At 43.0% G+C, this 62,796-nt stretch overlaps 2 protein-coding genes and 1 long non-coding RNA gene across 9 annotated transcripts in view; 2 read left to right on the top strand and 1 right to left on the bottom strand.

Annotated features, from left to right (window-relative positions):
• The window catches only part of ankef1a (ankyrin repeat and EF-hand domain containing 1a), a 10,472-nt gene extending 1,990 nt beyond the window's left edge, over positions 1-8,482 (top strand). For both annotated transcript variants that reach the window (XM_035793767.2, XM_035793768.2), the window contains exons 3-10: positions 128-327; positions 656-805; positions 2,024-2,147; positions 2,400-3,234; positions 3,482-3,708; positions 3,908-4,065; positions 6,849-6,989; positions 7,712-8,482. In XM_035793767.2, the coding sequence (XP_035649660.1) occupies positions 128-327; positions 656-805; positions 2,024-2,147; positions 2,400-3,234; positions 3,482-3,708; positions 3,908-4,065; positions 6,849-6,989; positions 7,712-7,867 (1,991 nt within the window). In that variant the 3' untranslated portion in view covers positions 7,868-8,482. The remainder of the gene's footprint in view (positions 1-127; positions 328-655; positions 806-2,023; positions 2,148-2,399; positions 3,235-3,481; positions 3,709-3,907; positions 4,066-6,848; positions 6,990-7,711) is intronic.
• A 10,839-nt stretch (positions 8,483-19,321) lies between these two features.
• Positions 19,322-56,256, top strand: LOC118398442 (synaptosomal-associated protein 25-A). Its single transcript, XM_035793769.2, has 8 exons — positions 19,322-19,574; positions 39,642-39,786; positions 41,699-41,740; positions 43,849-43,897; positions 46,036-46,153; positions 52,580-52,699; positions 53,435-53,579; positions 54,111-56,256. The coding sequence occupies exons 2-8, from the start codon at positions 39,715-39,717 to the stop codon at positions 54,177-54,179; spliced, it is 615 nt and encodes a 204-aa protein (XP_035649662.1). The 5' UTR covers positions 19,322-19,574; positions 39,642-39,714; the 3' UTR covers positions 54,180-56,256.
• Positions 41,747-43,822, bottom strand: LOC127909414 (uncharacterized). 6 transcript variants are annotated; one of them, XR_008071059.1, is made up of 4 exons: positions 42,778-43,822; positions 42,496-42,730; positions 42,282-42,328; positions 41,747-42,071 (listed from the first exon to the last, which is right to left on the bottom strand). It is a non-coding gene; the product is annotated as an uncharacterized LOC127909414 (long non-coding RNA). The 6 variants fall into 6 exon arrangements; XR_008071061.1 differs by lacking the exon at positions 42,282-42,328 and adding an exon at positions 42,376-42,422; XR_008071062.1 differs by lacking the exon at positions 42,282-42,328 and having other exon boundaries at positions 42,496-42,636.
• Positions 56,257-62,796: the final 6,540 nt, after the last annotated feature.

Here is a 62,796-nt window from a genome sequence, read left to right on the forward strand (position 1 = left end):
GGGGATGATTGTGGACACATCTAATTACAGATCAGAAGGGAACCTCTCCCTTACCTGTAAAGCCTGCTGGGTAATCCGATCCCTTCAGCTCAATGGCTCACTTGGTGGCTCTTGGCTCTTTTCCCAGGTGTGCTCTTCTACTGCATCTTCCCCACCAAGCGCCACATGCGCTGCCTGCAGGTGGCCCTACACAGCATGGCTGATGTCAACAACGTCTCGCTCGCCGGGACACCCGTGTTCCTGCTGGCGTGTCAACGTGCCGCCGACTGCTCCGCCATGTGCCTCAGCATCCTGGAGCAGGGCGCCGACCCCAACTCAGCCAATCTGGTCTCATAACACATGACATGGGGGTTTCTGGGAGATCAATGGGCAAATCTGAAATTACACCCTATTCTCTATTTAGTACAATACTTGAGTCTTATTAGGTACAGTTTGCTGAAAAATTATAAGTGTGCCATTTTGGATTCAACTAATTTTATATTTTCTAAAATGTAACTTATTGTGATTTGTGAATTATGGGAGAGGAAATTACCTGAATTGTTGTCTCTGAGTAATGTAGATATAGAATAAGGTAACTAAGACTTTGATGTGTGTGAATTTGGTCTTCATATTCACACATATATCACATAGAGGTGACATCCTCCTGTCTCTTCAGATGACAGGCCGCACTGCGTTGATGGAGGCAGCCAGGGCTGGGGCTGTGGAGCTGGTCAGAGCCATCCTACTGAGGGGGGCAAACCCCAACACCCTCGACAAGAACCACCTCCACGCCACACACTTCGCTGCCATGGGGGGATTCTTTGAGGTGGGTTATTTTTTTTATTTGACCTTTATACAACTAGGCAAGTTAGTTAAGAACAAATTCTTATTTACAATGACAGCCTAGGAACAGTGCCCTGTTCAGGGGCAGAACAACAGATTTTTACCTTGTCAGCTCAGGGATTCAGTCTAACAAACTTTCAGTTACTAGTCCATTGCTCTAACCACTAGGCTACCTGCTACCCCAGGTAGCCTAAGCAGTAATAATTCATTTGAACGTCAGGTGTCTGTCAGTATAGACTACCCATGTCTAATTGTGGCTTTAATTCCCACATGGGCCACATATACAATATATCTGTACTAAGGTTGCAAAGGGAGGGTAAATTACTGGAAACTTTTTGGATTCATGTAATCTATCAAAAGACATCTAGTGGGCCTTTTGGGTACTTCAGATTAATTAGTGTCTAATTATTTTGGGCCCTCTGTGTGGCCTTATCACATATAAAATATATGAAATAACTAAATAAGATGTTATTAAAATAGAAAAACAGAATGACAAATCAAATCCAATCAAATGTATTTATATAGCCCTTCGTACATCAGCTGATATCTCAAAGTGCTGTACAGAAACCCAGCCTAAAACCCCAAACAGCAAGCAATGCAGGTGTAGAAGCAATGACAAAGATGTCAAACATTATCCTAAATGTAAACCATCAATTTAGTGAATACTATTGGTGTATAATATGAGGGTTTCAGCATGAAATATCCTTTTATATATATTTTTACACACTTCTATTTTATTTTACTATGTCAAGATGTATTTGTTGTTAATGTTTTGGCGTCAAAGTAGTGGCAGTTGTGAAAATAGTCAATAGTTGGTTGAGTTGCAGACTTAATGCCGTGGTTGATTAGATGCTTTTTTTATTAACTAGGCTATTTTCTCTTGAACTATAATTTAAAAAAAGTTGTGACCAAAGTCACGATAGATTGCCATATATTTTCTGTTAATTAATAAATGACTGAAGATTCTGGTAACTTTGGTAAATTACCGGTATTTTTGCAACCCTAGTCTGAACTTCATGCGCCAATTTCCTGGACCCAGATTAAGCTTTGTCCTGAACTGAAAAACACTTCCTATAGACATTTTCCATTGAGCAGGACAAGGCTTATTTTGGGTCCGGGAAACAGGCCCTATACGTCATCTGTTTGTGTACAAGCATCATCAGTTAATATAATTTAATATAATTGTATTGACTTCCTGTAGGTGATCCAGGTGCTGTCTGCTTACTCAGCTGACATGGGGGTGATGACATCAGAGGGGGACACTCCTCTGCACTACGCTGCCCGAGGGGGCTTCACTGATTGCTGCAGGTTCCTAGCACAGAGAGGTATGTGCCCTAACTAACATGCTTTTTTTTACTAATACTGTAACTAATATACATGGAATGAATCAGTCCTTCTTAAACTCATACAAACACATTGACGGTAAGCTCAGTGAACATGTGCTTGAAACATTTTTAAGCATTTTATACATTTTATTCCCAGCATTTAGAATGTTTTCAGCTGGCTATTGATTTGTCAGATTTTTATTCCACTTCAGTCACGAAAGGGTTTCCATCTTTATTGTGTGATAACTTCAGGTTGTAACCCCAAACAAAAAAACCAGGAGGGCCTTCTTCCCCGTCATATTGCCAAAGACAACAGCTACAAGGCAGTGGTAAAGGAACTCAAGAAAGCAGAGAGGATACACGGGAAGTACTCCAAAACCGGGGTGTCCAATCCCAACACTCCCTGGGCCCTGACCCTCCACGATTGGTCCCACGAGCACGAGGCCGCCCTCCGGAACGCCTTTTTGGACAAATCAGAAGCCAAGGGCACGGAGACAGTCTCTAGGGAAATGTTCATATCTGTGCTGCAGAAGCTCCAGGCCCCAGTGGAACTGGACCAGCTCCATAAGGTGGTAGTGGCCCACGACAAAAGGAGAGAAGGACTAGTCAACGTCAGTGACTTCTTCAAGGGCCTCAAGTACCTCCAGAAATCATTTACCATCGCCTCTTATGGTCCAAAGAAGAAGAAAGGAGGAAAGAGAGGTAAAAAGGGCAAGAAAAAGGCTAAATTCACTCTCCCCATGCCTATTTGTACCATCCCACCTGAGCTTATATACAGACGGGACGACGGCGGGCCGCCTCACTACATGATCGAGACGTACCAGCATTGTACTGACGTCACTCGTTTCGACCGCGACCACCCGCCAGTCCACCCGATAGAGGATGATTCAGCCTGGTACCTAGACAAGCCGGAGAGGGTCTATATCGACATCAATTATTGTGTGAAGACGGGGGACCTGGAGTCTCTGAACCTGGCCTTCAGTCAGGGGGTCCCGGTGGACGTGAAGGACCGCTTCTATAAGACCCCTCTCATGACTGCCTGCTCCAGTGGAAACTACGAGGTGGCCCAATTCCTCCTCAACTTGGGGTGAGATAGAATTCTCTCCTGGACGAGTTTATTTAGTTTTAGTTTATGGAAAACCTTAGTCAACATATGTAAAGGGGTTGTAACACAACTCATCCTTATCACTTCTCCTTTTTGTAGACTGTATACATTTCTCGATGTTTGCTTTATAATGCAGTGTGATTATGCCGGTAAAGTTATAGTGGTTTAGTCAGTCATAGCATTAGGTCTATTTCAGTACTGTACCGTGTGTGTTTCTTATATACCACAGGGCTGACGTGAATGTGTGTGACCAGTTCCGTTGGACGCCCCTCCACCACGCTTGTCACGCAGGACAACTGGACATAATGGAGCTGCTGGTGGAGAGAGGTGCCAAGGTGGACACGCCCGCTCTCAACGGTGCCACACCCCTCATGAGGGCCATCGAGAGCTGCAGGCCCTGCTGTGTGGACTACCTTATCAAGGCCGGGGCAAAGGTCGCTGCAGAAAACAAGAAAGGTACTGTAATACCATCATGAATAGCATGATGCAGTAGGATATTAAATAGCAAACAATGAATGAATACTCACTCACTCTGGAGGCTACCCAAACTACACATAAGGTCAGCACTCAGAACACCCGAGTTGGTTGACTGTTTTGGTTGATAGATTGCCTCAGAGACTTTTTCTGTCATTTGAATAAGTGCATTTTGTTTCAGAGCAAAATTGCTTGGACATCGCCCGTGCCTATGCAGACTTCAGGATTGTGGACTTGGTCCAGGCTAAGATTGATTCTCTGCCCAAACTCAAGGAGAACAAGAAAGGAAAAGGGGGTAAACCTCAACCTAAACCCAGACCTGCCACTGCCCAAGAAAAGGTACAAGAACCTTTCATGCTACTGGTTTGTCCTAACAACGTTGACCGTTTCTTTCTATTTTTGATCCGATCGATGGTAAAACTGTTAACCAATCATCATATTCCTGTATGTCAAAGATGTGGTCACACACACCCATTCTTTTTTGATCACATTGAGATTTTCCCATCTCTCAATGTGACCGAAAACCAAAAAGTGTAAAAGGATAGTCCCTGTTACCCTACCCCAGAGACTTGTAAGCAAATTAGTCCAGACGTGTAGAATTACTTGCTGACAAGGCCGTGGTGTAGTTCTCAATAACCAGAGGCATCGTAGCCGGCAGAGACACCATGCGAGTCCCTATTCAAACTCAAGTAAAATAAAATTGCTATATACAGGGGGTACCGGTACAGAGCCCATGTGCGGTGGTACAGTGTAGTCGAGGTCATTTGTATATGTAGGTAGGGGTAAAGTGACTATGCATAGATAATAAACAGCGAGTATCTGAGGGGAGGGTGTCAATGTAAATAGTCTGGGTGGCCATTTGATCAATTGTTCAGCAGTCTTGTGGCTTTGGGGTGGAAGCTGCTAATGAACATTTTGGTCCTAGACTTGGCTCTCCGGTACCTCTTGCCGTGCGGTAGCAGAGAGAAGTCTATGACTTGGGTGACTGTAGTCTTTGACAATTTATTGGGCCTTCGGGCCTTCCTCTGACACTGCCTAATATATAGGTCCTGGATGGCAGGAAGCTTGGCCCCGGTGATGTATTGGGCCGCACGCACTACCCTCTGTAGTGTCTTACAGTTGAATGCCGAGCAGTTGGCATACCAGGTGGTGATGCAACCATGCTGTCAATGGTGGAGCTGTATAACCTTTTGAGGATCTGGGGACCCATGCCAAATATTTCCAGTCTCCTGTGGAGGAAAATGTGTTGTCGTGCCCTCTTCACGACTGTCTTGGTGTGTTTGGACCATGATAGTTTGTTGGGTGATGTTGACACGAAGGAATTTGAAGCTCTTGACCTGCTCTACTACAGCCCCGTCAAAGTTAATGGGGGCATGCTCGGTCCTCCTTTTCCTGTAGTCCACAATTATCTTCTTTGTCTTGCTCACATTGAGGGAGAGGTTGCTGTCCTATAGGCTGTCTCATCGTTGTCCGTGATCAGGCCTATCACTGTTGTGTCGTCAGCAAACTTAATGATGGTGTTAGAGTCGTGCTTGGCCACACAGTCATGGGTGAACAGGGAGTACAGGCGGTGACTAAGCACGCACACCAGAGGGGCCCCGGGGTTGATTATCAGGGTGGCAGATGTGTTGTTGCCTACCCTTACCATCTGGGGGCGGCCCATCAGGAAGTCCAAGATCCAGTTGCAGAGGGAGGTGTTTAGTCCCAGGGTCCTTAGCTTAGTGATGAGCTTTGTGGGTACTATGATGTTGAATGCTGAGCTGTAGTCAACGCTGTAGTCTCACATAGGTGTTCCCTTTGTCCAGGTTGGAAAGGGCAGTGTGAAGTGAGATTGAGATTGCGTCATCTGTGGATCTGTTTGGCGCGGTATGCGAATTGAAGTGGGTCTAGAGTTTCTGGGATGATGGTGTTGATGTGAGCCATGACCCACCTTTCAATGCTCTTCATGTCTACTGGCGTGAGTGCTACGGCGCGGTAGTCATTCAGGCAGGTTACCTTCGCATTCTTTTACACATGGTGGTCTGCTTGAAACATGTAGGTATTACAGACTCGGTCAGGGAGAGTTTGAAAATGTCAATGAAGACACTTGCCAGTTGGTCCGCGCATGCTCAATACATGGTCTTGAGTTTGATGGTTCGTCTGAGGGCATGGGGGTGTGGATGTGGCCTGTAACTGAGGTGGTATTACACCTCAATTCCATTGGATGAATCTCGGAACATATTCTAGTCTGTGCTAGCAAAACAGAGTGGATGCTACGCTACAGGACTCTCTGACCACTTCCGTATTGAGCGAGTCACTGATACTTCCTGTTGTGGTTTATGCTTGTAAGAAGGATTAAGGAAGACAGAATTATGGTCAGATTTGCCAAATGGAGGGTGAGGGATAGTTTTGTGTTCATCTCTGTGTGTGGAGTAAAGGTGGTCTAGATTTTTTTTCCTCTGGTTGCACATGTGACATTCTGGTAGAAATTAGGCAAAAAGGAGTTTTCCTGCATTAAAGTCCCCGGCCACTAGGAGCACCGCTTCTGGATGAGCATTTTCTTGTTTGCTTATGGCCAACATTGGTTTGTGGTGGTAAATAGATGGCTACGAGTAATACACATGAGAACTCTCTTGGTAGATAGTGTTTTCTATAGCTTGTCATGAGGTACTCTACCTCAGGCGAACAATACCTTGAGACTTTTTAAAATATTAGACATCATGCACCAGCTGTTATTGTCAAATACACATACCCCCACCCCTCGTCTTACCAGACGTAGCTGCTCTGTAATGCCGATGCATGGAAATCCCAGCCAGCTCTATATTATCCATTTTGTTGTTCAGCCAAGACTCTGTGAAACATAAGATATTCCAGTTTTTGCTGTGTCACTGTGGTTACTTCAATGTTGCTCCAGGGTTGGGCTCAATTCTATTTCAATTCAGGCAAGATATGAATTGAAATTCCTAAGTATTGATAAATCCTCATTGAAAATCAATGAGTCAACATTTCAGTTGATGTAGAATTAAAATGCTGATACAATCTCCAGAAATTGACTGAATTGAAATGGAACTGACCCTAAACCTTGATTGCTGTTTTCTCTGCCTCCTTGATGACTTGATGACTGTGTTGCCATGGTCCCCCAGGGTCATGGTCCGGTGACACCTGCTCCATCTGAGATGGTAGTGAATAAAGCGATGTCCCTGAAGGAGAGCATCATTCGACACAGCACTCAGATCATCAGCGGACAAGTCAACAAAGTGGACATCAGCTATGTGCCAAAAACGGTAGGACTGCTATGCCATTGCAGTGCTGATGTAGCAGGGGTAATCAGATTAAAATGACAACGAATCTCTCTCAAATGAGTTTGGTAACAACGTTTATTTTTTTCTGCAAGACATGTACAGTGGGGCAAAAAGTATTTAGTCAGCCAGTATACCTATGATGAAAATTACAAGCCTCTCCCATCTTTTTAAGTGGGAGAACTTGCACAATTGGTGGCTGACTAAATACTTTTTTGCCCCACTGTACATGGATGTCCAGGAGGGGAATTGAACCTGTATATTAAAATAAAGTTGAACTATGTTGGTTGTGTTCAGTTTAGTTGTTTCTCCCTCATAGAGTTGTATAGAGATCGCAGCATTGTATCTGTCCCATTATTGCGTTTTTGAGGGCACGGGCAGCGCCATTGAGGCCTCCATTTTGAAGTAGTCAATTTTATTCTACTACTATTCTACTACTTCAAAGAACAAACTGAAAGGGTGCACACTGCCACCTGGAGTGTGTTCTTTGAACAGGTATAAATAAACTCAAGGTTGGAGGTTTAATGCCACCTGCAGTTATGGAATGTTTGCTCACCATTATAATTAATTGGCTGATCCCTCCTGATGACCTGGATGGAATTATGTGATCTTTCCTTACCTCATAGGAAGTCCCACCCAGTTGATTACTTCAAAATGGTGAATGTCTTCTATACAACTCTATGTTCTCCCCCTACTTTATGTTCCAGGTATGGGGCAAGCAGACCACCACCAGCCAGTTGGTAGAGAAGATGCAGAAGAAGAGGGAGAGGTTTTCCTACGAGGTGGACTTTGAGGACTTTATGATGCCCTTCAGTAAGAACATCCAGCAGAAATCTCTGAAGCTGACTCAAGCTACTAACTAGTGGGAACATGGTTGTAATGATTCAGCAGTTATGTTTGCAGATGGAATATATTTGCCTCACATAGTTGGGTTCAAATCAGTTTTCAATTCAAGAAGGGAATTGGAATTCATTTAGTCATATTTTCAATTTATGTATTGAATTTCAATTTACTCTCTGAATTGAAATGATAATTTGCCTTAGCACACGGATGGCTGAGAGGATTGTTTCCTCACTGTCATAGAAAGCCAGTAAATGTATTGACTAAAACAAGAGACACCAAGTAGTAGATGTAAAGATGTAAAAATAATGTATAGATGTTGTTCACTGTATCTATTGATATAAATCCACTTGAATTTAGTACAAAATTGTCTTCTTCTGACATGCCTACTGAGTACTCATTGTATGACTAGACACAAAGCACATGGCAAAGAGTCTGTCCTGTATACCAGACAGCTTCCACTCATCCAGACAGCTTTACAGTCCTACGGATTTGATATAGAAGTCCTAGTAATGATTTGAAATATGTTGGAGAGGATCCACACCTCCCCAACTGTTGGTTAGAGCCTGTAAGTAAGCAGGTCTTCACACAACTGTTGTATTCGGCGCACGTGACAAATAAACTTTGATTTGATTTGGCATCTGGGCTGGTGGTTGGTGTGTCAACATCTCCTCTCGGTCTCTCACTTTCTCTCACCGCTGTCTGCCAGGCACGCTGGGTAGCATGCCTCACTCACACACACACACACACACACACACACACACACACACACACACACACACACACACACACACACACACACACACACACACACACACACACACACACACACCTCTCCACAACACCACACAATTCACCACACGCACATTAAGATGCACCTCCCTGAGTCTGTGAATTCCAGTGACATCACACATGGTTGATACTGTGCTATTTAATTTCACTGCCTGACTTTTTTTATGTGCCTGTTTTATCCTTTTGTTAGTCATCTATGTGTCTGTAATGGACTTGGATTTGGACATTTTTTCTTCTGGTGAGTAGAGAGGGTATGGTTTTCGATGTAATACACATTTCCTCCTCTGAACCTCCAAGAGGCACTGTTTGGCTAACTTTATTCTGGAAAGGCTGGTTGTTTATCTTTTTAATTTAACCTTTATTTAACTAGGCAAATCAGTTAAGAACAAAGTCTTATTTACGATGATCGCCTTGACAAGGCGGGTGAATAGACATAGGGAGCTCTTGTCTTACAGCCCAGAGTGAGTAAAAGTGGCAGCCATGTGTACTGTTATTAGCTTGCTATACCATTATATACTTGACCTGAGAATAAATAACAAGAAAAGCCATGGTATTAGCAGTGGTATTTTGGGGGTTATTTTTACTTTACAATTTATATGTTTGATAACTTTTACTTCACTACATTCCTAAATAAAATACCCCTTACATTTTCCCTGACTATCTCAAGACTGCAGACTGCATGGAGAGTTGATGATCACATTTGGGAGACAAAGATTACAATCACACTCCGTGGCTCTATCTATCTCTCTGTGTTAAATGTGTTCGTACTTGTTGATGCTGATCCATGCTCTCTCACCACAATATCAAATTAGACTACAGTGTCCTCAAGGTCCATTGGACATTATTACAAATAAAAGGAAAAAAGACCAAGATCGAGGTCAGTAACACAGGCCCGTGTTGAATTTGTATTAACACAGCTAAAGGGATACCTACTTCCCTAGAGTCAGATGAACTTGTGGATACAATTTCTATGGCTCTGTGTTCAATATGAAGGAAGTTAGAGGTAGTTTCGTGAGCCAATGCTAACTAGCCGTAGCACAATGACTGGAAGTCTATGGGTCTCTGCTAGCATGTGAGAGAAAAGGAGAGGATGAGATAGGGATGTCAGTTACAGGGAGGGGGAGCAAGAAGGATAAGCTGAATAAATGAATGCAATAGAGGGAGAGAACGCCCAGTGGTGATTTTCATGTCTGTTGATCAGTGTAATGGGATGGGGAGGGGAGAGCACGGCAGGTTGACTCTGGGAGGAGGAAGAGGGGGAGAGTGTTCTACCAATAGAAATCTATTGGCTATGGTTATAGGGCTAATACTAGAGGATAGCCCCCTGTCCTCCGCTCTGTGCCGTGATAAAACCTCTTAAGGATCCTCTCCTTTTTTTACATTTTCGCCTACAAGGACATAGCCAAATCTAACTGCCTGTAGCTCCGGCCCCATAGCAAGCATATGCATATTCTTGGTACCATTTGAACACTTTGAAGTTTGTGGAAATGTGAAAGGAATGTAGGAGAATATAACACAATAGATCTGGTAAAATATAATACAAAGAAAAAACCAAACGTTCTTGTGTATTTGTTTTGTACCATCATCTTTGAAATGCAAGAGAAAGGCCATAATGTATTATTCCAGCCAAGGTGAAATTTAGATTTTGGCCACTAGATGGCAGCAGTGTATGTGCAGTTTTAGACTGCTCCAATGAACCATTGTATTTCTGTTCAAAATATCAAGACTGCTCAAATGTGCCTAATTTGTTTATTAATATATTTTCATGTTCAAAATTGTGCACTCTCCTCAAACAATAGCATGGATTTCTTTCACTGTAATAGCTACTGTAAATTTGACAGTGCAGTTCGATTAACAATAATTTAAGATTTCTGCCAATATCAGATATGTCTATGTCATGGGAAATGTTCTTGTTACTTACAACCTCATGCTAATCGCATTCGCCTACGTTAGCTCAACTGTCCCGTGGACGGGACACCGATACCGAAGGAGTTTTATAGAGTGACAGAGACTGAGCGAGTGTGTGAGAGATTTAAAGAGAGGGTTAGGGAGAGACAGAGAGAGGCAGAATTAGAGAGACAAGAAAGAGAGAAGGAAAGAGAGAAATGCAGTGAGAAATATACGAAATTACAGATATAAACACAGCCTCTGTATGAAGGGTTTACAAAACCAAATAAATTAGATGTTTACCGACATTAAATCTCATCTATTCACATTTTCTATTACCTATTTGGGTGATCTTTAGTTGTCAGTACGGTATAATGCATAATAATAATAATAGGCCCGGCCTTAGCAAGCTATTCAACAGGGCCCAGTAGGGTTTCAAGGTTAACTGATGCCAGTCTTGTGCGTGGACAGCTGTGCAGATGGACAGAGTGGAGCTGAATGCTCTTATACCTCGGAGTACTGGACCATAACAGAAGGTCCCTCCTCCTGGCTAACTCACAGAAAGTGGCACATTATTGCCAACTGAACACAAATGTGTATATTCTTAGTCTCCATATGAGCATCTGTGTGTATACTGTGTGTCTGTGCATATTTGTGTGTGTGTGTGTGTGTTTGCTTGAGCATTTACATCACGGGATAAAACATTGCAGCAGCTGAGATCCTCTTGCAGCATGTATGATGAGTATTAGGATGTTTACAGAGAATGCTTGTGAAAGGGTGGTGGGGAGAGGGCAGTCAGTGTGCCAGTGGATCCCCTCGTGTGCGTGCGCTTTTACAGTGCAGTGCTCCTCGAAGCATGCTTCAGCTCTGGATAAGAGCGTCTGCTAAATGACTTAAATGTAAATGTAAATGTATAATCTGTGTCCAGGTTGCTGGGTTATGGAGGTCAGTGTTCTGGTCAACCAATCAACTCTGTCATTACTGATGGTGTAATAGTCTCTGCAGGTCCAGTGTGTATGTGGGAGGCTGTACTGTGTATGTGTTTGTGCATGCACGTGCTTGTTTATGTGTGTGTGCATGTGCACCTACTTGTGTGCGTGCATGTGTGTTATACTATTAACACCACTACATGCATGAACATGTTTTATCTCCATAGAATGAACATGAAATTAGCTGGCACGTAGCTATGGCAACAGGGTATCCTCTCTGCTGTCACCTGCAACCATATTTGGTTTGGTTTCCTTTTCCTTTTCTCCCCCAAAAACAGTTCATATGAGAGAGAAGAAACACACGACTCTGCCTATTGTCTCCTGTTGTAAACGACTATGTACATACACCATGTCATAGAGAAGAAGCACACACCTGTGACCATATCGTCTGTTGTTGTACACAATCATTAGCCTATACCATTATTGTCATAGAGAATATAGGGACTGCGTACATCTGCCCCATCCTTTTGATGCGCTCATATTAGTTGATGATAAATATGGTAAACAAATAATAATGCTTCATGAAATAGTGAACGAAAGAACGTCCAATACCAATACAATAAGCAGCAACAGACATGAAATAGCACCATTCACAGAAGTCAGCTAGCTACAGGTTAGTTTTTTCTTGCCCAAAATTTACTGAAAGAAACAAAAGATTTTTTTCTGGTGTCTGGTTGGGACAGAAGGGCGCCTAGATTAGAGAATTGGAGACAGAGAGAGAGAGAGAGAAAGAAAGAAAGAAAAACAGTTTCCGTGCAGCAGAGAGGTAGGCGGCACTGGCTGGCACAGCCACACTGCAGGCTCTGCAGTACTACCCAGTTTGAGAAAAACACCCCTCTCTCCCTCACTCACCAGAAAGAAACTTACATTCTCCTCACCTCAGCTACCATTTCAGAGATTCTCTCTGTCATCAGGTCAATCTCTGTGTGTTGTCCCTACAGTCACTAAAACATCACTCAGGATACATACTAAATGGCACCCTATTCTACTTATTTTTTTTGTACTTTTACCAATTTCTCTCCCCAGTTGGTAGTTAGTCTGGTCCCATCGCTGCAACTCCTGTACGGACTCAGGAGAGACGAAGGTCGAGAGCCATGCGTCATACCAGGCTGTATCACCGCCTGGTACGGCAACTGCTCCGCCCTCAACCGTAAGGCTCTCCAGAGGGTAGTGAGGTCTGCACAACGCATCACCGGGGGCAAACTACCTGCCCTCCAGGACACCTACACCACCCGATGTCACAGGAAGGCCATAAAGATCATCAAGGACAACAACCACCTGAGCCACTGCCTGTTCACCCCGCTATCATCCAGAAGGCGAGGTCAGTACAGGTGCATCAAAGCTGGGACCGAGAGACTGAAAAACAGCTTCTATCTCAAGGCCATCAGACTGTTAAACAGCCACCACTAACATTGAGTGGCTGCTGCCAACACACTGACTCAACTCCAGCCACTTTAATAATGGGAATTGATGGGAAATGATGTAAAATATATCACTAGCCACTTTAAACAATGCTACCTAATATAATGTTTACATACGATATAAATGTAAATGTAAATGTGATACCCTACATTATTCATCTCATATGAATATGTATATACTGTACTCTATATCATCTATATCATCTATCATCTATCTATCATCTTTATGTAATATACATGTATCACTAGCCACTTTAACTATGCCACTTTGTTTACATACCCATCTCATATGTATATACTGCACTCAATACCATCTACTGTATCTTGCCTATGCCGCTCTGTACCATCACTCACTCATATATTTACATTTACATTTCATTTAAGTTATTTAGCAGACGCTCTTATCCAGAGCGACTTACAAATTGGTGCATTCACCTTATGACATCCAGTGGAACAGCCACTTTACAATAGTGCATCTAAATCTTTTAAGGGGGGTGAGAAGGATTACTTTATCCTATCCTAGGTATTCCTTAAAGAGGTGGGGTTTCAGGTGTCTCCGGAAGGTGGTGATTGACTCCGCTGTCCTGGCGTCGTGAGGGAGTTTGTTCCACCATTGGGGAGCCAGAGCAGCGAACAGTTTTGACTGGGCTGAGCGGGAACTGTACTTCCTCAGTGGTAGGGAGGCGAGCAGGCCAGAGGTGGATGAACGCAGTGCCCTTGTTTGGGTGTAGGGCCTGATCAGAGCCTGGAGGTACTGAGGTGCCGTTCCCCTCACAGCTCCGTAGGCAAGCACCATGGTCTTGTAGCGGATGCGAGCTTCAACTGGAAGCCAGTGTAGAGAGCGGAGGAGCGGGGTGACGTGAGAGAACTTGGGAAGGTTGACCACCAGACGGGCTGCGGCGTTCTGGATGAGTTGTAGGGGTTTAATGGCACAGGCAGGGAGCCCAGCCAACAGCGAGTTGCAGTAATCCAGACGGGAGATGACAAGTGCCTGGATTAGGACCTGCGCCGCTTCCTGTGTGAGGCAGGGTCGTACTCTGCGGATGTTGTGGAGCATGAACCTACAGGAACGGGCCACCGCCTTGATGTTAGTTGAGAACGACAGGGTGTTGTCCAGGATCACGCCAAGGTTCTTAGCGCTCTGGGAGGAGGACACAATGGAGTTGTCAACCGTGATGGCGAGATCATGGAACGGGCAATCCTTCCCCGGGAGGAAGAGCAGCTCCGTCTTGCCGAGGTTCAGCTTGAGGTGGTGATCCGACATCCACACTGATGTCTGCCAGACATGCAGAGATGCGATTCGCCACCTGGTCATCAGAAGGGGGAAAGGAGAAGATTAATTGTGTGTCGTCTGCATAGCAATGATAGGAGAGACCATGTGAGGTTATGACAGAGCCAAGTGACTTGGTGTATAGTGAGAATAGGAGAGGGCCTAGAACAGAGCCCTGGGGGACACCAGTGGTGAGAGCGCGTGGTGAGGAGACAGATTCTCGCCACGCCACCTGGTAGGAGCGACCTGTCAGGTAGGACGCAATCCAAGCGTGGGCCACGCCGGAGATGCCCAACTCGGAGAGGGTGGAGAGGAGGATCTGATGGTTCACAGTATCAAAGGCAGCCGATAGGTCTAGAAGGATGTGAGCAGAGGAGAGAGAGTTAGCTTTAGCAGTGCGGAGCGCCTCCGTGATACAGAGAAGAGCAGTCTCAGTTGAATGACTAGTCTTGAAACCTGACTGATTTGGATCAAGAAGGTCATTCTGAGAGAGATAGCGGGAGAGCTGGCCAAGGACGGCACGTTCAAGAGTTTTGGAGAGAAAAGAAAGAAGGGATACTGGTCTGTAGTTGTTGACATCGGAGGGATCGAGTGTAGGTTTTTTCAGAAGGGTGCAACTCTCGCTCTCTTGAAGACGGAAGGGACGTAGCCAGCGGTCAGGGATGAGTTGATGAGCGAGGTGAGGTAAGGGAGAAGGTCTCCGGAAATGGTCTGGAGAAGAGAGGAGGGGATAGGGTCGAGCGGGCAGGTTGTTGGGCGGCCGGCTGTCACAAGACGCGAGATTTCATCTGGAGAGAGAGGGGAGAAAGAGGTCAGAGCACAGGGTAGGGCAGTGTGAGCAGAACCAGCGGTGTCGTTTGACTTAGCAAACGAGGATCGGATGTCGTCGACCTTCTTTTCAAAATGGTTGACGAAGTCATCTGCAGAGAGGGAGGAGGGGGATTCAGGAGGGAGGAGAAGGTGGCAAAGCGCTTCCTAGGGTTAGAGGCAGATGCTTGGAATTTAGAGTGGTAGAAAGTGGCTTTAGCAGCAGAGACAGAGGAGGAAAATGTAGAGAGGAGGGAGTGAAAGGATGCCAGGTCCGCAGGGAGGCGAGTTTTCCTCCATTTCCACTCGGCTGCCCGGAGCCCTGTTCTGTGAGCTCGCAATGAGTCGTCGAGCCATGGAGCGGGAGGGGAGGACCGAGCCGGCCTGGAAGATAGGGGACATAGAGAGTCAAAGGATGCAGAAAGGGAGGAGAGGAGGGTTGAGGAGGCAGAATCAGGAGATAGGTTGGAGAAGGTTTAAGCAGAGGGAAGAGATGATAGGATGGAAGAGGATATATAAAGATAATATGTATCTTTATGTACATATTCTTATCCCCTTACACTTGTATCTATAAGGTAGTAGTTTTGGAATTGTTAGCTAGATTACTTGTTGGTTATTACTGCATTGTCGGAACTAGAAGCACAAGCATTTCGCTACACTCCATTAACATCTGCTAACCATGTGTATGTGACAAATACAATTTGATTTGATTTGATTAGACACGATCCTGCCAAGCCACACTGCTTCTTGACACGCTGCTCGCTTAACCCAGAAGCCAGCCGCACCAATGTGTCAACTGGCTACCGAGCCGCAGCCACTACAACTGGCTACCGAGTCAGCTTGCAGGTACCCAGCCCACCACAAGGAGACACTAGAGCACGATGGGACAAGGACATCCCGGTCGGCCAAACCCTCCCCTATCCCAGATGACGCTGGGCCAATTGTACAGCGCCTCATGGGTCTCCCGGTCTCGGCCTGCGATCGAACCAGGGTCTATAGTGACACCTCAAGCTCTGCGTTGCAGTGCCTTAGACCGCTGCGCCACTCGGGAGGCCATTGGGAACTTTGGGATGCATTCATAGTTCTCTTCCCTCTCATTTGGGGTGATGTGCTGTCTGTTGGACCATTCCAAACAGCAGGTCTCCCCTTCACTTCACCTTTACATAACAGCCCATTGCATTATTCTTTGAGTTATCAGATGTAAGAGTCGGTAACAGTTAAGGAGCTCAGTTAGCTTGTTAGTTGATAGGGCCCAAGTGTGGCAAACCTGGGCCAACTCCAGTCTCCAAGGAGACCAGCCAAGGGGAATGTGTCTACAATAAATCCATTAGAAAGGACAAAGGGAGGCACAGCAAACCATAGAATGTCATGCAAATTAGAATAAAGCATGCAAAATATGTTAAATAATATGATCACTGCCAACTCAAAATGAAATAATAAATACACACAAAAAGGGCTGGTCTCCAATCTATGAAAAACTAAAGAGGGCAACATGTGACACATAACTACTCTGTACTGTATTACAAATACAGAGCATTGAATGTCTATTTAAATACATGCAGTTACTGTCTGTTGGTTTTATGAATGAAATGTCCAGCAAGAGACTCCTTTCTCAATCTCTCTCTCGTCTCTCTCTTTCTCACATCTACAGTATATATCTATATCTCTCCCATTCTGTCTCTTCCCATATCACTCTCTTTCATTCTCTCTCTCTCTCTCCCCCCATTTATCTCATTCTCTCTCTCGCTTTTGGCCTCTGGCTCTCCTCTCCAAATGGATTTTTCATGCGGAGTTATCATTATCATTAATTTAGGAGACAGGTTTGCTTCAGAGCAATAGAAGATACATTTGTTAGACTGCCAAACAGAGGTAGAGAGAAAAGGAGAACATTCCCACGCTGCCTGAGAAGTCCACACTCCTCATTAGGAAATATGAATGATTCATTTCCTAAAATGAATTTAATAGAATTGATCTGAAATTAAAAGCTGTAATTATCATCCATTATTCTATGATCATATTCATAACACCCTCATACATGACTGTGATTATCTTTGTCTTGGGTACATGTACTGTAAGACAAGAAAAAATGACTAAAAAGTCTGAGAAAAAATGACTAAAATGTAAATAGATTGAAAAGAAATGCTGTTGGAGAAAGTATTGGGGCAGTTGGAAAATTACTGGAGGGGGAGGGGGTCCAAAATAGGGAAGGGGGGGGTGTAACTTTTTTTTTTGCTTTGGGGAGGGTTGTGTGGATTTTTATTGGGCACAGGGGAGTTTAGTGAGTTTTTCCCCTGGTTTAAATGAGCAATTTTCCTATATAATTTATTCCATCCTAGCCAACCTTCCCCATCTGCTTGCATGCACCTTGGTATTGGCACTTTCTTTATACACTAGCCAATCCCACAGTACCCACATGGGTTGCTGCCGTCGGCTCTGGGCTCATATTGGTCACACTCATACCTTTGAAATAAGGCTAATGAGTAATTAATTTCAACAGACTTAATTTTAACTCACATTAACTAACAACAAGAGGGATTTTTGCTGGAGCCTATTTCTTCCTGTCTAAGGAATAAGAGGTAGGCCTTTTATTTCTTAGATGGGAAGAAATAGGCTCCAGCAGATGAAATTATAAGATTTCCATAGATTTTTCTTGGCCAATTCCTCTTAAAGCATCACCACTCCTTAAATACCTCTGTATCCATGAAAGTATTGGTGTGTTAAGTTAAAACCAGTGCTTGAATTTGGGGGTAGGCCTATGTGAGGGTTTGCCATAGCTTACTTTTATTTTTTTTCTTCTTTTTTATGGCAAAAACCATACACCTTGTTAGCTTAAGATTTTGAAGAACCTTAAACAGATTCTGATTATTTAAAGCCATCAATAACGACGCTTTCCTCTGCGATGCTTTATGCTAGAGATACGAGTTGCAAAATGCACAATACGACGTGACTCTAATGCATATGGGGATATATTTGGTTCGTCTCTATGACATTCACAGGCTGAATTACGAAGTTCTTTAACCGAAAAGTAAAATGTTTTACTTTGCTTGGGAAGTAATCTAATAGGCCTACAATGTGTAACTCTGTCGCTATCAATTGAGCTATTCATTTCTGTAAAAGAGATGTTTAAACTCAGGCAGCTTTTAGGGAAGAACTTTTGACCTTCTCTTGATGGGTTAAGCCGTGGAAGAGTAGCCAGCAGTTAAAACGTACATGTTTCTGCGTTGGGCCTCTGTCTGGGGTGGGGGAATGTCACTTGTAAAAGTAGCTTGCGTTGCTTAGAATCATAAGACGTCTCAGATTACTTTTTTTTTTACAAACAGCAACGGGTTCGTTGCAAACAAGACCCACTGGCATTGGCATCAGAGACATTTTGAGAAATGTGGTAAGATTAATGATAATCTATCTGTCCATTTTTCCCCGAAACTCCTATTTTCTAAATCTTCCTTTCTTTAGGGACTTATCGAAAGCTACATTTTCTTTATGGTAGGCTAACTGTTTTTAACCAGTCAATGCACAGAGAAATAGACAAAGACTACTAAAAAATGTGTCATTGAATTGATTATTTATTAAACGGATGAGTTCAAAAATATTGTTTGAAATAGTGAAGGTGAATGAATTGAGCTGCATTTATATTATGTTCTGGCCTGCTGACTATTAGCTCAGAAAAACTGGTATCAAAAAAGACATTCTGCTAATGTCTTTAGTCATATAAATTACTGGAATTGCATTAAATGCATTTATACTTTGTCACTGTTACTGTGGTCACAATCAATTATTTTGAGTTAATTCAATGAAGGGGAGGGAGGGTATTGTCATTTTTTTAAGTACAAGGGGAGGGTCATGTGAATATATTTTTATAACATTGGGGTGGGGGGTGCCTTTAAAAAAATGAACTCTCGAGTTGGACTCCCCCACTTTCCAGTAATTTTCGAATGGTCCCTAACGACTATCAATTAACGTAAAGCTGGTTGTAAGTCACTAGTCTATTCTATTTCAGAGCACTCGAAAGATGGTGCTGTTATTGTGTCACTGCAGTTTGCTTCAATAGGACTAAATCTCATGTTTTAGTGGATGCTCAAGAACATCCTCCTGCCAAGCATGTGTACATCTATTATGTTATCTATTTCTCATGATACAGCCACAAACGTAATACTAAACAATACTGGTTTTGATGGAGAAAATGTCTAGACTCCACGGCTGAGATGTGACACCACGATTTGACACTGTGAACACATTCACATGCTTTTGTTTTGCCTAAAAATACATGGCGATTTCCATTGAGCCGTTTCCGGTGCACGTGCAGCTTCCCATTTCCAACCCTGCAGAAGTGTGGATCTTTTTGACAGATATCGATTCAAAGCTGCTGACGTCAAAAGCATCCTACATCTTTTACCATTGCAGAGATGCTGTTTTTCATTGAAGAAGAAATGAGGAGGTGTCAACCACGCGCACTGCCTTTGTGACAATCCAGTCCATACAGAACGGGGGTTGATATCTGTTAGTTGTTGAAATTTGCGGACATCTGCTCCTCCTGCTGACTGCAAGCCACCGACCACGGGCACAGGTAGGAGAAAAGTATACAATTCTCTATTCTGTTTTATCGCAAAGGCTTTATTTTAGTTTTCATCCCCACAAAACACTTTTACTACAGAATGAAGCATTAGGTTTTGAATTGTGAAGCCGTGTTCGACTGAGTACAACGAAGGATGGGTTTTTATTGTTAAATCCGGTATGATAACAGCACTTGATTAACACACTTTTTTTCGTTGCCTTTGTGTTTAATATTGCCTATTTATCCGTTCTAGGCTGTGTGTATAGTTATTAGAAAGAGGCAAACGCGGCACGCCTTTCGAAATACATGACCACTGTGCCGTGCGTGTAAAATCTACACGCGTAGTCAATTGTTGAAAATGAAGGATGTTGTGTGTGCTAATGTGTAAGGTGTGGGCGTTTTCTGTGTTTCAGAACCTTGGACAACGACATCTTCGCTGTTCTCTCTCTCTCTCTCTCTCTCTCTCTCTCTCTCTCTCTCTCTCTCTCTCTCTCTCAATTTAAGGGCTTTATTAGCATGGGAAATATATTTCACTTTGCCAAAGCAAGTGAACTAGAAAATAAACAACAGTGAAATAAACAATCAAATTAACAGTAAACTCTCTCTGTCTCTCCGAACACGTACTAGAAAGTTAACAGAGTTGGGGAGAAACACATCCTAGGGGGTGAAAGACGGGGTCCTTGATTGATTTAGGGATTGTCATTAGGCAATAGTGAATTGCGCCATACATTGTGTCTTGATGGAAGGTGGAGACTGTCATACTTCATGAATGTGCCACTATTGTGCACGTCTGTCCATAGTTTATTGTGTCAAAATGGCCATATCCTTACCATGCCATGCTGCAGACTGGTCTCGGAGCATTTCATATTATTCTGTATGTAAATCCGAGACACTCCATTTCGTATGATATGTTATGAATTACAATTCGTATATTGGTTACTAATTGTCAGTGGTGTAAAGTACTTAAGTAAAAATACTTGAAAGTACTACATATATTGTTTTTTGGGGTATCTGTACTTTACTTTACTATTTATATATGTTTGACTACTTTAACTTTAACTTCACTACATTCCTAATGAAAATAATGTAATTTTTTTCTCCATACATTTCCCTGAAACCCAAAAGTACTCATTACATTTTGAATGCTTAGCAGGACAGGAAAATGGTCCAATTCAGGCACTTATTATCAAGAGAACATCCCTGGTCATCCCTACTGCCTCTGATCTGGTGGACTTACTAAACACAAATGCTTTTTTTTTGTAAATTATGTCTGCGTGTTGGAGTGTGCCCCTGGCTATCTGTAAATAACAAAAACAAAAAGTTCTGTTTTGCTTAATGTAAGCAATTTGAAATTATTTGTACTTTTACTTTTGATACTTAAGTATATTTTAAACCAAATACTTTTAGACTTTTACTCAAGTAGTATTTTAAATCATCTTTACTTTTACTCAAGTATGACAATTAGGTACTTTTTCCACCACTGTTAATTAGTAAAATGTACAATATGTTATTAATTTCGCAAATGTGCTATAACATACAAATTTGCTAAACGTATGATATGTTACGAATCCTATCTAGGTGGCTAACATTAGCTAGCTGGCTAATGTTAGCTAGGCTAGGGGTTAGTTTAGGGTTAAAGGGTTAAGGATAGGGTTGGAGAAGGGTTAGCTAAAGGGGTTAAGGCTAGGGCTAGGGGCAGAGTTAGATCAAATGGTTAAGGTTAGGGCTTGGGGAATGGTTAGCTAACATGCTAAGTAGTTGCAAAGTAGCTAAAAAGTTGTAAGTAGTTGAAACGTTGCTATACGAAATTTGCATTATATGCCAACCCATCCACCCCGACCAACAACCTTACTTTCGTTTTTTGCCTTAAGTAACCATCTGTCTTACGTAACCATACCAAATGTAACATATCATACTAATTTGAGTGTCCTGGATTTACATTTACTATGTTACGTCTAGCCTATGAGACCAGGCTGCATATTGTGGTGGTGAGGCATAATGTGTCTAGATGGGCGGAGGCTAGAGGCGAGAAGAGCATGGGAGGACGGTGGTGAAACCTGCACTATGACATCCTATAGCACCCATTCAATAGCACCCATTCATCCACGCCATATCATACATCTATGCTGGTCTATCAATGCACTTCCCCTACAACAAACCACAGATGAGCATGAGATCCTTAGATTGTCGACAGCACGAAGCATGTGGTGGAATTGGCAAAAATGCAGTTATTGCTCACTGGCTTTTCTTCATCATGGTTCAATGGAAAGTTGTTGCTTGTTGACCAGACATTTTTGGGGGCAAATTAATTATGTAGGTCAGGTGATCGTCTTCACACGTCGGACCTGGTAATACTGTCTCATAAATGTCTGATAATGCTTTTAGATTTCCGTGCTGGACCACTGTCGCATCTCCCCTGTCGCTCTGCTCGACCCTGTTCAGTCTCTTGTTATAACATCAGAGAGAAAGCGATAGAGAGACAGAGAGCATCAACATTGAGAAGCTAGTAGCAGACCTATAGTTATGCTAGAAAACCGTCATCGAAAGGGTTGTTGAGAGGGCCTTAAACTGACAAACAAAAGGACATGCTCTTGGTTGGCACGGCTGCTACGCTATACCATATTGCATCGTGCTGCTTCCATCGCTCTGTGTGGGCGGCGCTATAGGGGTTGTCCCCCGAGTAAAAACAGACTCATATATCATCACCAGTGGTTGATTGTTTCCAGGCACAGCCTATTGCTAATCTATAAAGCTGCACTCTGTCTGTGTCTGGTCTACTGAGCTGACATTTCTCGAATCAAACCAATGCCTCGGAGATCAATGTTTTTTAAAGATCCGTTGAACTGTGCGTCGTGTGCGTGTTTGACTTGTCGCTATCCCTGTTTTTCTTTCTGAGTATATACCCTCCAGATATAAGTAGTTGACTGCAGACAGGATTTCATTTCCCCCTGAACAACTATAGGCCTACTGAAATTGATATTTAGCCAAGAAGTGACTTGGAAGTCAATCGATTTCAGAACATTCTACTTATATCACAATCTATATGATTACAACCTTGGATGAATTCATTAAAGCTACAGTCAGCAGTTGAAACAATAATACAACCCGACCTCCGACCCTGTTTCGGTAAAAAAAACTGAGGGATGGGCTGGAGAAATGTAACCACTCTCAAATTCATAGACAGAGCTATAGATGCAATGACTGACATCCATCAAATCAAAATGATAGTTTTAACCATTTGTCTATATTTACTTTGTTTACATATTGGGGAATTAAAACAAGCTGGTGTTTTGGGTTCTGGTGGGGCATGACAGTTGAACCAAGCTCATGAGGCATTTATAAGTTATATTTTTCAAGAATCAATGAGAACAGATCATTAATATCCAGTACAAAAATGGATGTAGCAACCGCAGATTGTCCGTTTAAGCTTTTTGCCAAACATACCCACAAAACGTGCCCCACTGACACTGATTGCCAATGGTGCTTGTCAATTGAAAGAGCCATGGCACCATAACGTGCAGAATATGACATGCATTTGAGAGCCTGGAGGAAGCTCGAAAGCATGAAGGAAAAAAAGCCTTGAATAATCGTGAATTTGACTCTGCTTTTTAATTGGATATAAGAATAAAGTTATCACGCTTCAGTTTAATCTCTCTGACAAAGAAAATAGTCATCATGGCCTCCAGGTGTACAGCAGCACTTTTTCTGTCTCCGTCGTGTTCGAACGATGTCAGAGGGACTGTGTGTGATGGTATCTCCATAATGAGATCTCTATTGGTGCTGTTCTGACCAGCAGAGACCAGTGGACCAGAGGTTATTCTAAGTTCATGGCCCTGGCAAAGGGCCACAGATTTGTGTTTGTATTTATTAGGGATCCCCATTAGCTGCAGCCAAGGCAGCAGCTACTCTACCTGGGGTCCAAACACACCAAAGTACCCACATTACATATAAAACAAAAGATAAAAGAGTCAACTATGTTTGTACTGAATGAGCTAAAGATAAAATAGTACATCATATCACATCCTGGCGTGGAAATTCTTACACAGGGACACTCTATGTTATGCAGATGAATGAGGACCCAAAAGCGACTTGGCGAAAACAGAGTCTTTATTCCAGTAAAGGATAAGAGCACTACTCCTGGACAATCAGAGCAGAAAACAAAACATTAAAAAAACTTAATTCCACTCGTAGTGACGAGGACAGACTGGAGACTCGACCATTAACTGTAGGTTGCCTCGGGAAGGCACCGACCGTAGCGGACTCAGACACCTGCTCACACGCAGCATCTGAAGGAGACAAGACACGACAGGGCGAGACCAAGACACAGCACAGCGAACATCATACAAGGATCCGACAGGACAGAAACGGAAAACAAGGGGAGAAATAGGGACTCTAATCAGAGGACAAGATAGGGAACAGGTGTGCAAAGACTAAATGAGTGAGTAGGAGAATGGGGAACAGCTGGGAGCAGGAACGGAACGATAGAGAGAGGAGAGAGAGGGAAGGAGAGAGAAAAAAGGAACGAACCTAATAAGACCAGCAGGGGGAAACGAACAGAAGGGAAAGCATAATGACAAGACAATATAAGACAAAACATGACAGTACCCCCCCACTCACCGAGCGCCTCCTGGCGCACTCGAGGAGGAATCCTGGCGGCAACGGAGGAAATCATCAATCAGCGAACGGTCCAGCACGTCCCGAGATGGAACCCAACTCCTCTCCTCAGGACCGTAACCCTCCCAATCCACTAAGTACTGGTGACCACGTCCCCGAGAACGCATGTCCATGATCCTACGTACCTTGTAAATAGGTGCGCCCTCGACAAGGACGGGGGGAGGGAAGACGAACGGGGGTGCGAAGAAAGGGCTTGACACAGGAGACATGGAAGACAGGATGGACGCGACGAAGATGTCGCGGAAGAAGCAGTCGCACAGCGACAGGATTGACGACCTGGGAGACACGGAACGGACCAATGAACCGCGGAGTCAACTTACGAGAAGCTGTCGTAAGGGGAAGGTTACGAGTGGAAAGCCACACTCTCTGGCCGCGACAATACCTAGGACTCTTAATCCTACGTTTATTGGCGGCTCACAGTCTGCGCCCTGTAACGGCAAAGTGCAGACCTCACCCTCCTCCAGGTGCGCTCACAACGTTGGACAAATGCCTGAGCGGAGGGAACACTGACTCGGCGAGCTGGGACGAGAACAGAGGAGGTTGGTAACCCAGGCTACTCTGAAACGGAGATAGCCCGGTAGCAGACGAAGGAAGCGAGTTGTGAGCGTATTCTGCCCAGGGGAGCTGTTCTGCCCAAGACGCAGGGTTTCTAAAAGAAAGGCTGCGTAGTATGCGACCAATCGTCTGATTGGCCCTTTCTGCTTGACCGTTAGACTGGGGATGAAAACCGGAAGAGAGACTGACGGAAGCACCAATCAAACGACAGAACTCCCTCCAAAACTGTGACGTGAATTGCGGACCTCTGTCTGAAACGGCGTCTAACGGGAGGCCATGAATTCTGAACACATTCTCGATGATGATTTGTGCCGTCTCCTTAGCGGAAGGAAGCTTAGCGAGGGGAATGAAATGTGCCGCCTTAGAGAACCTATCGACAACCGTAAGAATCACAGTCTTCCCCGCAGACGAAGGCAGACCGGTAATGAAGTCTAAGGCGATGTGAGACCATGGTCGAGAAGGAATGGGAAGCGGTCTGAGACGACCGGCAGGAGGAGAGTTACCTGACTTAGTCTGCGCGCAGTCCGAACAAGCAGCCACGAAACGGCGCGTGTCACGCTCCTGAGTAGGCCACCAAAAGCGCTGGCGAATAGAAGCAAGAGTACCTCGAACGCCGGGATGGCCAGCTAACTTGGCAGAGTGAGCCCACTGAAGAACAGCCAGACGAGTAGAAACAGGAACGAAAAGAAGGTTACTAGGACAGCGCGGCGACGCAGTGTGAGTGAGTGCTTGCTTAACCTGTCTCTCAATTCCCCAGACTGTCAACCCGACAACACGCCCATAAGGAAGAATCCCCTCGGGATCAGTAGAAGCCACAGAAGAACTAAAGAGACGGGATAAGGCATCAGGCTTGGTGTTCTTACTACCCGGGCGATAAGAAATCACAAACTCGAAACGAGCGAAAAACAACGCCCAACGAGCTTGACGTGCATTAAGTCGTTTGGCAGAACGGATGTACTCAAGGTTCTTATGGTCAGTCCAAACGAAAAAGGAACGGTCGCCCCTCCAACCACTGTCGCCATTCGCCTAGGGCTAAGCGGATGGCGAGCAGTTCGCGGTTACCCACATCATAGTTACGTTCCGATGGCGACAGGCGATGAGAAAAATAAGCGCAAGGATGAACCTTATCGTCAGACTGGAAGCGCTGGGATAGAATGGCTCCCACGCCCACCTCTGAAGCGTCAACCTCGACAATGAATTGTTTAGTGACGTCAGGAGTAACGAGGATAGGAGCGGACGTAAAACGCTTCTTGAGGAGATCAAAAGCTCCCTGGGCGGAACCGGACCACTTAAAGCACGTCTTGACAGAAGTAAGAGCTGTGAGAGGGGCAGCAACTTGACCGAAATTACGAATGAAACGCCGATAGAAATTAGCGAAACCTAGAAAGCGCTGCAACTCGACACGTGACCTTGAACGGGCCAATCACTGACAGCCTGGACCTTAGCGGGATCCATCTGAATGCCTTCAGCGGAAATAACAGAACCGAGAAAAGTGACGGAGGAGACATGAAAGGCGCACTTCTCAGCCTTCACGTAGAGACAATTCTCTAAAAGGCGCTGGAGTACACGTCGAACGTGCTGAACATGAATCTCGAGTGACGGTGAAAAAATCAGGATGTCGTCAAGGTAGACAAAAACAAAGATGTTCAGCATGTCTCTCAGTACATCATTAACTAATGCCTGAAAAACAGCTGGAGCATTAGCGAGACCAAACGGCAGAACCCGGTACTCAAAATGCCCTAACGGAGTGTTAAACGCCGTTTTCCACTCGTCTCCCTCTCTGATGCGCACGAGATGGTAAGCATTACGAAGGTCCAACTTAGTAAAGAACCTGGCTCCCTGCAGAATCTCGAAGGCTGATGACATAAGGGGAAGCGGATAACGATTCTTAACCGTTATGTCATTCAGCCCTCGATAACCCACGCAGGGGCGCAGAGTACCGTCCTTCTTCTTAAAAAAAAAACCCCGCCCCGGCAGGAGAGGAAGAAGGCACTACGGTGCCGGCGTCAAGAGACACAGACAAATAATCCTCGAGAGCCTTACGTTCGGGAGCCGACAGAGAGTATAGTCTACCCCGAGGAGGAGTGGTCCCCGGAAGGAGATCAATACTACAATCATACGACCGGTGAGGAGGAAGGGAGTTGGCTCTGGACCGACTGAAGACCGTGCGCAGATCATGATATTCCTCCGGCACTCCTGTCAAATCACCAGGTTCCTCCTGAGAAGAGGGGACAGAAGAAACAGGAGGGATAGCAGACATTAAACACTTCACATGACAAGAAACGTTCCAGGATAGGATAGAATTACTAGACCAATTTATAGAAGGATTATGACATACTAGCCAGGGATGACCCAAAACAACAGGTGTAAAAGGTGAACGAAAAATCAAAAAGGAAATAGTCTCACTGTGGTTACCAGATACTGTGAGGGTTAAAGGTAGTGTCTCATATCTGATACTGGGGAGATGACTACCATCTAAGGCGAACATGGGCGTAGGCTTCCCTAACTGTCTGAGAGGAATGTCATGTTTCCGAGCCCATGCTTCGTCCATAAAACAACCCTCAGCCCCAGAGTCTATCAAGGCACTGCATGTAGCACCCGAACCGGTCCAGCGTAGATGGACCGACATAGTAGTACAGGATCTTGATGGAGAGACCTGAGTAGTAGCGCTCACCAGTAGCCCTCCGCTTACTGATGAGCTCTGGCTTTTACTGGACATGAATTGACAAAATGTCCAGCAAGTCCGCAATAGAGGCACAGGCGGTTGGTAATCCTCCGTTCCCTCTCTTTAGTCGAGATGCGAATACCTCCCAGCTGCATGGGCTCAGTCTCTGAGCCGGAGGGAGGAGATGGTTGCGATGCGGAGAGGGGAAACACCGTTAACGCGCGCTCTCTTCCACGAGCTCGGTGACGAAGATCTACCCGTCGTTCTATGCGGATGGCGAGTGCAATCAAAGAGTCCACACTGGAAGGAACCTCCCGGGAGAGAATCTCATCCTTAACCTCTGCGTGGAGTCCCTCCAGAAAACGAGCGAGCAGCGCCGGCTCGTTCCAGTCACTTGAGGCAGCAAGAGTGCGAAACTCTATAGAGTAATCCGTTATGGATCGATCACCTTGACATAGGGAAGCCAGGGCCCTAGAAGCCTCCCTACCAAAAACTGAACGATCAAAAACCCGTATCATCTCCTCTTTAAAGCTCAGGTAATTGTTAGAACAATCAGCCCTTGCCTCCCAGATAGCTGTGCCCCACTCTCGAGCCCGGCCAGTAAGGAGTGATATGACGTAAGCAACCCGAGCTCTCTCTCTTGAGTATGTGTTGGGTTGGAGAGAGAACACAATATCACACTGGGTGAGAAAAGAGCGGCACTCAGTGGGCTGCCCGGAGTAACAAGGTGGGTTATTAACCCTAGGTTCCGGAGACTCGGCTGACCAGGAAGTAGCAGGTGGCACGAGACGAAGACTCTGGAACTGTCCAGAGAGGTCGGAAACCTGAGCGGCCAGGGTCTCAATGGCATGACGAGCAGCAGACAATTCCTGCTCGTGTCTGCCGAGCATGGCTCCCTGGATCTCGACGGCAGTGTTACGAGAATCCGTAGTCGCTGGGTCCATTCGTGGTCGGATCCTTCTGTTATGCAGATGAATGAGGACCCAAAAGCGACTTGGCGAAAACAGAGTCTTTATTCCAGTAAAGGATAAGAGCACTACTCCTGGACAATCAGAGCAGAAAACAAAACATAAAAAAACTTAATTCCACTCGTAGTGACGAGGACAGACTGGAGACTCGACCATTAACTGTAGGTTGCCTCGGGAAGGCACCGACCGTAGCGGACTCAGACACCTGCTCACCACGCAGCATCTGAGGGAAACACGACACGACAGGGCGATACACAGACACAGCACGGTGAACAATAGACAAGGATCCGACAGGACAGGAACGGAAAACAAGGGGAGAAATAGGGACTCTAATCAGGGGAAAAGATAAGGAACAGGTGTGGGAAGACTAAATGATTGATTAGGGGAATAGGAACAGCTGGGAGCAGGAACGGAACGATAGAGAGAGGAGAGAGAGGGAGGGAGAGAGAAAAAGGGAACGAACCTAATAAGACCAGCAGGGGGAAACGAACAGAAGGGAAAGCATAATGACAAGACAATATAAGACAAAACATGACACTCTAAGTCAATCTTAAATAAATCATTGTTTATTTCATACAGGAAGTGAGCCAGATTTGAGGCGCTGTGTTCCAATGTCTCCTTATATGGCTGTGAATGCGCAAGGAATGAGCCTACACGTTCTGTCTTTTCCCCAAGGTGTTTGTTTACCATTGGAAAATTGACCATAAGAGACTACATTTACCAGGTGTCCGCTCGGTGTCCTCCGTCAAAACTATTGCGTAATCTCCAGGTGCGTGCATTTTTCCATTTTGAACAGAGGAGAAACCAAACTGCCACGAGTGACTTATCATCGAATAGATATGTGAAAAACACCTTGAGGATTGATTCTAAACAACGTTTGCCATGTTTCTGTCGATATTATGGAGTTAATTTGGAAAAAAGTTTGCGTTGTAATGACTGAATTTTCGGGTTTTTTTCTTAGCCAAACGTGATGAACAAAACAGAGCGATTTCTCCAACACAAATAATATTTTTGGAAAAACTGAACATTTGCTATCTAACTGAGAGTCTCCTCATTGAAAACATCCGAAGTTCTTCAAAGGTAAATTATTTTATTTGAATGCTTTTCTTGTTTTTGTGAAAATGTTGCCTGCTGAATGCTAGGCTTAATGCTATGCTAGCTATCAATACTCTTACACAAATGCTTGTGTAGCTATGGTTGAAAAGCATTTTTTGAAAATCTGAGAGGCTAAGCTTGTGAGCCAATATATTTATTTAATTTCATTTGCGATTTTCATGAATAGTTAACGTTGCGTTATGGTAATGAGCTTGAGGCTATAATTACGCTCCCGGATACGGGATTGCTCGTCAAAACAGGTTAATAAATGTGTCCTGGGGCTTTTCATCACAAAAGGGGCGGCCCCTTGTAACATGCTCTGACATACTCTGATATACTTTTTGACTACGTGAAAATGTAGACATCCAATATCATTCCTTCCGCAGCCATAGAGGCAGTGTTGTCACTTGGTTCCTTGATCTGATCTATAGGCTATTCATCAAAGTAGAATATTTTTCATTGATTCCCAAATATAATCTCAGCCACTGTTCAAACAGTAAACCAAACAACAAGAATCCACCCAAAAAGGTATTTTGTTTAGAAATAATAACTAGTGATTAGAGGCTATTGTGAAATGGTAGAACCTGCTGTAGCCAACTAGCTAACCATGTACTTTTTTCTCAGTGACCAAAACATGATGACATTCTATTTTTGTTATGGTGGATACTGTGTGTGGTAAAAGATTGAGCAAAGACAGACTAACTGGAGGAATAAGACAAAATGGCAGCCGTTGCAGACAAACGGTTATTGTGAGCATGCAAACATCCACACGCGTACGCACGGACGCACGCACGCACGCACGCACGCTCGCACGCACACACACACACACACACACACACACACACACACACACACACACACACACACACACACACGCACACGCACACGCACACGCACACGCACACGCACACGCACACACACGCACAGAGACAAAGAGCTATTCTCTCTTTAACTGTTGAAGAAGAACAATGATTTGGTCTATTATCAGAACAGACCATGAGCCAGTTTGTCTGCAGGTTAGGGAATGCCAGTTTAAACTGAACATTTGTCTGGTCTGAGTGCTTGAGTCTGCCACATAGCTGCTGCCAACTGAATGAATGACATGGATCAGGGAATGGCACGGAATGCATCCCTGAGGAATGTTAAGCACCTCCATGGTATTCTCATCCCTTCGTCCATTTTGATGTGTTTGTGACTGGGTAGCAGCATGCAGGGGTTTTATTTGATGAATACAGGTACAGCCGTTTTAGGTTTTCCAGGCCAGATCATTTGCAGGCACATGAGCAAAAGACAGCCGACGGGGGTAGAGGTGATGGTGTGGAGAGCGTTCTATAAGCACTCTGTGATTGGACAAGGCATGAAAAATTACAACCTCAAAGGGGAACGTGTGGGTAATGTGAATGAAGGCATCTCCATATTTTTCATTACAGGACCTGCAGTGATTATAGCCCGCTGACTGTAGCTCAGCTGTATATTCTTTGAAGGGTGCCTTTTATATCAAATCTAAATCAAATCTTATTTGTCACATGCGTCGAATACAAACCTGGTATAGAGGTCCTGGATAGCAGGAAGCTTGGCCCCAGTGATGGTACTGGGCCGTACTCACTAACCTTTGTAGTGCCTTGTGGTCAGAAGGCCGAGCAGTTGCTATACTAGATTGTGCAGCTGTAGAACCTTTTGAGGATCTGAGGACCCATGCCAAATCTTTTCAGTCTCCTGATGGGGAATAGGTTTTGTCGTGTCCTCTTCACGACTGTCTTGGTGTGCCATGTTAGTTTGTTGGGGATGTGGACACCAAGGAACTTGAAACTCTCAACCTGCTCCACTACAGTCCCGTCGATGAGAATGGGGGCGTGCTCGGTCCTCCTTTTCCTGTAGTCCACAATCATCTAATTTGTCTTGATCATGTTGAGGGAGAGGTTGTTGTCTTGGCACCACATGGCCAGTCCTCTGACCTCCTCCCTATAGGCTGTCTCGTCGTTATCAGTGATCAGGCCTACCACTGTTGTGTCATCGGAAAACTTCATGCCTGGCCATGTAGTCATGAGTGAACAGGGAGTACAGGACGAGACTGAGCACGGACCCCCGAGGGTCCCCCAGTGTTGAGGATCAGCGTGGCGCATGTTTGGTTACCTACCCTTACCACCTGGGGGCGGTCCATCAGGAAGTCTAGGATCCAGTTGCAGAGGGAGGTGTTTAGTCCCAGGGTCATTAGCCTAGTGATGAGCTTTGAGGGCACTATAGTGTGGAACACTGAGCAGTAGTCAAGGAATAGCATTCTCACATAGGTGTTCCTTTTGACCAGTTGTGAAAGGGCATGGTGGAGTGCAATAAATATTGCATCATCTGTGCATCTGTTGGGGCGGCATGCAAATTGGAGTGGGTCTAAGGTTTCTGGGATAATGGTGTTGATGTGAGCCATGAACAGCCTTTCAAAGCACTTCATTGCTACAGACGTGAGTGCTACGGGTCAGTAGTTATTTAGGCAGGTTACCACCTTAGTGTTCCTGGGCACAGGGACTGTAGTGGTCTGCTTGAAACATGATGGTATTACTGACTCAGACAGGGAGAGGTTGAAAATGTCAGTGAAGACACTTGATCAGCGCATGCACGGAGTACACATCCTGGTAATCTGTGTAATCCTGGTAATGTTGACCTATTGAAAGGTCTTACTCACATCGGCTACGGAGAGCGTGATCACACAGTCATCCGGAACAGCTGATGCTCTCATGCATGTTTAAAAAAATATATATATAAAAATAAACATGGGGCCGACAGAGATGGTCACTTCGCTTTGAGTCCTTAGGAAACAATGCAGTATTTTTTTCTAAATGTATTATTTCTTACATTGTTACCCCAGGGAATGTCAAGTGTTATTACATACAGCCGGGAAGAACTATTGGATATAAGAGCGATGTCAACTTACCAACATTACGACAAAGATTACGACTTTCCCAAAGTGGATCATCTGTTTGGACCACCACCCATGACAATGGATTTCATCCCAGAAGCCGACCCAAAACAACGGCGTTGCAGAAGGGGCAGACGGAGCGGATTCCTGGTCAGGCTCCGTAAACGTGCACATCGCCCACCGCTCCCAAGTATACTAGTCGCCAATGTCCAGTCTCTTGACAACAAGGTAGATGAAATTTGAGCAAGGATTGCCTTCCAGAGAGACATCAGAGATAGTAACATTCTCTGTTTCACGGAAACATGGTTCTCTCGGGAAATGGTGTCAGAATCAGTTCAGCCACTGGGCTTCTCCATGAATCTCGCCGACAGAGATAAACACCTCTCTGGGAAGAAGAAGGGTGGGGTTGTATGCTTCATGATTAATGACTCATGGTTTATTCATAACAACATACAGGAACTCAAGTCCTTCTGCTTACCCAACCTAGAATTCTTTACAATCAAATGTTGGCCATTTTACCTACCAAGAGAATTCTCGTCAGTTATTGTCACAGCTGTGTACATTCCCCATCAAGCAGACACCAAGACGGCCCTCAAGGAACTTCACTGGACTCTATGTAAACGGGAAACAATATATCCTAAGGATGCATTTATTGTAGCTGGGGATTTTAACAAAGCACATTTGAGAACAAGGCTACCTAAAATCAGCATATTGATTGCACTGTGCGCGGAGGTAATACACTCGATCACTGCTACTCTAACTTCTGCAATGCATACAAAGCTCTCCCCCGCCCTCCCTTCGGCAAATCCGACTACGAAGCCATCTGGCTCCTTCTGTCTTATAGGCAGAAACTCAAACTGGATGTACCAGTGACTAGAACCATTCAAAGCTGGTCTGACCAATCAGAATCCACGCTTCAAGATTGTTTTGATCACACGGACTGGGATACGTTCCAGTCAGCCTCAGAGAACAACATCGATCTATACGCTGACTCAGTGAGTGAGTATATAAGGAAGTGCATTGGAGATGTTGTACCCAATGTGACTATCAAAACCTACCCTAACCAGAAACTGTGGATGGATGGCGTCATTCGCGCAAAACTGAAAGCGCGAACCACCGCATTTAACCATGGAAAGAGGTCTGGGAATATGGCTGAATATAAACAGTGTAGTTATTCCCTCCGCAAGGCAATCAAACAAGTGAAATGCCAGTACAGGGACAAAGTGGAGTCGCAATTCAACGGCTCAGACACGTGGCAGGATCTTCAGGAAATCACGGGCTACAAAAGAAACCAGCCACGTCATGGATACCGACGTCACGCTTCCAGCCCGCTTTGAGGATAATACAATGCCACCGTCAAGACCTGCTGACAAGGACTGCCCCCCTTCTCTGTGGCCGACATGAGTAAAACATTTAAACATGTTAACCCTCAGGGCTGCTGGCCCAGACTGCAACCCAAGCCGCGTCCTCAGAGCATGCTCAGACCATTGAATATGTTTACGGACATATTCAATCGCTCCTTATCCCAGTCTGCTGTCCCCACATGCTTCAAGATGGCCACCATTGTTCCTGTGACCAAGAAGGTAAAGATAACTGAACAAAATGACTACCGCCCCGTAGCACTCACTTCTGTCATCATGAAGTGCTTTGAGAGACTAGTCAAGGATAATATCACCTCCACCTTACTGGCCACCCTAGACCCACTTCCGTTTGCATACCGCCCGAACAGGTCCACAGACGATGCAATCGCCATCACACTGCACACTGCCCTATCCAATCTGGACAAGTAGAATAATTACAGCTCAGCATTCAACACCATAGTACCCTCCCTCCAAGCTCATCATCAAGCTGGAGGCCCTGAGTCTCAACCCCTCCCTGTGCAATTGGGTCCTGGACTTTCTGACGGGCCGCCCCCAGGTGGTGAAGGAAGGAAACAGCGCCTCTTCAACCTCAGGAGGCTGAAGAAATGTGGCTTGTCGCCCAAAACCACGACTGACTTTTACAGATGCACAGTCGAGAGCATCCTGTCGGGCTGTATCACAGCCTGGTACGGCAACTGCACCGCCCTCAACCACAAGGCTCTCCAGAGTGTTGTGCGGTCTGCCCTCCATGACACCTATAGCACCCAATGTCACAGGAAGGCCATAAAGATCATCAAGGACATCAACCACCCGAACCACTGCCTGTTCACCCCGCTATCATCCAGAAGGCGAGGTCAGTACAGGTGCATCAAAGCTGGGACCGAGAGACTGAAAAACAGCTTCTATCTCAAGGCCATCAGACTGTTAAACAGCCACCACTAACATTGAGTGGCTGCTGCCAACACACTGTCATTGACACTGACCCAACTCCAGCCACTTTAATAATGGGAATTGATGGGAAATTATGTAAATATATCACTAGCCACTTTAAACAATGCTACCGTATATAATGTTACTTACCCTACATTATTCATCTCATATGCATACGTATATACTATACTGTTTCTCTACATCATCGACTGCATCCTTATGTAATACATGTATCACTAGCCACTTTAACTATGCCACTTTGTTTACTTTGTCTACATACTCATCTCATATGTATATACTGTACTCGATACCATCTACTGTATGCTGCTCTGTACCATCACTCATTCATATATCCTTATGTACATATTCTTTATCCCCTTACACTGTGTATAAGACAGTAGTTTTGGAATTGTTAGTTAGATTACTTGTTGGTTATCACTGCATTGTCGGGACTAGAAGCACAAGCATTTCGCTACACTCGCATTAACATCTGCTAATCATGTGTATGTGACAAATAAAATTTGATTTGATTTGCTTGTGTTTCTTGGTCCAAGCAAGTCTCTTATTATTATTGGTGTCCTTTAGTAGTGGTTTCTTTGCAGCAATTTGACCATGAAGGCCTGATTCACACACTCCTCTGAACGGGCTGCAATCTGAGGTGCAGTTAACTCTAATGAACGTATCCACTGCAGAGGCAACTCTGGGTCTTCCTTTCCTGTGGCAGTCCTCATGAGAGCCAGCTTCATCATTGTGCTTGATGTTTTTTTCATCTGCACTTGAAAAAACTTTACAATTTCTTGAAATTTTGACTGACCTTCATGTCTTAAAGTAATGATGGACTGTTGTTTCTCTTTGCTTATTTGAACTGTTCTTGACATAATATGGACTTGGTCTTTTACCAAATAGGGATATCTTGTATATCAACCCTACCTTGTCACAACAGAACTGATTGGCTCAAACGCACTAAGGAAAGAAATTCCACAAATTTACTTTCAACAAGGCACAACTGTTAATTGAAATGCATTCCAGGTGACTACCTCATGAAGCTGGTTGAGAGAATTCCAAGAGTGTGCAAAGCTGTCATCAAGGCAAAGGGTGGCTACTTTGAAGAATCTGTTTAACAATTTGTTTCACACTTTTCTGGTTATTACATATGTGTTTTTTCAGAGTTTTGATTTCTTCACTATTATTTTACAAAGTAGAAAATAGTAAAAGTAAAGAAAATCCTTTGAATGAGTCGGTATGTCCAAACTTTTGACTGGCACTGTATGTTATGTAGGAAAATGTAAAGTTGTCATCCAGTTGGCTTTGACAAAATTTCTAATATCCTCACCTAAGTGGAAATTCCGTAAGAGTGTATGGCAACTATATGATAGTTTGACGCATTCTGTCCCTTATCAACACTTTTTTAAACTGTAGGTGCCAGTGAGATTGACATAAGAAAGTAGTCCTGTACAGCAGTGTATTTGAATTTTAAAAAGGCTTCTAAAGATTGTCATTTCCACTTCAAAATGAAAGACTTGATTTTCCTTAATGGAAAATGTATCAACTCCTACAAAATGTCAATTAATTATAATCCACATAATAATTCACATTTCCTGTTGCTGTAGAATTATTTTCCTGCTGTAGCAAACTGTCTCAAATTACGATCCTACATCTGTGGATGTCCTTCTCACTCCTTAGTCACAAACAATGATACACTCTCTGGCACACAATATTGCACAGTAATACACATAACTTTAACATTGAATATTTTAATGTTGTTAGGTTACCCTTGAGGAGATTATATATTATAGAAATCAACGGAACCTGTGAAGGGTACAGACGTAGAATCTTAATTTGATCACCCTGTTGCAGGATAACTTTTCTACAATTCATGAAATGTAAAACGTGTGTGTGACAGTGATGTCAAAAACCTGAGTTTTATATAGATATTTCCACCCTATGAGTTTGGAATAATACTTTTAAATAGTACAAATTATAGTAATGCCCATTTAGTGTAAGAGCTGTTTTAAAAAAGACTGCTGGACATTTTAGCCCGTTTTGGTCAGATGAAATTTTGGACTGCCTGGTGACATCACCAGGGTGTGAATTAGCTAATAGACCAAGAGAGTTCCAAGCCTCTCTGCCAATACCAGCTAGTTTTCCGTTTTCCCCTCCACACTCAGACCACTCCCAGACAGTCTTAGTAACATCTTTCCTTGAGAAATTGCTTTTTGCTAAGAATGTGTTTTTTTTTAATGATTTTTGACCAACAATCACAGTAAAGGTATTTAATTGCTACCCATAAATTATTTGATATTGAGATCAAAATTGCTTCATTCGACCTTTAAAAAGGTTTCTGAATTTTGTGAATTTCCCTTTGAAGTTTCAGACTTGATTGTCCCTTGTGAAAAATGTCCTGTTGGTGCAGGATTATTTTCCTGCTGGAGCAAACTGTTTCAAATTAAGTACCTACCTTGTATATGTTGTGGCATACTTGATTGGATTTACAGTATATAGTGCTTTACAAAGTAGGGGGAAACTCACATCATCCACCGCCAATGTCTGGCACCCACCTGTGTGATGCACGCCGACCATTTTGTGCCAGAAAGCTCACCACACATCAGCTACAGATGTATGATCTTAATGTGATCACCGTGTAGCGGGAGAGCTTTCCTGCAATGCAGGACATTTTAAAATTGTAGTGTATTTGAGGTTTACAAAGATTTTGGCATGCGTCGCAGGGCAATGTCCCCTTCAATGCCCTGGGATCTCACGAGACCAGAGGGAAGAGTGCCCCCAGCTGGCCCTCCAACACCATCTGGTCCCTCATCCAGGGACCACCCTGCATCCCACCCTGCATCCCACAGAGGCAAGCCAGCATTATACCATTATGATTGCACTTCTTTTGTATTATTATGATAGTATATGCAATTTTACAGACTTTTATCCAAAGTGACTAACAGTCATGTATGCAAACATTTGTAACCTATGGGTGGTGCCGGGAATCAAACTCACTATTCTGGCGTTTCAGGAGCCATGCTCTACCAACTGAGCTCGAGCAAGTTAATCAATTAATGTCGTCATTCCCTTAGTGAGTGTGGGTCGTTGCTGCCGAGGAAGGATCAAACCCCTGTCTGGTGTGTGATTGAAACTCTCATGACGCTTGTCTACAGGAGAACATGGCACGGGCTTGCAGCAGAACATTTACGTCTGGTGTGCTAGACTGCCATGCTTCTACAAACATCAATGGCTCTGCTTCCCTTTCATTGAGTGGATCAAACACTGTTGTAGTCACTCATCCTCTATTATACTGGGTTCTAACTGCAGCTGGAAAGAGACTGCCGTTTATTCACTTGAGATCCAAGAAAATAATGCTTATGAGATCAAACAAAAATATTTGTTTTGGGGGGGAAGAAACTGGGTAGATTCTGTCAAAATAATTTAACAATTCCGATGTGTGTTCAATTCCATTAAAATCACTCTGTCTGTTTCTAAGAATTTGTAAGATCCTTATTTGCATAAAATAGACAGAGACCAGTCTACCAAAAATAGCCAATAGCATTTATTCTCGAGAGCGCTGCTCATAGAACCATGTACAACAGCTTATATATCACATATGACGTCATAGGTTTTAAAATGTCTCTCCTCCTTCTCGACCAGGACAAAGCAGGTTCAAAAGTTCATTCCAACTCACTAGCGCACATACCTGACACACTATACCTGGATTAACTCCTGAAGTCTCACCACAGTCTATTACCACTTAGCAGACAGTTCCAGATAAGGAAAACCTGGAGGGGCTCGCGCTGTCTTATTTTATCGCCACAGAGTTATAGCTTAGTTGGTTCAAACATAGGTTAATGATTCTCTTTGCTTACTTTAGACACACACATACATTGCTTCTTCCACAATGGTTTTCATTTCCAATTACCCCTTATCCATGCTACATAACCTTTAATCCCAAATGGTTACGTTTCTGAGTAGAATTATTTAATCATTCATGTTAAACCTTGATAAAATCTCTTAACAAAATTAAATTAAATTACTGTGACATTGGGCAAAAACACATCTCATAAAAATCCATGATGTAGCACCCTTCCCAAAAAGACTGATATATCCACACTAACAGTGCACTGAAGCACAAAACTGAATGAACAAAACATTAGGTTTTTTCATGACATAGACTGACCAGATGAATCCAGGTGAAAGCTATGATCCCTTATTAAATCCACTTCAATCAGTGTAGATGAAGGGGAAGAGACAGGTTGAAAAAGGATTTTTAAGCCTAGAGACAATTGAGACATGGACTGTGTATGTGTGCCATTCAGTGGGTGAATGGGCAAGACAAAATATTTAAGTGCCTTTGAACGGGGTATGGTAGTAGGTGCCAGGTGCACTGGGTTGAGTGTGTCAAGAACTGCAACGCAGCTGTTTGTTTTTTAACGCTCAACAGTTTCCCATGTTGTATTATCAACAATGGTCCACCACCCAAAGGACATCCAGTCAACTTGATACAACTGTGGGAAGCATTGGAGTCAACACAGGCCAGCATACCTGTGGAACGCTTTCGACACCTTGTAGAGTCCATGCCCAAATGAATTGAGGCTGTTCTAAGGGCAAAAGGGGGTGCAACTCATATTAGGAAGGTGTTCCTTATGTTTTGTACACTCAGGTGTTTTAAACATGTATTCTGTGATGTTCTAGTATGGACGTTGAAATGTAGCCTTAGCTTTGGGAACATACTTATTTGGCTTAGCTTAGCATGCTAAAAGTAGTTGCTTAGCTTAGCATGCTACGTTATGTCGGTTAGCTTAGCGGGCTAAAGACTATTGTTTAGCTTACAGTGCTAAATACTGTTGCTAAGCGTATTGTGCTAAAGGATATTATTTAGCTTAGCATGCTAATGGTTGTTGTTTTGTATCTCCCTTCCACCTCTAGCCTATCCCCGGCCACCCATTAGAACCTACTCTTCCCCGTTGGAGACCAGCTCCACCACGCACAGCCAGCAGCCATGGCTGAAGACTTGGACATGCGCAACGAGCTGTCGGATATGCAGCAACGCGCCGACCAGCTTGGAGATGAGGTGAGCAGCACAGCCCCAACCCATGCTACTGTATACCACATTTCCAACAGATTTTTAGACACCTGAGAGATACTCAAGCCTACACAGAAAATCATCCAAATGTAGGCATATGCAACTACACTTCAAAACCATCTGTATGCTTTAGCTATAGAATTAAAACATCTGTATGTTTTAGCTGTAGAATTGAGGAAATGTGAATTTCTCACTCTCCTCTTGACATACAATCAACTTAAAACAGATCCAGTCAAATCCTTCTTGTTTTTTTTCCCGAATACATTTGACAGTATCACACATTGTATCACAATCTAGCCCCACTACATGACTTCCTCCTGTCAGCAGCAACCAGCTCATGTAGAGGACAAGCAGGGCAGATGCACAGGGAGGGTACTGTAACATGCTGATGGCCCCAGCCTTGGGCTTACAGCTCCTGGCTCCGACTGTGCAATGCCAGGGTCTGTGTGTCAGGTGGAGGGAGAGTCCACCTGGTTCTGTTCTTACATAATAGTGGTGTGTGTGATGTGTATGTGTGTGTGTGCGTGCGGATTAGTGTTAGTTCATGTGTGTGCCAGACCTAGGATAATTATAGTTGTAACTATGATTAGTTAATTATTTTGAAGCTGTAAAAGTGGTCTACTCCAATGTTGAATTGATTCCATGTCCCTCATGTAATTAATTCTAGGCTATAGGCTATATTATTATTCATATCTAAGAGCCCTCCAAACCATGTGCTTATGATCATATATTTAGACTAATTCAACTTAACTGTTGTAGTTTTAGGCTCTTCATCAAGTATTTGGCATCCATCAAGTAAATATATATATTATTTTATAACTTGCATATATTCAATTACCTTCAAAAATTTGGTTTTCTGAGAAGTATTGAAAATAGTTTGTTCGCTAGCTGGCCATCAATTGTAGAGGTTGAGAAGGGGTCTGGGATCCTAAGCTATCAAAGCAGACTTTATGCAGTTATTTAAAAACAGGGTTTATATCGCTTCGAATGATACAAAAAATTAGAAGCACTGTTTAAAAAAAAATCTTATTTGAATTAAAATACATTTACAGTACAAGTTATTTAATACTTCCACATCTTGTATTGATTCCACAGTATAGTTATGATGGTTTCTGTGCCTCTAAAGAAAACATATATTATAACTGACTGACTCCCTTTTGCGGGTAGTTACATCAGAGTTCTATTTTCACCATTCAACCTACTAATGCACATTATATTGACATTTTCTTATCAATGGAATATGTGTAATGATCTTCGTCTGTTGTTTGTAGAAAGTCAGACCGAAATGCAGCGTGTAGGTTACTCATGACTTTTAATGAAGCTAATACGGTACATGAAATAACGAAGAAGAAAACAACAAACGAATGAACTAATACAGCCTATCTGGTGACTAACACTAAGACAGGTACAATCACCCACGAAATACAACGCGCACTCAGGCTGCCTAAATACGGTTCCCAATCCGAGACAACGAGAATCAGCTGACTCCAATTAGGAATCGCCTCAGGCAGCCAAGCCTAACTAGACACACCCTAATAATACACACTCCCAATTAATACAAACCCCAATACGAAATACAACATATAAACCCATGTCACACCCTGGCCTACCCAAACATATAACAAAAACACAAGATACAATGACCAAGGCGTGACAATATGTATGAAATGACAGATAATTCATTAGCTTTCCAAATGATCATCATGTTGATTGTAGTGCCATGTTGATTGTATTGGTTATTGATTCCAGTGTCTACGTCCCAATTCCAGGCAATTCCATTTCACAAACATAGGGAGTGATGTCTATGGAGCTTCGTCAACCTACATCTCTGTCTCCACTCATATCTGTCATGTCTTCTCATGCTTTCCAATTCTAACTTTCTTCTCCTTTCTGTCCACAGTCGCTGGAGAGCACTCGTCGTATGCTACAGCTGGTGGAAGAGGTTAGAGAAAGACACCATTCATACTTACAGTGTTCACAACGCCAAGCCAGAATACAATGCAAGCTGTGTCACAGCTCTTAGTGTACTGTACAGTATCTGCCTCAGAACAGTGCATGGTATTGACATGGGTAAGATACCAGCACCTCCCTGTCAATACTGGAGGAAGAGAGGGAGAGAAAGATACCAGCACCTCCCTGTCAATACTGGAGGAAGAGAGGGAGAGAAAGATACCAGCACCTCCCTGTCAATACTGGAGGGAGAGAGGGAGAGAAAGATACCAGCACCTCCCTGTCAATACTGGAGGAAGAGAGGGAGAGAAAGATACCAGCACCTCCCTGTCAATACTGGAGGAGCACCTCCTGTCAATACTGGAGGAAGAGAGGAGAGAAAGATACCAGCACCTCCCTGTCAATACTGGAGGGAGAGAGGGAGAGAAAGCTACCAGCACCTCCCTGTCAATACTGGAGGAAGAGAGGGAGAGATAGATACCAGCACCTCCTGTCAATACTGGAGGAAGAGAGGGAGAGAAAGATACCAGCACCTCCCTGTCAATACTGGAGGGAGAGAGGGAGAGAAAGATACCAGCACCTCCCTGTCAATACTGGAAGGAGAGAGGGAGAGAAAGATACCAGCACCTCCCTGTCAATACTGGAGGGAGAGAGGGAGAGAAAGATACCAGCACCTCCCTGTCAATACTGGAGGATACCAGCACCTCCTGTCAATACTGGAGGGGAGAGGGAGAAAGATACCAGCACCTCCCTGTCAATACTGGAGGGAGAGAGGGAGAGAAAGATACCAGCACCTCCCTGTCAATACTGGAGGAAGAGAGGGAGAGAAAGATACCAGCACCTCCCTGTCAATACTGGAGGAAGAGAGGGAGAGAAAGATACCAGCACCTCCCTGTCAATACTGGAGGAAGAGAGGGAGAGAAAGATACCAGCACCTCCCTGTCAATACTGGAGGAAGAGAGGGAGAGAAAGATACCAGCACCTCCCTGTCAATACTGGAGGAAGGGAGGGAGAGAAAGATACCAGCACCTCCCTGTCAATACTGGGGGGAGAGAGGGAGAGAAAGATACCAGCACCTCCCTGTCAATACTGGAGGAAGAGAGGGAGAGAAAGATACCAGCACCTCGGACGTGACAAACAGACGAGCATCTGTGAAGATAGAGGGAGGGGCTGTCTGGCGAAAGGGAAGACTTAAGAGGAGAAAAAGAAGGAGAGAGGGAGCTATAAAGGATGAGAGAATGAGCTATAAAGGATGAGAGAGGGAGCTATAAAGGATGAGAGAAGGAGCTATAAAGGATGAGAGAGGGAGCTATAAAGGATGAGAGAGGGAGCTATAAAGGATGAGAGAGGGAGCTATAAAGGATGAGAGAGGGAGCTATAAAGGATGAGAGAGGGAGCTATAAAGGATGAGAGAGGGAGCTATAAAGGATGAGAGAGGGAGCTATAAAGGATGAGAGAGGGAGCTATAAAGGATGAGAGGGAGCTATAAAGGATGAGAGAGGGAGCTATAAAGGATGAGAGAAGGAGCATTATTTACTACTTTGGGATTTCTCTGGAAACCTGAATGCTAATTTACAGCATAAACTATAGGGTGGCAGGTAGCCTAGTGGTTAAGCTTGCTGGCCCAATAACCAAAAGGTTGCTGGTTCAAATCCCCTGATTGCTCTGGATAAGAGCATCTACTAAATGACCAAAAAAAATGTAACAAATATTTATACACTGCAGTGGCTGCTTATTGCTCGCCTCAAACGTTGATACTCTCTTCCTATACGAATATGCTAATGTTATCAGGCTGTTGGGATTCGGACAATGTTACCCCTATTGTGATATTTTTTTTTGTTGAGCAAATCGCAAGACCTTGATCTAACTTTGTCTAAAGCGTGAGGTGACTCTGGCGGTGTCATCCTGTTTTTCTATCACGTTGCCTTGCCCTCTAATCTCCATTCTACATGGCTTCTGTATACTCCCTTACTGATCCTACCTCTCTCTTTCTCCTTGTTTCCTTCCTCCCCTTCCTTCCTTCCTTCCTTCCTTCCTTCCTTCCTTCCTTCCTCCCCCCCTTCACCCCTTCCTTCTTCTCCGCGGTTATTCGGGGAGTAGAGTAAAGATGCTGGTATCAGGACTTTGGTTATGTTGGACGAGCAAGGAGGTAAGTGTTGGATGTCTTCTGGGAGGGAAAACCAATAGGACTTTGTGCCCCGCCTTGCATCTGACTTTTTGCTATGAATAACTTAACAGTGCCTGCTTTGAAGTGGCTAGCTAGAATGACAGATTCTGCTTTATATTTCAACTTGAGTTATTTTCAAGGGCTTTGTGCATTGAAAAAGACAGATATATGGGTGAAGGTACAAAAACACTCAAATATAAATATTTTAGATACCCATGTAAACGAACAGAGATTTTTTTGCACACATTCAAAAAAAAAAAAGAATATAGACATAATTTACACCTGATATAATGACCAATAACAAATGTTATTTAGAGAAAATAATTGCAGGGCCTAAACCCTGGCATTACTACTGGTTTGTTGTGCTTGGAGGGATTGATTAGAGGGCATAATTGTCTTGCCAGAAGGCATTAGCCTCAACCCAGTCTTCTGATTGGCTGGTGAGACTGCAGTCATCAGTTCCTTTTTGGGGAAACCCCACTGACCGAGGACCTTAATGACACTCTCAAAGTCATCTGCTCATTCCTCTATCATCATCCCTCTATCCACTCATCCCTTCCTTCTGCAGTCCATCCGTCCAGCGCTGCCTCCACGAAGCCAATTTAGACTGCTGTCTGGTCGCTGAGGTGGCTGTAAGCCTGTTTAGCTGCTCTCTGACTTCCGCTTATTGACGGTGCCGTAGTGGAGAAGCCTGGACTGCTGCCGTACAAGGCTTGAATCAGTCACAGGATTAAATCAATTAAAAAGGGAATGAAAAATATAGGGTTTGTGAACAAATGTTCTACTAGCAAAGAAATTGATTATGTTGATACTGAGCGGAAGAAAAATACCCGTTCAACATCACCTTATTTCCATTTGACGTTCCTCTTCGTCGCCGCTGTTCAAGTAAAGGTCACATGACTTAGTTGTTTCTACAGTACGTGTGTATAAAAGCATGCCAGGGATTTTTACAAAGGTGGACATTATCAATTGGCTTAAGCCTCGACTGCATTCCTGACCTACTCTACTCTACTTTCCAACTTCATCTTACTATAACACGTGCTGCACGTAATTCATACGCAACATCCTAAACCCCGAACGTCAGAGTTGTCCATCCACCCACCTGCCTACCCGGTATCATTAATCCCCTCCCACACATTTGGTTTTCAATTCATTCCCTGCAAAGGGAATGAATTGAAATGCAATTTATAAGTTGAAGAATCCTCATATAAAAGATGGTTTATTTTAATTCATGATACACTTTCTGATGAATTGCCCGTATTGATAACTGAATTGACCCCAACCCTGCACGACATCACACCAATAACATCCATCCAGCTCCCATATTCATGCCTTGACCCAATGTCCACACTGCCCACAAACAGCTCATCTTCCTAGGGGAATGATACTGTAGTATAGGATCGGTAGGATTTCAGATTTGCCGTGATGCTACAGCCAATGGCAAACCGTTGATGATGGTATCTTTAGATTAAAAAAAAAATAAATCCCCTCGCCAATGAGTAACACATATTTTGTTTTGCGTACTTTTCAACACTAAAAGGCTTCTTTCTGTAAAATGAAAATCTAAAGAATATATTGCAACTGACAGTCTCAGTCTTAACTTTATTCAGTACCCAGTTACTCTCTGGCGTGAAGATCCATCATCACATATTATACCAGTTTACTGATGCATGCACGCAATAGAAACTCATATAGATTATATCATATTGTATACAGCTCAATGCTGCTCATGACTCATATCTTTCTGTCAAATAGTCAATCGAATTCATTCCATTGCTGTCATCCCTTTGTCCTGACCAGAACAACTCGATCGTGTCGAAGATGGCATGAACCATATCAACCAAGACATGAAGGAGGCCGAGAAAAGTTTAAAAGATTTAGGGAAATGCTGTGGTCTTATCATATGTCCCTGTAACAAGGAGGTACTGACCCAACGAGCCCAAAGGTTCTTCACTTTTGGTGGCGTCCATTTTTTCCCCCTTTCGTCACAGTGAGTTTCTGAATCTGTTGTCTTCTCTTCTTTGTCTTCTCTCCTCCTTCCTTCCTTCCTTCCTTCCTTTCCTTTCCTTTCTTCTCACGTGCTTCGTTCTGTGGGGGATGAATTACTTGTGTTTCATCAGAGCAACTGGAGCGCATCGAAGAGGGAATGGACCAAATCAATAAGGACATGAAGGATGCAGAAAAGAATTTGAACGATCTCGGAAAATTCTGTGGTATTTGCTCCTGCCCATGTAACAAGTAGGTGATGCTTGCCTGCCTGCCTGCCTGCCATTAACCAAGGTGGAAGTGACGTCATAGTGGCCAGCAGTGCGTTAGTCTGCTCAAGCTCTAACCAGACTGACTCCTCCCCTCAATCCTCTGATCCTCTCGTAAGACCTCTTGACACACACTCACACATACACATACATACAGTCAAAAGTTTGGACACCTACTCATTCCTGGGTTTTTCTGTATTGTTACTATTTTCGACATTGTAGAATAATAGTGAAGACATCAAAACTATGAAATAACACATGGAATTATGTAGTAACCAAAAAAGTGTTACATTTATTTTATTTTTGAGATTTGTCAAAGTAGCCACCATTTGCCTTAATGACAGCTTTGCACACTCTTGGCATTCTCTCAACCAGCTTCATGAGGTACCTGGAATGCATTTCAATTAACAGGTGTGCCTTGTTAAAAGTTCATTTGTGGAATTTCTTTCCTTTTTAATGCGTTTGAGCCAATCAGTTGAAGATATCCCTATTTGGTAAAAGACCAATTCTAGATTTTGGCAAGAGCAGCTCAAATAAGCAAAGAGAAACGACAGTCCATCATTACCTTAACAAATGAAGGTAATTCAATCCGGAATATTTCAAGAACTTTGAAAGTTTCTTCAAAAACTTGCAAAAACCATCAAGCGATATGATGAAACTGGCTCTCATGAAGACCGCCACAGGAAAGGAAGAACCAGAGTTACCTTTGCTGCATTAGAGTTAGAGTCATTAGAGTTACCAACCTCAGAAATGGGCAATTAACTGCACCTCAGATTGCAGCCCAAATTAATGCTTTGCAGAGTTCAAGTAACAGACACATCTCAATATCATCTGTTCAGAGGAGACTGTGTGAATTAAGCCTTCGTGGTCAAATTGCTGCAAAGAAACCACTACTAAAGGACACCAATAAGAACAAGAGACTTGTTTGGACCAATAAACATGAGCAATGGACATTAGAATGGTGGAAATCTGTCCTTTGGTCTGATGAGTCCAAATATCAGACTTTTGTGAGACGCAGAGTGAGACGCAGACTACATCTTTGTGAGATGTAGAGTAGGTGAATGGATTATATCCGCACATGTGGTTCCCACCGTGAAGCATGGAGGAGGAGGTGTGATGGTGTGGGGGTGCTTAGCTGGTGACACCGTCTGGGATTTATTTAGAATTTAAAGCACAATTAACCAGCATGGCTAACACAGCATTCTGTAGCGAAACGCCATCCCATCTGGTTTGCGCTTAGTGTGACTATCATTTGATTTTCAACAGGACAATGACCTAACACACCTGCAAACTGTGTAAGGCCTATTTGACCAAGAAGGGGAGTGTAGGAGTGCTGCACCAAATGACCTGGCCTCCACAATCACCTGACCTCAACACAATTGAGATGGTTTGGGATGAGTTGGACCGCAGAGTGGAGGAAAAGCAGCCAACAAGTGCTCAGCATATGTGGGAACTCTTTCAAGACTGTTGGGAAAGCATTCCAGGTGACTACCTCATGAAGCTGGTTGAGAGAATGCCAACAGTGTGCAAAGCTGTCATCAAGGCAAAGTATGGCTACTTTGAAGATCTAAAATCAAAATACATTTTGATTTGTTTAACACTTTTTTTGTTACTACATGATTCCATATGTGTTATTTCATAGTTATGATGTCTTCACTATTATTCTACAATGTAGAAAATAGTACAAATAAAGACAAACCCTTGAATGAGTAGGTGTGTCACACACACACACACACACACACACACACACACACACACACACACACACACACACACACACACACACACACACACACACACACACACACACACACACACACACACACACACACACACACACACACAGTGGTGACTGACAGGAGCCTCAGGTCCTCATGGGTCTCACTCTGGTAATAATCCGGACAGGCCTCCTAGACATATCCCAGAATATCTTGTGGAATCCCCAGACTCGGCTCGGGAGCTCCCCACAGGCCCATCTGTCCCAGCCAACAATCAACAAAGGTGTGAGAACAGTGTATGGAGGTTTTCAACCCCTTAACAATGCAGTGTTAGCTTATACAGCATGTAGACTATATTGGAGTTCTCCTCAACAGCATAATAGCCAAGCTGAATACTGCCCACAAATGTCCAAACACTTGCTGTCCCTAATTATTAATGCTAGACAGACAGGAGAGACTTTCTATGGCCCCTGAACACACCAACCTACCAAAAGTCTTGACTCCTATCCTTCTATAGATCAGGCCAAAACTCATCAGCAGGGCTTCTCTAGGCACCTTCCTCCAAGCACCCTTCTCCAAACACCATATTCTAAGTGCCATTCTCCAAGATCCCTTCTCGTCCAAGCAAACGTATCGTCACGTAACAGTACCATTCTCCTTCCTCCTCTTGTCGGACTATCAAAGCCACTGTAGCCACTATTACTTTCATAGCCACTTTTGTTACTATTACTTTCATAGCCACAATAGTTACTATTACTTTCATAGCCACTATAGTTTCGATCTAAGCCACTATAAGATTCCAGGACTGCTTGTCAGTTTTCTTAATCTGCATGTAAATACGACATGGTCAGACACCCAAATAACCTGAGATCTGCAGAACACATCAGTAATTGCACGTCATGCAGACAGATCTCTGTCTCTCTCCCTGCAATTGTGAACTCTGCACACCCAACCCACGAATGACTACTGACTGGAATGACTGGAGAGCATGACCATTGAATGCCATGCATGCTGATGATGCAGCTCATATTAATGGTACACATGTTGAAAAACATTATGCTGATGACGATGATGATCATGATGAACTCCTGTTACTTGTCATATAATTGGGTGCTAAATTGGGTCCCATTAATTTGCCACTATTATGGTAGTGATTGGAAAAAATGAGAATAAGGGATAATCAGTAATTGTGATAATAATAAACATAAAATAACATACATTTTTAATCAAATCAAATGTTATTGGTCACATACATGCGTTCAGCACATGTTATTGTGGGTGTAGCAAAATGATTGTGTTTCTAGCTCCGACAGTGCAGTAATATCTAACAAGTAATATCCAACAACAGTGCAGTAATATCTAACAAGTAATATCCAACAACAGTGCAGTAATATCTAACAAGTAATATCTAACAACAGTGCAGTAATATCTAACAAGTAATATCCAACAACAGTGCAGTAATATCTAACAAGTAATATCTAACAACAGTGCAGTAATATCTAACAAGTAATATCTAACAACAGTGCAGTAATATCTAACAAGTAATATCCAACAACAGTGCAGTAATATCTAACAAGTAATATCTAACAACAGTGCAGTAATATCTAACAAGTAATATCCAACAACAGTGCAGTAATATCTAACAACTAATATCTAACAACAGTGCAGTAATATCTAACCAGTAATATCTAACAACAGTGCAGTAATATCTAACGAGTAATGTCTAACAACAGTGCAGTAATATCTAACCAGTAATATCTAACAACAGTGCAGTAATATCTAACAACTAATATCTAACAACAGTGCAATAATATCTAACGAGTAATGTCTAACAGTTTCACAACATATACCCAATGCACACAAATCTAAGTAAAGGAATGAAATTAAGAATATATAAATATATTGACGAGCAATGCCAGAGCGGCATAGACTAAGGTAAAGTAGAATAGAATGGAATTATATATACATATGAGATTAATAGTGCAAAATATATCAACATTATTAAAGTGACTAGTGTTCCATTTATTAAAGTGGCCAGTTTTTTCAAGTTTATGTATATAGGCAGGAGCCTCTAATGTGCTACTGATGGCTATTTAACAGTCTGATGGCCTTGAGATAGAAGCTGTTATTCAGTCTCCTGGTCCCAGACGCAAACAGGTTATAATAGGCTACTAAAACCAAATTACTATTCTAAAAACGAGTGGATACCACGCTGCATTGCCTATGCAGTAGCCTACCGCCACTCCCACAGAGCACTGTGGTAACTGTGTGCTTCCTTCTTCCCATGCAGCCCCAGGGAAGCAGCGCAGATCTAGGTCAGCCAGATCATACATACTATAGGCAAGATACCCTGTTGACTGAAACCCAGGGCTTCGTTCTAGATATCTAGATCTATACTGGAGACAAGAACTCGATCCACTGGATTTAACCTGTATTGTAGGTCTCTTTTCTTATTCCTCATCCAACCATATCCAACCTAATATATTTCACTAGTAGGATTATTGGGACTATGAGCCTGTGGGTCAAAGGGTTAGTTAACCCTGATGAGGTGTCTCTCTTGTTGTCTGATTGACATCATATCCACACAGTAGGTAGAGCTCTAAGTCCATGGAGGGTATACGGTATGTTACTAAAACAGATTCACTCTGATCAGGGGACTTGGGAGTTTCTCACTTAAAAAAAAACAACAACACATTTTTACCTCATAAAACGAGAGAGTGATAGAGAAATGCGAATGGCACATCGAAGGAACTGGATAACCTGACTGTTGCATGTAAAACAAATTGTATTACATAACTGAGTCAAGTGAATGTAGGAAGAGAGGAGCGTCCCAGTGTGCCTGACGGTGTGTGTTTTACCACAGTGGTCTGTGTAATCATCGCCTCAGTCCATTTCTATAAATACTAGCTCAGTGGGAGGGGTCAGAATCAGCCATCTTCTCCATCGTCTGATAAAACAAGAAATATCTTACCCTCCTCGAGCTTCGAGGTTACAGAAAGGCTTAATCCAACCAAGCCATTTGGTTACTTAGAGGAAATACAGGCATGGTTTTAGGGAGAGGAAAGAAAGTGAAGTGAAGATAGACATTATAACTCAGGGTCCTCTTATGCTCCGTGTTGAATGTTATTCAAATTAATAATTGCATACAAAACACAGTATGACATACATTTCACACAGACAGACAGTTGGTGTGATGGTGGTTCATATTTTGACAACTGCAGTGTACTTGTAGACTCATTAAAAGGAGCCTGAAGCATAGACTCGCCCAGGGCCTCCTAAGCCACCATAGAAGCTGCCTGTCATATTAAGATCTTTGTCAGACAGAGTACATAGCAAATCTAAATACAGCTACATAATTTGTTTTAAATTCATCTTGGTTAACCTGCTAATAATTAACCTACTACTAATAATATTACATTTAATTTATCAAGGGCATTTCTTGCACTCAAGGCACTACAGGTACTGCATAAATATTACTTACCCCCTGAAATAGAGGAAGCCAACATTTTGTCAAAGACCTCATCATCTGACCAAGAATGCCTTAATAATGCACTGTTCACTGATCGACCTTAAAGGGATACTTCCTGGTTTGATCATCTATTTCCCAGAGTCATATCCAACTCGTGGATACCATTTGTATGCCTCTGTGTGCAGTTTGAATGAAGTCGCTAATGAACATTAGTGCAAATGCTAACTAGCATTAGCACAATGACTGGATGTCTATGGTAACTGCTAGCATGCTAGTAGATACCATAGACATCCCGTCATTGCCAACATCTCAAAGTACCCCTTTAACACTACCTGATATTTTAATTTTTTATTTAACTAGGCAGTCACTTAAGAACAAATTCTTATTTACAATGATGGCCTACCGGGGAAAATTGGGTTAACTGCCTTGTTCAGGAGCAGAACGACAGATTTATACCTTGTCAGCTCGGGGATTTGACCCAGCAACCTTTCAGTTACTGGCGCAAGGTTCTAACCACTAGGCCACCTTCCACCCCAAAATAACATATCCTAGATAGATTCACGACGTGAACAAAATACTTGACATTAAAAAAAGAAGTGTACTCTTGTTATGTCCCTCTGCTTCGTTTTCTTTTCCAGTTCTTCCCCAAACTATGTGGCAGTCCAGTCCTGTTATTCTATGTTGTCTTGTCTGTCAAACCCTTGTCTCTCTGTTCTGTGTCACATGTAGCCACCCTATTCCCAAAAGTAGTGGATGTGTGTTGGGAATAGGGTGGCATTTCAGATGCAACCTGGGAGATACCATTGTGAGGGGGGAGAAGGGGTGGGGCATTTCAATGTGAAGGAATGCTTTGGGGAGGGTGGGAAAAAAATGAGTTATCCCAACTGTTGTTTACAAAATGCATGTAAATACTTAAGAGGTCAAATTTTTCAGCTGGGAAAAGGTATGTGTCTCAGCATACTAAACTTGCCTGAGTACAGTGTGTTATATACCATTGAGATATGACATCGCATCACACTAACAATGTTAAGACTGGAGAATGAAGGAATGACCAAACCCATGCCTGCTTTCTCTGCTTTGCTTGGTTAGTCTGTTGTCTTTGACTTGTTTCTCATATTTCTATGTGGTGGATTAATGCATGATGATACAACTAGACCTGATAGATAATATATCTAGTATAGTAGTGATTAAGCTTCACCCTCCTCTTCCTCGATCCCCCCAGGATGAAGAGTGGCGGCAGCAAGGCTTGGGGGAACAATCAGGATGGGGTGGTGGCCAGCCAGCCTGCCCGTGTCGTGGACGACCGCGAACAGATGGCCATCAGTGGAGGATTTGTTCGCAGGTGAGGGAGGGGGCCATGGAGGGACCGGGTGGGTTGGTGGTTAATGTAGGGGGCAGGTTAGGGAGGGGTTCGTTGAGGGACCAGGTGGGTTGGTGGTTAATGTAGGGGGGAGGTGAGGGAGGGGTTCGTTGAGGGACCGGGTGGGTTGGTGGTTAATGTAGGGGGGAGGTGAGGGAGGGGGCCGTGGAAGGAACGGGTGGGCTGGTGGTTAATGTAGGGGGCAGGGATATTCAGTTGTTTGGGTTTGGGGGAGCTGTATGGAATGAAGAGTTTGATGGGAGGCGAAGGTCCCCAAAGGAGGAAAAATTAAAGGTGAAATATGTATGACTACCTTTATGAATTATATTATTTCATATGTAGTGTGTGGTCTTGTTCTTCTGTCCTTGTGGGTACCTGAAATCCCCAAAAGTCCCCACAAGGATAGTAAAAGATGGAAAATTCTCCCTCGTGAGGACATTTCCCAAGTCCCAGCGAGGACAAAGGCTATTTTAAGCTTAGGGGTTAGGTTTGTGGTGAGAGTTACAATTGGGGTTAGGCATTAGCGAAAATTGGATTTTGAATGGAAATGAATTTTACGTCTCAAAAAGGATAGAAAAACGTGTGTGTGTGTGTGTGTGTGTGTGTGTGTGTGTGTGTGTGTGTGTGTGTGTGTGTGTGTGTGTGTGTGTGAGCGAGCGAGTATGACTGCGTGTTTGTTGGGATGAATGCAAGCCTAATTCAGTTTCTAAACCACAGGGTAACAGATGATGCCCGGGAAAATGAGATGGATGAGAACCTGGAACAGGTGGGAGGCATCATCGGTAACCTGCGCCACATGGCCCTGGATATGGGCAATGAGATCGACACCCAAAATCGACAGATCGACAGGATCATGGAGAAGGTACTGCCCTTAGTCCTCTATTGGTCCTTTATTTGTCCTGTATCGGTCCTGTGTTGGTCCTCCATTGGTCCTCCATTGGTCCTCTATTGGTCCTCTATTTGACCTCTGTTGGGAAAAGGAAGGGAAAGGGGATACCTAGTCAGTTGCACAACTGAATGAATTCAACTGAAATGTGTCTTCCGAATTTAACCCAACTCCTCTGAATCAGAGAAGTACGGGGCCTGCCTTAATCGATGTCCACGTCTGTTTTAGTCCTCTATTGGTATTTTATTGTCTATATGCTATTATTAGGAGTTGTTGTTCAAATATTTGTTGACATAACATGACAACCGAGACTCAATAGCCTCACATCTCAAAGTGCCATTATCTACGTATATTATCTGCAAAATGTTCCAAGAGAAAACAAACAGAACCACAAATAAATCGTGTTTTTTCTCTTTCCTTTCCTTTCCTTTCCTTTCCTTTCCTTTCCTTTCCTTTCCTTTCCTTTCATTTTCCTTTCCTTTCCTGTCCTTTCCTTTCCTTCTCCAGGCTGATTCTAACAAGACCAGGATTGACGAAGCCAACCAACGGGCCACTAAGATGCTGGGCAGTGGCTAAGATCCCAGAGCATGTTGCTTTTCCCGCAATCGCAATTTATCGCAATTTATTGTCATGGTATTTACCTTCTAGGTTTGCACATGTGCACATATCACCTCCCCACATTGTAAATGTTGTTCTGTGTATCCTTTGTCTGGCTTTTTCAATGATTGTCCTCGTAAAATGAAATATTTCTTACCCTCTGTATCATTCTTTCCAAAGATTGTATACAGTGCTGACTCGGTGGCTCAGGTTCACTTGTGAAGTTTTTATTCTCTTTATCAAATATAGTAAATACAGGTAACTGCCAAAATAAAGGAAACACTCGAGTAGATTAGGGTTCTGGCGGCTCTGTTTTATTGTGAGTGCATTTTCCTGGCATGATTTAGGTCCATTCAACCTCTTCGAGGGCAAGGTAAACAACAATAAATACACAGCCATTCTGAGAGATCACCTTCAACCTATGCTGAAGCATTTCCATTGTGATAGGAGTGGTCTCTTTCAGGATGACAATGCCCCCATCCACAGGGCACGGGTGGTCACTGAACGTTTTGATGAGCATGAAAATGAAATAAACCATATTCCATGGCCATCTCAGTCACCAGTTCTCAACCCAATTGAACACTGATGGGAGATTCTGGAGTGGCGCCTTGGACAGTGTTTTCCAACCACCGTCAACAAAACAACAAATTACGGAATTTCTTGAGGAAGAATGGTGTCGCATCCCTCCAATAGAGTTCCGGACACTTGTAGAATCTATGCCAAGGCGCACTGAAAATGTTCTGGTGGCTTGTGGTGGCCCAATGCCCTACTATGATACTTTATGATGGTGTTTCCTTTATTCTGACAGATACCTGTATATACTGTATAATGGTACACTGCTGTTTTCCTTGTCAGTATCTCAGTATTGTCAGTAAACTGTATCATTCCATCAGCTACTGTCATGCACCTTATTTTGATGGTGTCATGACAAATGAAGAAGAGGGGAAAAAACACGATGATTACAAATTATAGTAAATTTAATGTCTTATACATAAAAGCGGTCTTAAAAATGTATACACTGAGTGTACAAAACATTATGGACACCTTCTTAATATTGAGTTTGCACCCCATTTTGCCCACAGAACAGCCTCCATTCACCAGGGCATGGACTCTGCAAGGTGTTGAAAGCGTTCCTCAAGGATGCTGATCAATGTTGACAATGCTTTCCACAGCTGTGTCAAGTTGGATGGATGTCCTTTGGGTGGTGGACCATTCTTGATACACACGGGAAACTGTTGAGCATGAAAAACCCAGCGGCGCTGCCGTTCTCAACACACTCAAACCGGTGCCTCTGGCAACTACTACCATACCCAGTTCAATTTTATTGTCTTACCCATTCATCCTCTGAATGGCACACAGACAATCCATGTCTCAATTGTCTCAAGGTTTAAACATCCTTCTTTAACCTGTCTCCTCCCCTTCACCTACACTGATTGAAGTGGATTTAACAAGTGACATCAATAAGGGATCATAACTTTCACCTGGATTCACCTGGTCAGTCTATGTCATGGAAAGAGCAGGTGTTCCTAATGTTTTGTTCACTCACAATCATTATTATGACACAGTTAAACGATCCATACTCTCCTGCAAGTTTGCAATAGTTCCACTATTTATATCAACATATATTTACAGACTATGACCATTGTACAATAATGCAAAATTATCTTCACGTGAAGAGATTATCGTGAAAAAAAAAGGAACTGTTTTTTTCTAAATGAATATGCAGTTCAGTGAAGATATTGAATATGTGCTGAAAGGTGGGGGACTAGTTGGGCACTGTATCATAGGTATTGGATGCTCTGGGGAAAATAAGAAAAAAAATGCAAAGCAAAGACTCGTATTTCTGAGAGACCTTACTTTTATAAGAGCAATGCATTGTGTTTGTTTCATCTCCCCGTGTGGTTTATTAATGGTAAAATAATAATGATACAAATAAATGAATAGGATAGTAATAACACTCTGAAACAAATGTTTTTTTTTGTTTGCTTCTGTGTTTGTATAGTGACGCAACACCAAATCGCTGAGATGAATGAATAAACACCTTCTCTGAACGACACCATAGATTCAATTGTGAGATTTGACGTCCTCAAAACGCATGTAGTATCACGACTCCCTTAGTATTCTGTCAGGGTTCTGAAGTGGTGGAACATTTTGTAGCTAGCTGAATTGAGAAATAAAACCTATTCTCTGTGATTGGTCATGACGGATCTTTATTGCTCTTGTCGGCCAATGGCGTTGTCTATATAGACACACACCTGCTCATACAGTTTATGTGTGTCTTCATCTGTCAGTCAGATTCACCACACTGACATTTGACAACAACACAATATACAACCAAATGATGTAAAAACAGTGTTTGGTGTTGTCACATACACATGATAGTTGCAGAGAAAGTTGTTGCTTTACAGGGTCAGCCAGAGTAGTACGGTGCCCCTGGAGCAAATTTGAGTTAAGTGCCTTGCTCAAGGGCACATCAGAATATTTTTCACACCTATTGGCTATATAGATAATAGTGTTTCATTTGGAAATGGATCAGGATTCAGTATCTGGTGGGCCATTTGGAAGGTCTCACTAGTAAGATGAATGCGATGGGGGCGTTTCATAATTATGATACATAACTGTATAATGAGAGATGCAGAGTAGGGGAATGGATCATCTCTGCATATCTGGTCCCCACCATGATGCATGGAGGAGGAGGTGTCATGGTGCTTTGCTGGTGACACTATCTGTGATTTATTTAGAGTTCAAGGCACAATTAACCAGCATGGCTACCACAGCATTCTGCAGTGATATGCCATCCTATCTGGTTTGCACTTAGTGGGACTATCATTTGATTTTCAACAGGACAATGACCCAAAACACACCTCCGGGCTGTGTGAGGGCTATTTAACCAAGAAGGAGAGTGATGGAGTGCTGCAATCAAATGACCTGGCCTCCACAATCACCCGACCTCAACCAAATTGAGATGGTTTGGGATGAGTTGGACCGCAGAGTGAAGGAAAAGCTGCCAATAAGTGCTCAGCATATGTGGGAACTCTTTCAAGATGGTAATGCCTGGTGACTACTTCATGAAGCTGGTTGAGAGAATGCCAGAGTGTGCAAAGCTGTCATCACGTCAAAGTATGGCTACTTTGAAGAATCTAAAATCTAAAATATATTTTGATTTGTTCAACACTTTTTTGGTTACTACATGATTCCATATGTTATTTTATAGTGTTGATGTCTTCAATATTATTATACAATGTAGAAAATAGTACAAATTAAGAAAAACCCTTGAATGAGTAGATGTGTCCAAACTGTGTGTAAACTTCTGACTTCAACTGTACATATATCTGTATATATATAAACTCAGCAAAAAAAGAAACGTCCCTTTTTCAGGACGCTGTCTTTCAAAGATAATTTGTTAAAATCCAAATAACTTCACAGATCTTCATTGTAAAGGGTTTAAACACTGATTCTCATGCTTGTTCAATGAACCATAAACAATTAATGAACATGCACCTGTGGAACGGTCGTTAAGACACTAAAAGCTTAAAAGTAGGCAATTAAGGTCACAGTTATGAAAACTTAGGACACAATAAAGAGGCCTTTCTACACATCCCAATTTACTCCTGATGTGCTGACCTTATTATTATTTGACCATGCTGGTCATTTATGAACATTTGAACATCTTGGCCATGTTCTGTTATAATCTCCACCCGGCACAGCCAGAAGAGGACTGGCCATTTGATTTCTAAAATCTATGAATAAATACTGTAAAATAAAGTGCTACCCACCAGGCCCCTTATCCCCTCACTGTGGATGCATCCCAAATGGGACCTTATTCACTATATAGTGCACTTCTTTTGACCATATGGGCCCTAGACAAAAGTAGTGCAGCAAATGGGGAATAGGGTGCTGTTTGGGATGCAGACAGTGTAATTTACATCTTGGATGCTCCCTGCATCGTGACTGTGGGTGGTGATCACTTAAACACAGCAAATTATAGGGTAATGTAGTTGTGATGCCTGGCTCTCATCCCACAATACAGTAAGTCTGTCTGTTCAGAGGACATACAGCGAATAAGAGGGTTGAATGGCTGAAATATACCATATGTGTGACTGTGTGTAATGGGGCTGTGTGGTTGTAAAATGGCTGTAATAAAATGGTATGTAAGGGGTGGGGTGCGTCTCGTCCCAGACAAGGACTGAGAACTGGCCTCTTCCCTGGAATCATATCTCCTTCACTGTTTAGCATCCCCCATATACTGTCTTTCACATAATCCCTCATCTCATGCATTCCTAGCTGGCTCTCTTTTTCTATCTCCCCCCCCCTCTCTCTCTCCTCTCCCCACAGTCTCTCTTGCTTCTAGTATTCACCCATCCCCACTGACACAGCAGACCAGACCAAAACATCACAAAAGCATGCCTGCCTGCCTGCCTAGCCTTCTAGCACTCATTGTCATTTACAGTGGCTTTTACACTCATTGTCATTTACTGAGGTTCCCCTAAATGTACTCAGACTGTCCATAGCTAACAGGCCACAGCAAAGGTCGTATCTGAGCAGCCCTTGTAGAAATATACTGAACAAAAATATAAACGCAACATTTAAAGTTTGTCCCATGTTTCATGAGGTTAAATAAAAGATCCCAGAAATGTTCCGTAAGCACAAAAAGCTTATTTCTTTTAAACCTCTGATTCCCAAGGTTACAAGTTTAAATCCAGCGATAGAAAGTGTTTTTGGAGTTTCTTTTTAAGCCTATCCCAAACCTTAACCCTTACCTTAACCATTCAGAGTTAAAAACTAACCTTAAGATATTGGAGTAAGTGCTTAAACTTAAACCCTAACATTAAACATGTGCAATTAATGCTTAAACTTAACCTTAAACACTTGTCGTTTGCGCCAACTTCGAAATTTGATGTTTGAGAAACATGAGTGAACGTCTAATCCTGACGTGAGACTGTGAGAGCTCGTTGAACATATGTGTGACTGTGTGTAATGGGGCTGCGTGATTGTAAAATGAATGTAATAAAATGGTGTGCATTTTTAAAATTATTTTTTATTTAACCTTTATTTATCTAGGCATTCTTATTCTTACTTACAATGACGGCATGTTGGGTGTGTGTGTGTGTGTGTGCGCGCACCAATGCACGTGTATGTGTGTGCGCCTGTACACGGGCATGTACTGTATGTGTGTGATGAATGACAAGTGCACTCCCTGAAGTGCAACATTGCTGACTTTTTCCTTTCAGCAGCTCCTATCTGGTACTTGTCGTGGAAATTCAGTACTGAGAGAGACTTGGTCATTTCTTCAAACAATCATCTTTATTTAATATCAATTTATTATTGCAATAATGAGGCTGGTCGACCCCCTACGCTTGAGTGTTGGATCGAGTAACCTAACCTGTACACAAATGCAGATATATAGCTGACACTAACAGTGCTCAGTCATGGTTAGTTCAACCCCCCTCGCGCAGACCAAGGAGCATCATAACTCACTCTGGGTTCATCCTGTCGTTATCTGCACGTGGGTTGTTGTCTTAACCCCACACCAGGCTTAGTTTCCCAGATGCAAGGATGATTTAGAGACAATGAGGAATTGTTCTAAACTCCTCCTGGCTATCTTTCTATCTCATTTGTCAGCTCAAGCCATCTCTGGAGACCATACGCCCAGATTAGCTGCAGGGAACTAGAGTGGAAACCATAAAAACACAAACACTAACAGGACAGAAATACCCTCCCATTTGTTAAGTATTCATTGCTAACTATTAATATCAAGCAAATCAGGATGTGTCATTTTTCTATCTCTTGCCTACATCCAGAGTGTGAGCGGAAAACATACATTCTGCTCCCCCTCTCTGTCTATCTATGTGTCTGATAGATAGTTGACCCAGTGCCTTCCCAGTTTGTGCTGATGGCTACGAGCTAGTAATTAAAACTTGTGGTGATTTATAACAGAGATAACTGGCCTGCTAGCACTCATTGTCATTTACCGTGGTTATATCGACCCCCCTATACATGTAATCAGGCTGTCCATAGCTAGCAGGCCACAGCGAAGACACAGAGACAGCTAGAGCCTAATGGCGCCAGGGGGATTGCTGCTGTTTTACGGGCTCCTAACCAACTATGCTATTTTGTTTGTTTTTTCACATTGTTTGTAACTTTAAAAAAAAAATGATTTTGTACATAATGTTGCTGCTTCCCTCTCTTATGACCGAAAATATCTCCTGGACATCAGAACAGCGATTACTCACCTCGAACAAAAAATAAAATATTTTCTTTAACGAGTCCAAAGCGAAGGATATGCTGCTTTCTCAGGAACGGGCCCAAATCCCGTCATTTGCTTGAAGACAGAGAAAAAGGGGTCGGCGGTTGGGCTGCCTTCTGAGTATTCGTAGGCGAGTGAGTTAACCTCCACTACCATCCGTTCTATTGGCCAACGTGCAATCATTGAAAAACAAAATGGATGATAAACGATCAAGACTATCCTACCAACAGGACATTAAAAACATGAATATCTTATGTTTCGACGAGTCGTGGCTGAACGACGACACGGATAATATAGAGCTGGTGGGATTTTCTATGCATGGACAGGACAGAGAAGCTACGTCTACTAAGACAAGTGGTGGGGGTGTGTGTCTATTTGTTAATAACAGCTGGCATGCGATGTCTAATATAAAGAAGTCTCGAGGTATTGTGCAAACTGTGCAAACAGATCCACAATGAAGATGGATTATTTTAAATACACTATTGGGCCAAAAACAGATCTGTTTAATTAATCCATATGTGTAAAAAAAAATGATGATCCACACTTCTTTGAAAATATATTTAATAATGTATTGAGCTCACAAGCAACGAAATCATCTATTTTTAGGGTGGGAGATTCTAATACGGTTTGAAGTACTCAATGGATCGTAAAGGAAATCACTCTACAAACTATCACCCTCAAGCACTTAAGGAGATCACGATGACCATGCATATATCAGAACTAGTGGATAATTTGAGGTTGAAAAACCCTGACCTAGTGAGATATACATGGAGGATGCTTAATCGAGTTAGCCGTCTTGATTACTTATTAATAGGAGACCAAATGAGATCGGACCACCATCTAAATTGGCCTCCACATCACGTGGACGGGATATTGGAAATTTAATCAAAGCCTATTGGATATATTACAAAAATAAAGCAAATTGGATGGATTTTTTTTTAAATGCACCAATTAAAAAAAAAACATATTTAACATAGAAATTCCACCAAGAATAATTTACAGAAACTTGTTACAAATGATTATCCATGATTCACCAAATAATATTTTGAAAGAAGAAGCAAAATATTTTAAGCATATGTTTTCCTTTCAGTCTCCTCCATTTTCACTGAATGATGTTAACTGTAAGGATGTCTTTCCTAATAATAATAATAAGAAGAATAACAATGTAAAATTAACACATTTTACCTTTATTTAACTAGGCAAGTCAGTGAAGAACAAATGCTTATTTTCAATGACGGCCTAGTAACAGTGGGTTAACTTCAGGGGCAGAACGACAGATTTGTACCTTGTCAGCTGGGGATTTGAACTTGCAACCTTCCGGTTACTAGTCCAACGCTTTAATCACTAGGCTACCCTGCCGCCGCATTTACAGAAAGACCTGTGTGAAGGTCAATTTACAGAAGAGGAACTTTGAGACAAAAAAATATTTTCAGTCTGGAAAAACACCAGGGCTTGACAGTATACCAGTAGAGGTATGTCAGACCTTTTTTGATGTACTCAACAATCCATTATTAGCGTGTCTTAATTACTCTTATACAAATGGTAGACTTTCAGGTACTCAACAAGGTCTGATTTCATTACTAGTAAAACAGGACCCATGTGGTATAAATATCCAGTCCATTAAAAAAAACTGGAGGCCTCTTACACTTCAATGTTGTGATGCGAAAATCCTGGCAAAATGCATAGCACATAGAATAAAAAAGGTTTTACCAGATATATTGTCCTGATCAGTTTTTTTTACATGGACGATATACTGGAGATAATATACGACAATTACTTGAAACAATATAACATTATGAAACATCGAAGATACCAGGCCTGGCAGATTTTGTCATTGCAGATTTTGAAAAGGCGTTTGATAAAGTATGACTATAATTTAAATATTAATGCCTGGATGACTTTAATTTTGGTGAATCTCTTATAGAATAGGTTAAAGATATGTACAGCAACCCCAGATGTAAATAGTAAATAATGGTTACTTTCCAGAAAGTATCGAGTTTTTAAGAGTGTCGTGTCTTTGGCTATGCCGGATTAAGTGATGTGACATGCTATTCTATAAAATAATTTTCTGTAATTAATATTACCTGATTGAACTAACCATGTAAATGTAATTAACTAGAAAGTCGGGGCACCACGAAATAATGTTTATAGAGCTGTTATCTTCCGAATAAACTCTTAAAGCCCTGGTAACCTTTAACCTCAATAGCAGTCAATATTTAATCATCACCTTACTCAGTCTTATCTGAAAGTTGTAAATTCTTGGTTATCTTCACGAACGCTGGCTAACAAGTTGAATCAGCAATACAACATTTGGTTTAATTATTTATTTACTAAATACCTAAACAATCA

Source organism: Oncorhynchus keta, chromosome 19, assembly GCF_023373465.1.
Source record: "Oncorhynchus keta strain PuntledgeMale-10-30-2019 chromosome 19, Oket_V2, whole genome shotgun sequence".
Lineage (NCBI taxonomy): Eukaryota > Metazoa > Chordata > Actinopteri > Salmoniformes > Salmonidae > Oncorhynchus > Oncorhynchus keta.

Bases quoted from the DNA above. Each gene is read 5' to 3' on its own strand.
- LOC118398442 (XM_035793769.2), top strand. From the start codon at position 39,715: ATGGCTGAAGACTTGGACATGCGCAACGAGCTGTCGGATATGCAGCAA. The intron at 39,787-41,698 runs GTGAGCAGCACA...TTCTGTCCACAG, and splicing joins CCGACCAGCTTGGAGATGAG to TCGCTGGAGAGCACTCGTCG. The intron at 43,898-46,035 runs GTAAGTGTTGGA...GTGTTTCATCAG, and splicing joins TATGTTGGACGAGCAAGGAG to AGCAACTGGAGCGCATCGAA.